A 72,089-nucleotide genomic window follows, 5' to 3' on the forward strand; every position below is an offset into this window, starting at 1 on the left:
CAATACTTCACCAAACTTAGTGGAAACAACATTGGACCGTCATTTAATTGAATATCAAGGCGATTTTAAGAAGGCCAGATCATGTTCTGAACAAATATTTAATCCGAAATTAGTCATTCGCCATAGATTACTGAATTCAAATGATGTAATAATGTTTGTTAAATTCAAATGAGTTCGCTGACAGATAATATAGATAATGTAAGCCGAAGACTTAGTTGTTGTTGTTGTTGTTGTCTTCAGTCCTGAGACTGGTTTGATGCAGCTCTCCATGCTACTCTATCCTGTGCAAGCTGCTTCATCTCCCAGTACCTACTGCAACCTACATCTTTCTGAATCTGCTTAGTGTATTCATCTCTCGGTCTCCCTCTACGATTTTTACCCTCCACGCTGCCCTCCAATGCTAAATTTGTGATCCCTTGATGCCTCAAAACATGTCCTACCAACCGATCCCTTCTTCTAGTCAAGTTGTGCCACAAACTTCTCTTCTCCCCAATCCTATTCAATACCTCCTCATTAGTTACGTGATCTATCCACCTTATCTTCAGTATTCTTCTGTAGCACCACATTTCGAAAGTTTCTATTCTCTTCTTGTCCAAACTAGTTATCGTCCATGTTTCACTTCCATACATGGCTACACTCCAAACAAATACTTTCAGAAACGACTTCCTGATACATAAATCTATATTCGATGTTAACAAATTTCTCTTCTTCTTCAGAAACGCTTTCCTTGCCATTGCCAGTCTACATTTTATATCCTCTCTACTTCGACCATCATCAGTTATTTTACTTCCTAAATAGCAAAACTCCTTTACTACTTTAAGTGTCTCATTTCCTAATCTAATTCCCTCAGCATCACCCGATTTAATTTGACTACATTCCATTATCCTCGTTTTGCTTTTGTTGATGTTCATCTTATATCCTCCTTTCAAGACACTGTCCATTCCGTTCAACTGCTCTTCCAAGTCCTTTGCTGTCTCTGACAGAATTACAATGTCATCGGCGAACCTCAAAGTTTTTACTTCGTCTCCATGAATTTTAATACCTACTCCAAATTTTTCTTTTGTTTCCTTTACTGCTTGCTCAATATACAGATTGAATAGCATCGGGGAGAGGCAACAACCCTGTCTCACTCCTTTCCCAACCACTGCTTCCCTTTCATGCCCCTCGACTCTTATGACTGCCATCTGGTTTCTGTACAAATTATAAATAGCCTTTCGCTCCCTGTATTTTACCCCTGCCATCTTTAGAATTTGAAAAAGGGTATTCCAGTCAACATTGTCAAAAGCTTTCTCTAAGTCTACAAATGCTAGAAACGTAGGTTTGCCTTTTCTTAATCTTTCTTCTAAGATAAGTCGTAAGGTCAGTATTGCCTCACGTGTTCCAACATTTCGACGGAATCCAAACTGATCCTCCCCGAGGTCTGCATCTACCAGTTTCTCCATTCGTCTGTAAAGAATTCGCGTTAGTATTTTGCAGCCGTGGCTTATTAAACTGATAGTTCGGTAATTTTCACATCTGTCAGCACCTGCTTTCTTTGGGATTGGAATTATTATATTCTTCTTGAAGTCTGAGGGTATTTCGCCTGTCTCATACATCTTGCTCACCAGCTGGTAGAGTTTTGTCAGGACTGGTTGTCCCAAGGCCGTCAGTAGTTCTAATGGAATGTTGTCTACTCCGGGGGCCTTGTTTCGACTCAGGTCTTTCAGTGCTCTGTCAAACTCTTCACGCAGTATCGTATCTCCCATTTCGTCTTCATCTACATCCTCTTCCATTTCCATAATATTGTCCTCAAGTTCATCGCCCTTGTATAAACCTTTTATATACTCCTTCCACCTTTCTGCCTTCCCTTCTTTGCTTAGAACTGGATTGCCATCTGAGCTCTTGATATTCATACACGTGGTTGTCTTCTCTCCAAAGGTCTCTTTAATTTTCCTGTAGGCAGTATCTATCTTACCCCTAGCGAGATAAGCTTCTACATCCTTACATTTGTCCTCTAGCCATCCCTGTTTAGCCATTTTGCACTTCCTGTCGATCTCATTTTTGAGACGTTTGTATTCCTTTTTGCCTGCTTCATTTACTGCATTTTTATATTTTCTCCTTTCATCAATTAAATTCAATATTTCTTCTGTTACCCAAGGATTTCTAGCAGCCCTCGTCTTTGTACCTACTTTATCCTCTGCTGCCTTCACTACTACATCCCTCAGAGCTACCCATTCTTCTTCTACTGTATTTCTTTCCCCTATTCCTGTCAATTGTTCCCTTACGCTCTCTCTGAACCTTTGTACAACCTCTGGTTCTTTCAGTTTATCCAGGTCCCATCTCCTTAATTTCCCACATTTTTGCAGTTTCTTCAGTTTTAATCTACAGATCATAACCAATAGATTGTGGTCAGAGTCCACATCTGCCTCTGGAAATGTCTTACAATTTAAAACCTGGTTCCTAAATCTCTGTCTTACCATTATATAATCTATCTGATACCTTTTAGTATCTCCAGGGTTCTTCCACGTATGCAACCTTCTTTCATGATTCTTAAACCAAGTGTTAGCTATGATTAAGTTGTGCTCTGTGCAAAATTCTACTAGGCGGCTTCCTCTTTCATTTCTTAGCCCCAATCCATATTCACCTACTATGTTTCCTTCTCTCCCTTTTCCTACACTCGAATTCCATTCACCCATTACTATTAAATTTTCGTCTCCCTTCACTATCTGAATAGTTTCTTTTATTTCATCGTACATTTCTTCAATTTCTTCATCATCTGCAGAGCTAGTTGGCATATAAACTTGTACTACTGTAGTAGGTGTGGGCTTCGTATCTATCTTGGCCACAATAATGCGTTCACTATGCTGTTTGCAGTAGCTTACCCGCATTCCTATTTTCCTATTCATTATTAAACCTACTCCTGCATTACCCCTATTTGATTTTGTGTTTATAACCCTGTAGTCACCTGACCAGAAGTCTTGTTCCTCCTGCCACCGAACTTCACTAATTCCCACTATATCTAACTTTAACCTATCCATTTCCCTTTTTAAATTTTCTAACCTACCTGCCCGATTAAGTGATCTGACATTCCACGCTCCGATCCGTAGAACGCCAGTTTTCTTTCTCCTGATAACGACATCCTCCTGAGTAGTCCCCGCCCGGAGATCCGAATGGGGGACTATTTTACCTCCGGAATATTTTACCCAAGAGGATGCCATCATCATTTAATCATACAGTAAAGCTGCATGTCCTCGGGAAAAATTACGGCTGTAGTTTCCCCTTGCTTTCAGCCGTTCGCAGTACCAGCACAGCAAGGCCGTTTTGGTTAATGTTGCAAGGAAAGATCAGTCAATCATCCAGACTGTTGCCCCTGCAACTACTGAAAAGGCTGCTGCCCCTCTTCAGGAACCACACGTTTGTCTGGCCTCTCAACAGATACCCCTCCGTTGTGGTTGCACCTACGGTACGGCCATCTGTATCGCTGAGGCACGCAAGCCTCCCCACCAACGGCAAGGTCCATGGTTCATGGGGGGAGGGAAGACTTAGTGTAAAGTTTAAATTGGCAAATCTAGTCCGTGAAACATTTACACAATATCTAAAGTGAAACTTGTGGGAGAAATTTTTGGCCTTTCTGGATAAACACAGATGTACGGCAAATAAATGGTCTATTTCCAATGCTTTTTAACTGTGTTCTAGGAAAAAAGAAAAAAAACAGTGAGAATTTAGAATGAAAATCTGAATTGACGTAAGACTTCACCAATAAGGTGCTGGTGGGAAACAAAAGTATTGGAATGAGCTGCATTGCATTTGCGGATGACTCTACTAAACTTTCCGAAAATGTTACGTGCGCCGTAACATAAATTAATATTGTAGAAGAAATAGCCAGAAAAACAAATTTTTACAAACATAATAATGAACCGAAATTTCTGAAAACAAATGTTGACCAAACTGAGAAGGTTAAAAAACAAAATATCTTGGGGAGATAAACCAAGAAAATGATTTGATGAAAGTAGCTATAAAGATAATGGTTCATAGAATGGGAAGGGCATATGGTACAAGTGAAGACTCTTACAACAAAAGTGCCTTTTAAAAAATGCAACAATAAGTTATTACAGTACAATGGTGAAGTCAGAATGTCTACATGCAATCGAATGTCTAGCACGAAACTATAATTTAGATAACCTAGAAATACTAGAAGAGTGAATCATTACGGAAATGTTTGGCCCATAAGAAGCTATGGAAGGTTGGAAATTACGTAGTAAGGATGAAACTTATCGAATCAAAGGAAACATGTCAGAAGCAATGAGAAAAAGAAGACTGGTATGTTTTGGACATTTATATCGACCGTAAGACAGTAGATTAAACAAAAAGATCTTCAGATATTTTTGGGATTAGAAGTCAGCAATGAATTGGACCCATGAAATAAAAAAGAATTTAGAAAAAATAAGCTGAAGAAACAATAGACAGAGAAGCGTTTAGGAAAAAGTAATGAAGGATTGCATGGTAGAAGGGCGAAAAGAACAGGTATGCAGTAAGAAAAAACGAAGTGAACATATGAAAGTGTACTGGAAGAAAAGAAGATAACAACAAATAAGGCATTGAAATAGGTATGCGGTCCTTAATTGGCCTGTCAAAAAGGAAACAAAAAAAATTTAAAAGAAAATAAAAGAAACGGAAAGTACACAGTGGTGTAAAAAAGGATGTTTCCGAACGTATAATTTGAAGACACCAAATTTTATCCGCCTTCAAACATGAGCTTTCCGAGATATTCATCATCATCATCGTCAGGAACTGACTGACTGCCTCCGGCCACTGAGACGGCATGAAGCACTTCTCAGTCGCCTTGGGATAGGGCACAGTCCGGTGAGGCGTGGCTTCCTGCTCTGGCAGAAAGATCCTCCAACTGGTACGGATTACAGTACACCACATTTTCAATGAATGTGTGTTATTTTCAGACAAGAAGGCAGAGAGTAATTTAGTAACTCATGTGTCCTCTATTTTGGCTGACAATGAGGCGAATGTGGTACGATTTTCAGATTTTGTGAGATATATGACTTCTTTCTTATCCTGTTAGGGAGAAAGTTTTGATGTGTCACTAGGATGGCTGACTGATCCTGGCTTCTTCAGCCAGTCACACTTTCTCCTGAGTTTCTTAAACTTCTATCCTGTAGTTCAGTTAGAATTTTAATAACACCTTTTAACGTTAACGAAGTTTTACGTTTTACATTCTTCATTATTCGGTATGAATGGGTAGGTGAGTATTAGTGTATATGAGAGAGAAAGTGGCTGTAATTTCAAGTGTCATTACATTTCAGCAATTTCAGTTTTAATTCTTTCAAACATGTTTGTTTCGGACTATTTTATATTTTAGCAACGACGCTAATAGCCTCGCCGTTGAGCGTCTTAAATCCACAGACGCATAACACACACACACACACACACACACACACACACACAGGTTCGGTTATGACCGAGACTAGTTAGAAGAAGCATTAAATAAAATATTCTTTTCTTCAAAGGACAGCCTACGTCCTTTCATAAGATTATGTTCCACCATAATTGACTAAATTTGATGTGATGTTTGTATAGCTCTCGGACGCGGTGCAGGTTGTTTGCTACACGTAATGTTATCAGCTTTGTTACAGGTACTCTCAAATGTAATGTTTGTCCTCGTTGTTAGCAACAGGCATTCTCAAACAAAGGCAGTCTTATACTAAGCTTCTTCTTCATCATCATCATCATCATCATCATCATCATCATCTTGAGCAGTTCTCACCCCAGACTGGGTCTGTCTGGAACACAAGCCTCATCATCTAGTCCTGTTCTCCAAGCAACTTCCTATGTTCACTCTGGTCCATCCCTCGCCTGTTTATTCAACACACACCTACACAACTTTCAGCCATCTATCCCTTGGTCTTATTGGTCGTTTCCTTCGCGTCTCCATTTCGAGTATCTTCTTGGGAATCCTCTTAATTTCCGTTCTCTATAAGTGACAATACGATCTTAGCCTTGATTTTCCTGTCCTGGTCTGCAAGGGTTCCTCTTTCACCGTTTCCGTTACCCTTTCATTCCTCATTCACTCTCTCCTTGTTACTCCTGTCCTACTTCTGAGGAACTTCATTTCACGTGCCTGTAATCAGGTCAATATTAGGATGTAATAACTTCTACACGTATCACTTCTTTGCTGTCTTGTGGGGCGTCTTTGTTCCAAACCAGACTCCTAACACTTCACAGGAATGCTTACGCCAGTCTGACACGTTCACAGATCTCTTTCTCATTTCTTTCTTTACTCTCTTTTACTGAACATGTCTTTCTTTAAGTTTGCTTAGCGGAACACAGTGTACCTCCAACTTTGCTTCACAGAATGGAAGGAATGGCATTTGGACTTTCTTTTTCCGTTGGTGTTTCCGTAGCTTTGAGGCTTCGTTTCCTGGCTGACGTAGACCTAATTTGGCGCTGTCCACTGAGAGGGCGCGGGACTGATAATACAGTATGTGTGTGTGTGTGTGTGTGTGTGTGTGTGTGTGTGTGTTTGTGTTTGTGGGTATGTATGAGACTGTGTCTTAGCTAGGCCCAAGAGTACATGTTTACCCTCTTGCCCAGAGGGGGCACCCGGCGTACGCCGACTTAAATGGAGCGGCTGGAGGAAGCACGCTAAGCGTCTCTGCTCGCGGGTTAGATGTGCTACTTCGTCATATCGCTACTCCTTGTGGACGATCGGGAGACTTCTATTTGGGACCTTTTCCTGCAGTCCAGGCACATGGTTACGCACTTCGAGAAGCACCTTAAGAAGGAAGTGGGCCCGAGAACACAGACACGCGACACTGACCGCTATGAAATCGTTATTTCAGGACAGTAAGAGGAAAATTATTTTGGTGAGAACCATACGTTAATCATTGACTTTACTGATCTCATCGGAGATTGGCATTGACCTTAAACTTATTAATCTTATGCGTGGTAGATATTTAGTGTTTGCGTTGAACAGGGTCATCCATGCTGAATGATAACAGGTACTCATATTCCTCTGGGTCGCATGGTAACGATCGAATATGGTTTCTTTTTTATTATTTGCTTAGCTGTGGAATTTTTGTAACATAACTACTGATTGTTGCTCTTGAACTACTTTGATTTCGGAACTGCTAAAGCACAGTATAGTTAACAGCACTTATCTGTAACTATCTTTGTTTATATTCTGTGGTAATTTAAAAAGTTTTAAGGTTTTAGCCAAGTATGTTTCTGCATCTCTCGCGTTTTTAGTGGCCAGATTTGATCTGTGTTTAAGTTGATGTTTTTAACGGTTTCAACGCTGTTTCTAGCTTTGCTTCTTCCTGCCTGTTAAGGCAATTCGTTACTTGTTATTTTGCCTATATGTTATTACCATTCGAAGGTGCCGCTCGGCTGGTTATGCCAACGCCAGTGAACTAGAAGTGTATTTTGTTTATTGTCTTGAAATAAGAGTGATTAATACAGGTAGCTTAAGTTTCTTTATTGATTTTATCATTTCATAATTTCACTAACATTTGAGGTAAAGTTTGTTAATCACTTCAGGCAACTGACATTGTAATTGTTATTAGTTTCTGATTATTTCTTTTACTTTTAAACTCAGTAACTGCTCTTAAATGAAACGGGAAAATATATTTGCAAATGTACACTCCTGGAAATTGAAATAAGAACACCGTGAATTCATTGTCCTAGGAAGGGGAAACTTTATTGACACATTCCTGGGGTCAGATACATCACATGATTACACTGACAGAACCACATGCACATAGACACAGGCAACAGAGCATGCACAATGTCGGCACTAGTACAGTGTATATCCACCTTTCGCAGCAATGCAGGCTGCTATTCTCCCATGGAGACGATCGTAGTGATGCTGGATGAAGTCCTGTGGAACGGCTTGCCATGCCATTTCCACCTGGCGCCTCAGTTGGACCAGCGTTCGTGCTGGACGTGCAGACCGCGTGAGACGACGCTTCATCCAGTCCCAAACATGCTCAATGGGGGACAGATCCGGAGATCTTGCTGTCCAGGGTAGTTGACTTACACCTTCTAGAGCACGTTGGGTGGCACGGGATACATGCGGAAATGCATTGTCCTGTTGGAACAGCAAGTTCCCTTGCCGGTCTAGGAATGGTAGAACGATGGGTTCGATGACGGTTTGGATGTACCGTGCACTATTCAGTGTCCCCTCGACGATCACCAGAGGTGTACGGCCAGTGTAGGAGATCGCTCCCCACACCATGATGCCAGGTGTTGGCCCTGTGTGCCTCGGTCGTATGTAGTCCTGATTGTGGCGCTCACCTGCACGGCGCCGAACACGCATACGACCATCATTGGCACCAAGGCAGAAGCGACTCTCATCGCTGAAGACGACACCTCTCCATTCGTCCCTCCATTCACGCCTGTCGCGACACCACTGGAGGCGGGCTGCACGATGTTGGGGCGTGAGCGGAAGACGGCCTAACGGTGTGCGGGACCGTAGCCCAGGTTCGTGGAGCCGGATGCGAATGGTCCTCGCCAATACCCCAGGAGCAACAGTGTCCCTAATTTGCTGGGAAGTGGCGGTGTGGTCCCCTACGGCACTGCGTAGGATCCTACGGTCTTGGCGTGCATCCGTGCGTCGCTGCGGTCCGGTCCCAGGTCGACGGGCACGTGCACCTTCCGCCGACCACTGGCGACAACATCGATGTACTGTGGAGACCTCACGCCCTACGTGTTGAGCAATTCGGTGGTACGTCCACCCGGCCTCCCGCATGCCCACTATACGCCCTCGCTCAAAGTCCGTCAACTGCACATACGGTTCACGTCCACGCTGTCGCGGCATGCTACCAGTGTTAAAGACTGCAATGGAGCTCCGTATGCCACGGCAAACTGGCTTACACTGACGGCGGCGGTGCACAAATGCTGCGCAGCTAGCACCATTCGACGGCCAACACCGCGGTTCCTGGTGTGTCCGCTGTGCCATGCGTGTGATCATTGCTTGTACAGCCCTCTCGCAGTGTCCGGAGCAAGTATGGTGGGTCTGACACACTGGTGTCAATGTGTTCTTTTTTCCATTTCCAGGAGTGTATTATATATTTGTCATTTAGTAGAAGAAAAAGCGAATATAAACATTGGGCGAATAGCCTGGTTAAAATCAACTCTAGCACCTTACCACCTCTCTCTCTCTCTCTCTCTCTCTCTCTCTCTCTCTCTCTCTCTCGCTCCCCCCCTGTACTTAGAAAGTGTACTTAGAACGGTAAGATACTTGACATGGTTCAAGCAAACGTCGAAAATCTCAGCAAAAACAATGAAAACTGGCAAATTTGTGATTGGAATGCACTGCGCTAGGCCGTGGAATTAACGTTACTAGTGTTAGTGGATATGAATTATATCTGCAGAAGTTCTAACATTGTATATAGAATGATGAATTAAAAATTCAGCAATATCATCGTGGATCCTTTAAATTTTACCTTCACACTCCCTGCTAACTGCACGTTTGCTCACTGAATTGATGAAACAATGACTCATACTGAGAGAACACCAATGCTATACACCGACCTCTCATACAGAATACCTCTAATGATATCAATACAAACGAGCTCGTATCGTGAGAACGTACTGCGACATGCAGTTCATTGCGTACAGCTACTCACAACGATAAACCGGTTATTTGCGTGATAGAACGCTTGAAATATTTTGGTACTGGTCGTTCATCATGCCAACAAAGCAATAGACTATCGGATGCACATAACATTAACATGATACCTGTGGCTGCGCAAATGAGAACCAGCTGTTTGCCGGAGGTGATTTGCATTTAGCTGTAGTTACTTACGACAGCCAAGCTACACCGTTAGATTCCGTGTGCATTAAAGAGTGCGATACTTGCCTTTGATGTCTCAGCGTTCTTTGCTTCTACTTTCGCATCTGTTTTCCAAAAGCTAATGTACAGTGTGCAGCCAAGGACACCTGACTACCACTACAATATTTATTCCTGACTTCGGTGTTGGGTAGCGCGCGGGAAAAAGATTTCTTGTATCTACATCTACAGCCATACTCCGCAAGCCACCTGACGGTGTGTGGCGGAGGGTACCTCGAGTACCTCTATCGATTCTCCCTTCTATTCCAGTCTCGTATTGTTCGTGGAAAGAAAGACTGTCGGCATGCCTCTGTGTGGGCTCTAATCTCTCTGATTTTACTATCATGGTCTCTTCGCGAGATATACGTAGGAGGGAGCAATACACTGCTTGACTCCTCGGTGAAGGTATGTTCTCGAATCTTTAACAAATGCCTGTACCGAGCTACTGGGCGTCTCTCTTGCAGAGTCTTCCACTGGAGTTTATCTGTCTTCTCCGTAACGCTTTCGCGATTACTACATGATCCTGTAACGAAGCGCGCTGCTCTCCGTTGGATCTATCTCTTCTATCAACCATATCTGGTACGGATCCCACATCGGTGAGCAGTATTCAATGAGTGGGCGAACAAGTGTACTGTAACCTACTTTCTTTGTTTTCGGACTGCATTTCCTTGGAATTCTTCCAATGAATCAGTCTGGAATCTGCTTTACCGACGATTAATTTTGTCTGGTCATTCCATTTTAAATCACTCCTCATGCCTACTCCCAGATAATTTATGGAATTAACTGTTTCTAGTTGCTGACCCGCTATATTGTAGCTAAATGATAAAGGATCTTTCTTTCTATGTATTCGCAGCACATTACACTTGTCTACATTGAGATTGAGTTGCCATTCCCTGCACCATGTGTGCGGCCTTTCCTCTTTTGAGCGATTTTAATTGTTTTTCTATCACTCTGTCATCTATTTCGATATCTACCTTTTTGTCATCTGTGCAACAATCTAGAGAACGAACTAGTGCAGTCTTCCTCTGTGAAACAGCTTTGGGAAAAGATATTTAGTATTTCGGTGTTTAGTCTGTCATCCTCTGTTTCAGTACCATTTTGGTCGCAGAGTGTCTGGACATTTTTATGTTGATCCACCAACCGCTTTGACATAAGACCAAATTTTCTTAGGATTTTCTACCAAGTCAGTACATAGAACTTTACTTTCGAATTCACTGAACGCCTCTTCTGTTTGTGGAAGAATGTTTGACTTGATACATCTTCAATGGTAACGCATTGTAATCGCGTTTAGAAGGGTCATCAGTCATCATTTTAGTGTGAGATGCTTTAAAGAAAGACCTTTCAGTGGAAGCTGCTGTACAGCAAATTGGAATACTGATTCAACGGTGCCACCAATTTGGATGGTATGCGTCAGTACGATGATGTTTATGGATTAAGATGGACAATGTTTCATGGTAAACGATTCACGAACTAGATCAGTTGACGATCGTGTGTGTATGTGTGTTGTAGCAATCTGTACAGGAGCTGGAAATACGGAAACGCCTCGATAAGTGCCCGGTTGAAACTCTATGCCGATGCTAGTCAAGTATGCATCTATTGGACCACAAAAGGAACATATCGTTGCGAGTGTCAGTCGGGGTCGGAACAGTTGTCTGTGTAACTGTGCGTGTACTATGTCGGAGTCAAGTGAATTCCTACGTGGGCACACTGTTGGTGCCGGCCGGTGTGGCCGAGCGGTTCCAGGCGCTTCGGTGTGGAAACGCGCGACCGCTACGGTCGCAGGTTCAAATCCTGCCTCGGGCAAGGATGTGTGTGATGTCCTTAGATTGGTTAGGTTTTAGTTCTAAGTTCTAGGGGACTGATGACCTCAGATGTTGAGTCCCATAGTGCTCAGAGCCATTTGAACCATTTGAAATTGTTGGTGCTCGTACGGTGGGTGCTTCTGTAACTAACGTAGTCGAAGTGATTGGAGTTTCAAGAAGCACCGTCTCGAAGATTTATGTTGCTTACAGGCAATGCGCAAAAATGTCACACGCTAAGTTGAGCGATAGTGACAGATGGCCATTGATGAGGATTGTGACCCAAAATGAGGAGACGACAGCTGCAAAAGTCACTGCAGAAATGAATGTCGCACTTGTGAACTCTGTCAGCGCCAAAACAACACCAAGGGAGCTTCATAAGTAGGGAACTGCAGTGAGACCCGGAATTCCAAAAACATACATCTGTGGCGCAAATGCCCGTAAAGGAAAATGTGGTGCCAAAAGCATAAGACCTGAACTATGTGGCAAGTCATTTGGACGGGTGACTCATGTTTCGCACTATTCCCGACTTCGGGCCGAGTTTAAGTCCAAAGAGTGAAACATGGCAGGGTTCGGTGATTATGTGGGCAGACATATCGTGGTATTCCAATGGACCGATGGTCATCCTGCAAGGTAGTATTACTATCAATGATTACGCGACCAGTTTCGCTGATTAGGTCCATCCTATGCTACAATGTTTGTTCCCCAATAGTGATGCTGTGTTCCAAGACGAGAGGTCCCCTATTCACACAGCTCGGATCGATTAGGACTGATTTTGTAAGCACGAGGATGAATTGCCGGAACTCACCTGGCCCTCACAGTCACCAATTCTCAATGGTGACTTTGTGGTCTGGTTTGGAGAGTGCCCGTTGTCCACCTCTATCATCATTACTTGCACTTCCACTTTTTAGCAGAAGACTGGTGTATGATTTCCCATGGAGACCTTTTTTGTCTTTTTTTTTTGAGTCTTCAATCTGCTGAATGGTTTACTGGATGTATTACAACTCTGTCTTCCGCTATAGTTTTTACCCTCTACAGTTGCCTCTACTAGCATGGAAGTCATTCCCTGTTGTCTTAACAGGTATCCTATCAACATGTCCCTTCCCCTTGTTAGTGTTTTACACATATTCCTTTCCTCTACGAATCTGCGCAGAACCTCCTCATTCCTTACTTATCAGTCAACCTAATTATCAATATTCTTCTGTAGCATCACATCTCAAATGCTCCGATTCTTTTCTGTTCCGGTTTTTCCATGTTTCGTTGCCATACAATGCTGTACTTCAGACGTACTTTCTCAGATATTTCGTCCTCAAATTAAGGTCTGTGTTTGAGGCTAGTAGATTTCTCTTGGTCAGGAGTTCCCTTTACGCCAGTGCTAATTTACTTTTTATGTCCTCCTTGTTCCGTCTGTCATAGATAGCAGAATTCCTTGATTTCATCTACTTCCGTGATCCCCAATTCAAATGTTAGGATTCTCGCTGTTCTCGTTTATGCTATTTGTAATTACATTCGTCTGTCTTCGGTTTACTCTCAATCCATACACAGTACCCATTAGACGGTTCATTCCATTCAACAGATCATATGATTCTTCATTTTCACTGAGGACAGCAATGCCATCAGCGAATCTTATCATTGATATCCTTTCACCCTGAATTTTAACCTTTTAATGATTCTTTCTTTTATTTCCGTCATTGCTTCTTCGATGTATGGATTGAACAGTAACGTCGAAAGATTACATTCATGTCTTACATCCTTTTTAATACGAGCACATTGTTCTTGGTCTCCCACTCTCATTGTACCGTCTTGGTTCTCGTACATATTATATGTTACACGTCTTTCCCCATGGTTTACCCCTACTTTTGTTAGAATCTCAAACTCCTTGCACCATTTTACATTGTCCAACATTTTTTCCAGAACTACAAATCCTATGAACGTGTTTTGATTTGCTCTGCCTCGAGACGACTGGGTGTTGTGTGTCGTTCATCCTAATTCACACGCAAGTCGCCATAGTGGCGTTAAAGAACTTGCGGAGCGGCGACCGAACCGCCCCGCGAGGAGTCTCCCGGCCACCAATGCCATACGCTCATTATTATTACTACGAACTGTGACCTTTCTGGAAGGAAATCACGAATCCAGTCACATAACTGTGACCACATTCCATAAGCATGCAATTTACTACAAGCCGCTTGTGTGGTAGTGTCAAAAGTCTTATGGAAATCTAGAAATACGGAATCAATTTGAAATCTCTTGTCAATAGCACTCAACCCTAGGTGTGTGTTAAGACCTGTATTTCACAAGAACTTCGTTTTCTAAGTCCGTGTTGACTGTGTGACTGTAGATAGTTCTTTCCGAGGTAATTCATAATGGTCGAACACAATATATGTTCCAAAATCCTGCTGCACATCGCCGTTAATGATATGAGCTGTAATTTAATAAGTTGGTAAGCGCGCCACAAACAGCGTGCAGAATGGTCTGTAGGTGGCAGCATAGTGCAGATGCACACATACCGTCGCAGTATCAGTATAAAGATGGCCATCCCCCTTGTGACTTTCACCAGGTAAGATCAGCGTTCTGTTGTTCAGTTTTTGTATAGTGAAGGTGTGGAACCTATTGAAATTTATCGTCGAATGAAGGTTCAGTACGGTGATGCATGTTTGTCACGGCAGCAAGCCTACGAATGGAGTAGGAAGTTCGCAAATGGTGTGACTTCAGTGGAAGATGCTCCTCGTCCAGGTCAGGCACTACGAGTTGTGACTACACAGAACATTGCAGCAGTTGAAGCCATAGTGAAGGAAAACTTCCAAGTGACACTGAATGACATTGCAGCATGTTTACAGATTAGTCATGGGTCAGCACACCACATTGTGCATGATGTGCTCCAGTTTTACAAAGTGTCTGCAAGATGGGTGCCACGGCAGCTGACTTCTGAAATGAGAGAACGACCTGTTTATGCTAGTGAAGAACTTCTTCGGTGCGTTGAACGAGAAGGTGATGGCTTCCTTGCAAGAATCATTACTGGGGACGAAACCTGGGTTCACTTCCACCAACTGGAAACCAAGAGAGCGAGCAAGGAATGACGCCATTCCTCATCACCAAACCCAAAGAAGTTTCGAACAGAACCATCAGGAGGGAAGGTTATGCTGACTCTCTTTTGGGACAAAAAAGACGTCATTTTGGAGCATTACATGCCTAGAGGGACCAGTGTCACCAATGCATCATACACAGATCTCCTAGAAAATCATCTGCAGCCTGCAATCAAATCAAAGAGATGTGGATTGCTGTCAGCAGGTGTTCTTTTGCAACATGACAATGCAAGGCCCCACACTGCCCGTACAACAGTTGCAACAATCACAGACCTGCATTTTGAGGTCTTCCTCATCCACCATACTCGCCAGACCTTGCTTCAAGTGATTTCCATATGTTTGGACCACTCAAAGACGCAATGGGAGGAAATAAGTTCCGGTTCTCATGAAGAGGTACGCCACGCGGTGTATGAGTGGTTGCGCGGACTACCAAAAGAATTTTTTTCTAAAGGAATTTATGCACTTTGAACGCGCTGGAGGACTTGCATTGAGCGTGGGGGAGATTATGTTGAAAAGTTATACAGCTTCGTACCACTTCAGCACAACAAATAATATTTAAAAATATATTTAAGGCTTTTATTTGACTCGCCCTCGTATAACACGATATACTTGGGTTGCATGCAGAGAATTTATTGAGAGCACTCTTTCAAACTTTCTGCAGGATGTGACTATGGAAAAACGAGGAAGCATGTGGTTTAGGCATCATGAGAATACAACTCATTTTAGTCACAAAATCGCATAAATATCGCATAGTATCTAGTATTACTGCTGGATACATAGAGGAGGAATAGTTCCATGATCTACACGTTTCCTTAACATTCTTTATCTGGATCATTATGTTCGAAGACTACCAAACTAATTATTTTATTATTCATTATGGAGAGCAACTTGAAAAACGTGGCAAGGAAGCCCGCGAAACGATTCGGCACCGTTCAGCCGGAATATCAGTAAAAGAAGTTAACAACAGTCGGCTACGCATGCATTGCTCAAAGGTCCGGGGAAACCTAAAAGATCAGAAGGGCTATTTTTTAATAACATCTCTCTCGCTCGTTTGTGCGGATGAGATATGTACTGCTTTTCAATACCTAGCGCTTTACATGGCAAACGGCAATCAATACTATGAATTAAGTGGCTAGAAGATTTAATGTAATTGCAAACTTCTCTTTAATGGGAATAGGTTTCCGATTGCTTGATTTTTCTCGAACTCTATTAAAAACACGATTCCACCTAAGAGCGCCATATATTTTTGATGTTTTAATAAACTGCTTACAAACGAAATTATTTAAGAATATGGCGAAGAAATCAAGATCACTTCGTTATTGCTTGAAATACGTGTCAAGCTCTCCGAGTGCAACCGATTTGTGTAAAATTTATGAAGCTGTGCTAACATTGCCGTCGTCATAAATTTATTTTGCCAGCAGCTGTGCGGAGAAACCCTGAATTGAATGCAGATGGTGCGAATGCCGCATGCGAAGGAGCCTTGCTGTCAATAATGTATGAAAGTAAATACCCATATAACTTAATAACCTGCAAGTAACGTTTTAGGAACATTAATTGTTGATCTTGAAGATCTTTTCATACGAAGTCACAATAGCAGTCATTGACACAGAATCAATGAGGCTTTTGAACCACGCAATTCTGGAATGAGTCAAGTAATAGAAAAGAAATAGCTGTGGTGGATGGTGGGATTGAAAATGATGGACTCATTGGCTGTGTAAAACGGAAATATGTTTACAAACAACTCAAAAAAGCATTTACACTTCAAGCAAATATAAAAATATATCTCCAGAATGAGATTTTCACTCTGCAGCGGAGTGTTGATGTGAAACTTCGGGACCTTTGCCTTTCGCGTACAAGTGTAACACTTGCCTGCGAAAGGCAAAGGTCCCGAGTTCGAGCCTCGGTCGGGCACACAGTTTTAATCTGCCAGTAAGTTTCATAAAAATACGAGGGTCGGTCAAAAAGTAATGCCTCCCATTTTTTTTCTACTTAAAAAAATTAAGTTAAGTGAAAAATTTGAATTTGGCGCCATTCCTCAAACCTTCTTCTGCAATCCACTGCAGTAGTAACTTTCTGTGTCAACAGGTGGCAGCACAGCAGAAGTTTGTAAGATGGCCGACATCGATGTTCGTTTGAGACAGCGTTGTGTGATTGAATTCTTGAATGCAGAAGGTGAAACGCCCATACGCATTCATGAAAGACTGAAGAAGGTGTATGGTGTTGTGACAGTGGATGTCAGCACTGTTAGACGATGGGTTCGTCGTTGTAAGGAAGCTGAAGGGCAAACACCGTTGACTGACGAAAAGCGGAGCGGCAGGCCGGTGAGTGCAGTGACTCCACACAACATTCAGCAAGTTGATGACATCATTCGTGGTGACCGTCGGGTGACTGCAGATGAAGTGTGTCGCATTATTTCTCTTAGTAAAGGCAGTGTGATCACGATTATTAAACAATTGGGGTACTCAAAAGTTTGTGCACGGTGGGTTCCAAGAATGTTAACCGATCAGAATAAAGAGGCAAGGAAAACAATAGCCTCCCAACACTTGCAGCGCTTCCGTTTGGAGGGAGATGAGTTTCTGAAAAAAATTGTGACCGGGGACGAAACATGGGTGCATTTTTTCGAACCCGAATCAAAGAGGCAGTCAATGGAGTGGCGTCACACAAGCTCGCCGAGGAAGAAAAAAATTCAAAACTGTGCGATCGGAAGGGAAAGTTATGGCAACAGTTTTCTGTGATACAGAGGGTCTGGTTGATTTTTTGGAACAGGGATGCACAATACGTCACAATACGTCACAACCCTCAAAAAACTTAAAGCACGTCTTCAGCGAGTTCGCCCAACAAAATCAATGGCAGATGTTCTTCTTTTGCATGACAATGCAAGACCACACACCAGTCGTCACACCTCTGACGAGATTGTCAAAATTGGATGGGAAGTTTTGCCTCATCCCCCATACAGCCCTGACCTGGCACCATCAGACTTCCATCTGTTCGGGCCACTAAAAGAAGCTCATCGTGGGATTCATTTTGAAGATGAGGAGGCCGTCAAAACATCCGTGCGTCAATGGCTTAGGAAGCAGAGCTGTGATTTTTACCGTGCTGGGATACATGCCCTTGTTCAAAGATGGACCAAAACTTAGAGATGGGCGGAGATTACATTGAAAAATGACAAAATGATCCTCAATGTTGTGGTTTTCAACCTATGTAATTGCATTTAAATTTCCTGACAATTAAACGTAGAAAAAAAAATAGGAGGCATTACTTTTTGACTGACCCTCGTATATGTCTGTTCGAGAGTGCACATATTTTTACAATAATAAAATTAAAATATGCTGCTGGTAACATTCAGTAACGTGTTGCTCGATCCCATGCATTGTACCATGCTTCCAACGTCTTCAGTATCTCCATAAAAAATACTGTTGAGTGGAACTGATGAAGTTACATTACGTTTAACTGATCTGGTTAGATGAAATAGCATAAAGAAAATGCTATGGGAGATAGCCATTAAAGTAATTCTCTTTGTAATACTCAATGCCTTTGATCTAAAGACAGGTTGTAGTTTACTCTTGTTACCAAAAATCTCGAGAAGTTCTTGAACGAAATTTTTACACGATACTCTAATAGGCGTTCGGACGGTCGCAAGCTGCACATTTGAAAATATGCAGTGGATCCTGTCTATAACAACATTCATAGGTCCTTGAACATTATGTTGTTATAAAAGAGTGTCGTTGTAACCGATATCCCTGTTTTCAGTCTATTTATTTAGCCTCATTTTGTGTTACATGAAGTATTCAATCATAAGGTTACATGAATAGAGTATAACAGCAGTATGCCGAGTACTCACCAGACTTTTTACTTATTAGTGAAGTAATCAGTCATTTTACTCTGCTGTCTATTTGCTATTACACACTTTCTGAATTACGCTTGATGGTCACTATTTAAATTGTAATTTCGCTGCTCCCTACCCCAGCTTCGTATCACATGCACACAACTCTTGTGGCTTCCAAAGCTTCGCTCGCAGTAGGGATACGCACTTTGGTTTCTTTCTTCTTCCTCTTCTCCTTCCTCTCCCTTGCACACTTCATGGTCACTGTGGCTCTGATTTATCACTTCATTCGTAATTTCGCCTGCATTTTGCGCTTTGGCTGTAACAAGGTCATCGCCTCTTGTTGCATGCATTTCGTAGTCGCACTGATTGAGAATATCGCAGTTGAATGCTAGCATCAATGTAGACAGCAGCAGATCATCAGTGTCATCGAACATGTCTTCAGTTTCGGCGGCATTTATTTCTTCAGTTGTGATTTGCACATGACGGGAACATTTCTTAATGGTTTGTGCTGTAACCCGACTCCAAGCTTTAGTAATGCATCTGATCGTATCCACCAGTGTAATAAAATAATCCTGCTTTTCCTCAATGCAAAGTATCATTTGCAGTAATATGAACTTACGATAGTGGCATTTCAGAGTCCTAATTACTCTTTGGTCCATGCACTGCAATAAGCTTGTCGTGTTTGCAGGAAGAAAAAGAAGCTTAATGTTCTCCAGACCAGAGAGCGCAGGACGTGCTGGGCAGTTGTCAACAAGAACCAGTATCTACCTTTACTGACTTCTACGTTTCCGATCCGAACGCCCTATTTCAGCTTCAAAGAGCTCGGAGGTCATCCGGGATTTTTTATTGCACTATAATTGGCTCTGAGCACAGTACATAAAGGGGAAACATTGTTAGTAAAAATCTCAAAAAGTTCTTCATTGATTTATTTCCTATTTTTGCACGATACTATAATAAACTTTCAGATGGATATAGGCAATATATTCTTTAATTATATATACGAAATAAATATAATGTAATATCTAAAGGAGCAACGCTGTTACTAAAAATGTCGAAAAGTTCCTGATTTATTTTAGATTTTTGTATGATGGTCTAATAAGCATTCAGACGCACGCTGGATGTATTTTTTTTAAATATATGTAATGTGTTACATATTGAATATCTAATGGCAAAACGTTTTTAGCTAAAATTTCTAATAGTTCTTGATCGTTTTACTTCAAATTATTCCAAGATATTCTCAAATTGATCCAAGATACTCTACTAACGTTCAGTTGACAAGGGCTATAGGTTTCTTTAAATAACAGAGTAAAGGTTTGCTGTTAAAATAGACTGCGAGGAAGTAAGTCCTGTGCTGTGAAAATGTTTGGTTTCGTTTACTTCTCGCAGTCAGTTGTAACTTAGACATCAGGACGTGCAACCCATTAAAGAAATTGTTTCCTACTCGTGTTTATACTTTCTCCTTACATATATAATTTTGGGTAAAACTGTATACAGAGCGGTGTGCTGTTTTGTTTTCTTCATAGCAGTTAGTTTTAAGAGGGAAGAGGAACGTTATACATATGGCTTATAGACTTGTGATTAGAATACTACGGTAATGTGGAATCTTAATCATTCGAAACAGTGCAGTCCTACCTCTTCATGGGTTAAATACTGTCATTGAAGTTACTATCATCGCAGATCCAGTAGCTGGCGAGTTCTCTCCTGTAAAGTAATGTAGAATAAGCTGTAGCCAATCAGATGGACGGCTCTAGGAAAGGGAAGTGCGCTAGTCAGCTGAGCGAAGATGTTCGGTGAGCGGGAAACGCGGTGGGAGACGGGCAGAGGGACAGTTGTGGTGAGGACACCAAAAAGGACAGCTCGGCTGGAGACACCAAAGGGTAGAGTTGGGACTGAGACGCGAAAGCGAAGGCAGCCAGGAAGTGAAACGAGTTAGAAAATTTCGCGTTATGTGGTATCGCGTGAATTAGTCTCTGAGCGGTGAGCAGCTGTGCGCCTGGCGTGAACTCAAACTTTTCGCGTAGTTAACGAGATGGAGTTTCGAACTTGTATATCGCGATGAGACTGTGAATGATCGAACTGTGTCAAACGGATATCCGCTCGAGTGTAACAGTTACTCTAAATACGACCACTTTCGCAGTTAGTTTGCTTGTGAATAGATGTCATTCTAACCAAATCGCAATTGTATGGCCTACATTATTTTTCGGTCGTTAACTTAGTTCCAGATATTACTATTACAGTTATTATACACTATTGGCCATTAAAACTGCTACACCACGAAGATGACGTGCTACATACGCGAAATTTAACCGACAGGAAGAAGATGCTCTGATATGCAAATGATTAGCTTTTCAGAGCATTCACACAAGGTTGGCACCGGTGGCGACACCTACAACGTGCTGACATGAGGAAAGTTTCCAACCGATTTCTCATGCACAAACAGCAGTTGACGGGCGTTGCCTGGTGAAACGTTATTGTGATACCTCGTGTAAGGACGGGAAATGCGTACCATCACGTTTCCGACTTTTATAAAGGTCGGATTGTAATCTATCACGATTGCGGTTTATCGTATCGCTACATTGCTGCTCGGGTTGGTCGAGATCCAATAACTATTAGCAAAATATGGAATCGGTGGGTTCAGGAGGGTAATAGGAACGCCGTGCTGGATCCCAACAGCCTCGTATAACTAGCAGTCGAGATGACAGGCATCTTATCCGCATGGCTGTAACGGATCGTGCAGCCACGTCTCGATCCCTGAGTCAACAGGTGGGGACGTTTGCAAGAGAACAACCATCTGCACGAACAGTTCGACGACGATTGCAGCAGCATGGACTATCAGCTTGGAGACCATGGCTGCGGATACCCTTGACGCTGCATCACAGACAGGAGCGCCTGCGTTGGTGTACTCAACGACGAACCTGGGTACACGAATGGCAAAACGTCATTTTTTCGGATGAATCCAGATTCTGTTTACAGCATCATGATGGTTGCATCCGTGTTTGGCGACATCGCGGTGAACGCACATTGGGAGCGTGTATTCGTCATCGCCATACTGGCGTATCACTCGGTGCGATGGTGTGTGGTGCCATTGGTTACACGTCTCGGTCACCTCTTGTTCGCATTGACGGCACTTTGAACAGTGGACGGTACATTTCAGATGTGTTACGACCCGTGGCTCTACCCTTCCTTCAATCCCAGATAACCCCTACATTTCAGGGGGATAATGCACGACCGCACGTTGCAGGTCCTTTACGGGCCTTTCTGGATACAGAAAATGTTCGACTGCTGTCTTGGCCGGCACATGCTCCAGATCTATCGCCAATTGAAAACGGTGGCCGACCAACTGGCTCTTCACAATACGCCAGTCACTACTCTTGATGAACTGTGGTATCGTGTTGAAGCTGCATGGGCAGCTGTACATGTACACGCCATCCAAGCTCTGTTTGACCCAATGCCCAGGCGTATCAAGGCCTTTATTACCGCCAGAGGTGGTTGTTCTGGGTACTGATTTCTCATAATCTATGAACCCAAATTGCGTGAAAATGTAATCACATGTCAGTTGTATTGTAATATATTTGTCCAATGAATACCCGGCTATCATCTGCATTTCTTCTTGGTATAGCAATTTTAATGGCCAGTAGTGTATGTCGTATTAACTCCATATAATTTTGCAAACTTACCATCAGCCAGACAGTTTAACCAAAGGGTCACAAGTGTCTCATGTAGGGCGTGTAATGCCACACGTGGGGTTCAACCCCTAGACGAGTTTGAGCCAAGACATTCGGCGAAGAGGAACCGAATGTAAACCCGAACATCTACGGGATGTTAGCTCGCAACGTCCAGACATTGTGGGGTTGGGCGGCCACCCCTCAGTACAGATGTCGGACGTTGTAGGCTGGGCAGATTGATAAATAGGACAGGCGGCTAACTGTGGCGGAATTAACACCAGACTTTAATACTAGGCTGAGAACAAGTGTGTCTGAACACACAGTGCACCGAACACTCCTAACGATGGCCATCCGCGGCCGACGCCCCACGCATGTGCCAACCTTAACACCATAACCTCGGCAACTACGACTGAAAAGGGCACGTAACCACCGACACAGGACGTTGGCGCAGTGGCAGAGCGTTGCATGTTCTCATGAATCCCGATACCTTCTTCATCATGCCGATGGGATGGCGCGCATCGGTCGTTTTCCACTGGAATAGCTGCTTGACATCTATACTGCGGAACGGAGACAAGCTGGCAGCGGCTTCATTATGCTGTGGGCATTGACCGGCCCAGTGGAGCTCGTGCAAGGCATCATGACAGCCAAGGAGCGTCATACACTGGTTGCACACCAAATACACCCTTTCGCGACGATCTTGTTTCCCGACGGCAGTGGCATTTTCAACAAAATAGTACACCGTGCCACAAGACCTGGAGCGTCATAGAGTGGTTTGGGAAACACATTGGTGAGTTCGAATGGATGTGCTGGTCGTCCCCAACTCGCCAGACCTGAACCCGATCGAATAGCTGTGGAATGTAATTAAATGTGGCGTCTGACGTCATCGACACCCTCCCTGGAAGTTACAGGAAGTGGGTGACTAGTGTGACTAGTGGTGCAGATTTGGTGCCAGTTACCCCCCCCCCCCCCCCCCCCCCCCCAGCGTCCTATCAAAGTCTCATTGCTTCCGTACCACAGTGGGTCAAAGCTTTTATGCTTGCCAAAGGTGACATATCGGTTGTTATATAGTTGGTCATAATGTTCTGGTGATCAGTGTGTGAGATATGGCATAGAAGACATAGATTTTTAGGATGATTGGTCAATGTTCAGGTATATGACGGGAACGATCATCTGAAGCAAACAACTTATTTGTACATGTGCCCTATTGCGAATGGTTTTCGAAATAGAACGCACATTTAACATACATTGTTATTTTTTTCTGTAGAATCCAGTACAGGGTCAGGTTTATACATGTATAATAGTAAACATAACAACAAGTGTGTTAGAAACTAGCAGTTGAAAAAAAAAAGAATTATTGTCATATTCACCTCTAACCATTATTTTACACGTCACGTTACAACTGTTGTATAGTTCACAATAAAAATGTTTAAATATTCCACCATCAACTTCAATGCATTTGTGCACTCTTGGGTGAACACGTTGTGTTGTTTTCTGAGAGACTTCGCATGTACCCTAGTGAGGGCAGCAGCGTAAACGATGTGACCAAGCAGTTCATCTCGCATATACACCTTTCTTTTGTAGACTTCAGATGTCCCAGGCTCACAATGGTCTAACGGCAGTGTGATCTGAAGATCTTAGTGACCAGTTCTGTACTACTACGACCAATCCAGCGATTAGGGTAGGTGCAGCTGAGATGTTGCCCCACACATCTAGTAAAGCGCGGAGGGCCTCCGTCATGCTATAAGTGCGTTACAGTCCGTGTGGTCAAAGGAACGTCCTCGAGGTGTTCAACAAACAAATTTTTCTAAAAATACGCTACTGGCCATTAAAATTACTACAACAAGATGAAATGCAGATGATAAACGGGTATTCATTGGACAAATATATTATAATACAACTGACATGTATTACATTTTCACGGAATTTGGGTGCATAGATCATGAAAAATCAGCACCCACAACAACCACCTCTGGGCGTAACAACGGCCTAGATACGCCTGGGCATTGAGTCAAACAGAGCTTGGATGGCGTGTACAGGTACAGCTGCCCATGCAGCTTCAACACGATACTACAGTTCATCAAGTGGGGTATTGTGTCGGGCCAGTTGCTCGGCCACCATTGACCAGACGTTTTCAGTTGGTGAGAGTTCTGGACAAAGTGCTAGCCAGGGCAGCAGTCGAACATTTTCTGTATCCAGAAAGGCCCGTAAAGGACCTGCAACGTGCGGTCGTGCATTATCCTGCTGAAATGTAGGGGTTCGCAGGGATCGAATTAAGGGTAGAGCCACGGGTCGTAACACATCTGAAATGTGACGACCACTGTTCAAAGTGCCATCAATGCGAACAAGAGGTGACCGAGACGTGTAACCAGTGGCACCCCATACCACCACGCCGGGTGATACGTCAGTGCGTTCACCGCGATGTCACCAAACACGGTTGCGACCATCATGGTGCTGAAACAGAATCTGGATTCATCTGAAAAAATGACGATTTGCCATTCGTGTACCCAGGTTCGTCGTTGAGTACACCAACGCAGGCGCTCCTGTCTGTGATGCAGCGTCAAGGGTAACCGCAGCCATGATCTCCGAGCTGGTAGTCCATGTTGCTGCAAACGTCGTCGCACTGTTCGTGCAGATGGTTGTTGTCTTGCAAACGTCCCCATCTGTTGATTCAGGGATCGAGACGTGGCTGCACGATCCGTTACAGCCATGCGGATAAGATGCCTGTCATCTCGACTGCTAGTTATACGACGCCGTTGGGATCCAGCACGGCGTTCCCTATTACCCTCCTGAACCCACCGATTCCATATTCTGTTAACAGTCATTGGATCCCGGCCAACGCAAGCAGCAATGTCGCGATACGATAAACCGCAATCGTGATAGGGTACAATCCGACCTTTATCAAAGTCGGAAACGTGATGGTACGCATTTCTCCTCCTTACACCATGCATCACAATAACGTTTCCCCAGGCATCGGCGGTCAACTGCTGTTTGTGTATGAGAAATCGGTTGGAAACTTTACTCATGTCAGCACATTGTAGGTGTCGCCACCGGCGCCAACCTAGTGTGAATGCTCTGAAAAGCTAATCATTTGCACAGCAACATCTTCCTGTCGGTTAAATCTTGCACCTGTAGCACGTCATCATCGTGGTGTAGCAATTTTAATAGCCAGTAATGTAAAGTACGTATGAAGTGACTGGACTTTTCAACATGTTGCCAACCACTTGGACAATTACAGCAGGACTATGCAACACCCCGCACGTCGAGAACTGATACAGAGTGGCTCCAGGAACACTCTTCTGAGTTTAAACAAATCCGCTGGCCACCAAACTCCCCAGACATGAACATTATTGAGCATATCTGGGAAGCCTTGCAACCTGCTGTTCAGAGGAGAGCTCCATCCCCTCGTACTCTTGCGATTTATGGACAGCCCCGCAGGTTTCATGGAGCGATTTGTACAAAGCCAAAGGACAAGTATCCGGCTTTCAAACGAGCATGAGCATATAAACTATGTGATCAAAAGTATCCGGACACCTGGCTGAAAATTACTTACAAGTTTGTGGCACCCTCCTACGGTAATGCAGGAATTCAACATGGTGTTGGCCCACCCTTAGCCTTGATGACAACTTCCACTCTCGCAGGCATACGTTCGGTCAGGTGCTGGAAGATTTCTTGGGGAATGACAGCCCATTCTTCACGGAGTGCTGCACTGAGGAGAGGTATCAATGTCGGTCGGTGAGGCCTGGCACGAAGTTGGCGTTCCAAAACATCCCAAAGGTGTGCTATAGGATTCATGTCAGGCCTCTGTGCAGGCCAGTCTACTACAGGGATGTCACTGTCTCGTAACTACTTCACCACAGGCGGTACGTTATGAACAGGTGCTCGATCGCCATCCCCGAATTGCTCTTCAACAGTGGGAAGTAAGAAGGTACTTAAAACATCAGTGTAGGCCTGTGCTACGATAGTGCCACGCAAAACAACGATGGATGCAAGCCCCCACCATGAAAATCACGACCACACCATAACACCACCGCCTCCGAATTTTACTGTTTGCACTACATACTCTGGCAGTTGACGTTCATCGGGCATTCGCCAAACCCACACTCTACCATCGGATCGACACATTGTGTACCGTGATTCGTCAATCACCGTTCAATCCAATGTTTATACTACTTACACCAAAGGAGGCGTCGTTTGGAGTTTACAGGCGTGATGTGTGGCTTACGAGCAGCCCCTCGACCATGAAATCCGTTTTCTCACCTCCCACCTAACTGTCATAGTACTTGCAATGGATCTTGACGTACTTTGGAATTCCTGTGTGATGGTCTCTGTCAGTCAACAGACGAGGTCGGCCTGTGCAATTTTGTGCTGTACGTGTCCGTTCACGTTTCCACTTCACTATCACATCGAAAACAATGGATCTAGGGAAGTTTAGGCGTGTGGAAATCTCACGTGCAGACGTATAACACGAGTGACACACAATCACCTGACCACGTTCGAAGTCCGTGAGTTCCACGGAGCGCCCCCATTCTGCTCTCTCACGATGTATAATGACTAATGAGGTCGCTGATATGGAGTACCTGGCAGCACAATGCACCTAATATGAAAAAACGTATGTTTTTGGGGTGTTCGGATACTTTTGATCACATAGTGTATATTCGGTTCACAGTTTATGATATTTTATATGATGATCGTTTTAGCTTCGACATGCCCGTATACTATGCCATATATGTTCTTGGAGTGTCTTTTTATTATGCGTGACAAATTATTGTACACATAGACGAGATTCGTTGAACTGTAGTGCATAGGGTACGTTATGGATCCATATTGTGTTGGAAATTTTATGAAGGTATCTGAAACCCTGTTTTGTGCGTTACAGATCCGAAGACATTCGAGTAGTTTGCTGAAACCGGTAATCTGAATAAATGCTTTAAGAAAGCGATCATGACATTTTGATGTTTATAACTTCTATTTTCGTATAAATCTAAAGCGCCCCCGGAGTGGAATAGTGTCAAGAATATATATTAAATATCCAGAATGAGATTTTCACTCTGCAGCGGAGTGTGCGCTGATATGAAACTTCCTGGCAGATTAAAACTGTGTACTCGACCGAGACTCGAACTCGGGACCTTTGCCTTTCGCGGGCAAGTGCTCTACCAACTGAGCTACCGAAGCACGACTCACGCCCGGTACTCACAGCTGTACTTCTGGTAGAGTACTTGCCCGCGAAAGGCAAAGGTCCCGAGTTCGAGTCTCGGTCGGGCACACAGTTTTAATCTGCCAGGAAGTTTTATATTAAATATGTTTCATCCCAGAAAGCTTTCTTTTGCTTCAGATAAGCGTTCGTGTCATATCCCAGAATATTTAGCTTTTCTCTCGGATCACACTGCATATTCCTTCTGTAATTACACTGTACGTGTATAAGCTTCACTTTCCACCTTTTTTCCTATAAAATATTTCTATATGCACCATATTATGCATTAACAATAGCATATAGGCTTGAAAATGACCAGGATCTGAAGGAGATAAAACCTGTCGTGGACTCAATAAACAACATACCAACGAATATTCAGCTGCGAGGTAACAGCACTCCCCGAATGTGAGAAACTAACAAATGTTCAGGTAGTCAACAGCTGTAATGCTGCCTGAAATTGTTACCACAGGTCCCATGGAAGCCCAGGAGAATGTCCCCCATCGCACATTCCACCGGTAAGCGACTGTGACGCCATGCAAGTTTCAAGTAGCCGGTCGCTTGGATGACGGCAAATCCGGACCAAACATCGACCTGGTTGAAATGTTTGTGCTAGTAGGACAGAGCGGATTAGGTTGTGGAAAGGGGCCAAAATGAGTTTCTGTCAGTTGCACTCAACATACAAACTTTATTTATCAACACACAATATTACAACAAAGATGCAAAACACTTAAATCTTTAATCGACCTCCTTTGATTAACTTTAGATCGGTTGAAGGCCACGTTCAAAATCCAAGACACAAGGCTTAAGCAAAATTGAAATACAAGGTTCTTCTGGAGGTTTCACCCAAGAATATTTTCTAAATCTTCAATCCAATTGGCTGAAGACCTTGATTTTAATGGAACTAGGCTGGAGGTCGCATATTAAGCAATACGAAGAGTTTCAATCAAAAGGCAGAAGGCCTTATTTTAAAACATTAAAACATTTCATGCAAATTTGGCTTAAGGCCCCATTCAAAAACATAAAAATCTTACGCCTTAAGGGCAAGAGAAGATGATTAATTTAGGAGTGTTTTAATGTTATACAGTACCTAAGATGGCATACTATCGTATTTAAAATACACTGTTAGACACATTGTCTAAGGGTCAATATTTCTGGTAAAAGCCTACTGCTCTGTTTTATCACTGAGTATACCATCTTTTAATAAGACAATATGGCATCTTAGGGACTGTATAACGTTAAAACACTTGATAATGGCACTTTGAAGCCGAAGTCGTGATCGCGTAAATGTAACACTGCAAATATAAAACAGTCTAATGGCGGTACTGACTTTAAAGAGATTAATTTAAGAGGTATTAATACACGGCTTAAGGCCACATATCAACAAAATATGTTTAACGGCTTAAGGCCTAGAAAGAGTTTGAATCTAAAAGGCAGAAGGCCTTATCTTAAAACCTCTCCAGTAAAACTCGGCTGAAGGCCCCATATAAAAATAAAACAATCTCATATCTTAAGGACAAGACAAGAACATTAATTTAAGAATATTGATACTCGGCTGAAAGCCACACATCAACCAAATAATTAAAATCCGAACAGGGAAATTTCTACATAACACACAAGGAACGGCCCTCAGAAGTTTCCAAGGGTCGGCCTGGGATTGTAACACGAACGCCCATTTAGGTGAGACAGGCAGTCTGTCCAACGACTTCTTAATCTGGAGGCAACCCAATCCACAGACAGCCGACCGGCCAATCAACCAAATCAGTTCCGCTCCACGCAACCAGCAAAACAACCACAAGATTTCAATACACAACACACAGAATATTGGCGCCCACAACGACCAACAACATCTCAGCTATCGAACTACACGCCGCGGTGGACAGCAACAACATGACGAGGAAACTACACTGCTTAACATTACGTCAACGGCCACAAGGCAGAAGATACCACTGGTGAACTTCCATAACAGGGAATAATTAAGTTAAATTTCGCAGGAAAACGGCTGGAATCTTAGCCGATTTAAATACACACACGTTGTTGCTCGCGGGAATGTTCCAAAAGCGACAACCTGGATCAACTGAAGAAATGTAAACAGTTGAGGCTCGATAGTAAGTTAAGTGAGGACTCAACTTTCATGTCCAAGATCGGTGGGCGACGTACTTCGTAGCACTCGCAAGCAGCACCTCACACTCCAACGACGCGTGCACGCCGCCAGCGGCTCCAGCCCGATGCGCGCGACGGGGGCTTGCTTGCTGCTCCACGCCAGCCGAGGACTGGTCCGTCTGCGACTACTGCTCCGGCCCAACTGCACTGCTGATGCGCTCCCACTCACTGACTACCCGACACACGACCACCCAGAAATACTACCCGTTGCTCCAGAGTTGATACGGCACTGCGCTTATCGATACGCGCTGTTGCTGCCACTCACGGGCAAACAAGGCAGTGAGGTAGTGACGGCAGTAAATGGAATAAGAAAACTAGGCGGCACTACCGTAATAGAAGATAACAACAATTAATGCGATGAACACGAGCCGTGCACGTCTCACTGGTGTAATACGAAACGTGAATCGTCCGACCAGACGACACTTTGGCACTGATACACGGTCGAGTGTTGATTATACCGTACCCCGTGCTGTAGTAACTGATGATGTCGTCGGTTCAACAAGGGGACATGTAGAGGTCGTCTGCAGTGAACTCTCTTGTAACACCATAGTTCTCTATCGTCGGACCTACCGAAGGTTGCCGGCTATTCTGTTTTACAGAGCGGATAAGCCTCCAATCTCCGAGTTCTGTGATGAGGGGTGGACATCTAAGACCTTGTCTTCTGTCGTGGTTTCATCGTCCTGCAACAACTCTGCGGAGATGCACACGACGATACACGCTTCACTGAGACGTTCCTAGGCTCCAAGCAGTAACGATCTGCAGGTTTTCAGAATCGCTTATGTCCGCGAATATCTTCATTTTTGGCTCGAATCGTGTCTAGAATAATTCTCTGCCGTCGCTGTTCCATTTGTGTACATCGAATTCATTTTCATGAAACACGTGTGTAACATAAAAAAACATATATCTATATAACAAGGGCAGATATGAGTCATTAGGCATCCACTATAAGACAACAAAAAAAGGAACGCAGCACGAAGGAACTATCCGAATAGGACGGAAATCGGTAAATGGACATCTACAGACAGTACATGATTACAAAAATAGAAGAATTGGATGATGTATTCAAGAGATATAGCTTCACAAATTGACCAAGTAAATGACGCGTTGGTCCACCTGTGGCCCTTACGCAAGCATTTACTCGCCTTGGCACTGACGAATGAAGTTATTAGATATCCTCCTGAGGGATATCGTGCCAAATTCTGTCCAGCTGGCTCGTTAGATCATCAAAAATCCCGAGCTTGTTGCAGAGTCCTGTCCATAATGTTCCAAACGTTCTCAACTGGGGAGAGATCGAGAGATCTTGGTGGCCAAGGCATGGTTTGGAAAGAAGGAAGACAAGCAGTAGAAACTCATGCTGTTTGCGGGCGGGCGTTATCTTGCTGAAATGTAAGTCAAGGATGCCTTGCCATGAAGGGCAAAGAAAATGGGGCGTAGAATATCGTCGACGCACCACTGTGCTCTAAAGTGCTGAATATGGCAACTAAAGGTGTTCTGGAAATGATATAGTACCCTGGACCATTACTCCTGGTTGTCAAACCGTATGACGTCTCCAGACAAGTCATCAGGGCTCTGTTCGAACAAGGACTCATCACTGAAGACTATACTACTCCCGTCAATGAGATTCCAGGCCGACACTTCTGCAAACAGGCTTGTTGGCGTACAGAGATCAATACAAGTCGGTGCAACGAGCGCTGTGAGCTCTGAACCTTTTTTGTAAGCCGACTATTAATGGTCATTGTGGTGACTATTACAGCAAATGCTCGTCGGATCGATGATTGAACCGGACAATCGGGAGATAAGGAAAACGGGAAGGACCGATCCCACAAATCAACTGGTTATTATTTCATGCAAATAACGATTTACTGACAAGTTAAAATTTGATTTAAAATCAAAGAAATAAGTACTGCAATTTAAACCTGAAGGTCACGTGTTTTTTAATAATAATAATGAAAGGGTCAGCTACGCTAAAGTTCAGGTGAAAACTGCAATTTAAATCTTAAGCCCACAATTTGGGGAAATGTAACATGCTTTTAATAATACGAGGGTAAGTCAATTATTATCCGCAAAGTAGTTATAAAATTTTATTGTAATCAAATAGGAAACTTACGAGAACATCATTTTTCGACATAATCTCCTTGCGCTTTAACGCACTTGGTCCATCGTTGTACAACCTTCCTGATGCCCTCATAAAAGAAGGTTCTCGATTGAGCTGCAAGCCAGGAATGCACCGCTTCTTTTAGTGCTTCGTCCGAGGCAAATCGACGGCCCCTTAATGCCTGTTTGAGTGGACCAAACAAGTGATAGTCAGATGGGGCAAGGTCGGGATAATATGGAGGATGATCCAGTACTTCAGATTTGAGATTCTGGAGCGTTGCAGCAATGTGGGCAGCAGTATGAGGACGGGCATTGTCGTGCAACAGCACGACACCTTTTGACAGCAATCCTCGGCGTTTGCTTCTAATTGCAGGCTTTAGCCTAACACTAAGCCTCTCACTGTAACGTACACTCGCTATTGTTGTGCTCCTTTCCTCATAATGTTCCAGTATTGGACCTTTGCGTCCCAAAAAAACCGTAAGCATCAGTTTTCCTGCGGACCGTTTGGTCTTGAACTTTTTCTTGCACGGCGAATTTGGATGTTTCCATTCCATACTTCGCCGTTTACTCTAAGGCTGCATGTTTCGTCACCAGTAATGATCCCGTCTAAGAAGTTGTCCACTTCGTTACCAGAGCGATCCAAATGTTTTTTACAGACGTCCAAACGCGTTTGCTTATGCGATTGTGTGAGTTGTTTTGGGACCCATCTTGCATAAACTCTATGAAACGCAAGTCTGTCGTGGATGACTTCGAAGGTAGACCCGTGACTAATTTGCAGACGATGTGCCACTTCGTCAATAGTTAATCGTCTGTCTAAGAGAATCATTTCACCTGAACGCTCAATGGTTTCTACATTTTTGGTGGTAAACGGTCGTCCAGTTCCTTCATCGTGTGTAACACTTGTACGACCATTTCGGAATTTTTCAGTCCATTCGTAGACACTCCGTTGTGGCAAAACACTGTTCCCGTAGTGTACCGAAAGTCTTGCTGATACGCCTTTCGACCACAAAAAACGGATCACTGAACAATGCTCTTCATTGTTGGAAACATACATCGGAGCAGCTATGATTAAGAGCACGGCAGCGATATCGAAACTAACCTAGCAGCTTGAAAATTGCAAATATATAACAACAAATAAACAAAGCATGCGTCATCAACGTAAAACGACAGTACCACGAAAATAAACAAAAATATAACTAAATTGCGGATAACAATTGACTTACCCTCGTGGAAATAAGAAAAGGGCGAGCTACGTAAAAGTTTACAATTTAAATCTTAAGGCCACAGTTTAAGGTTACTCTTTTCAGATTACTGAAGCCAAACGAAGCCACACTTAATACCCATCTTGTGTAAGGTGACGGCGCTGCATGGATGTAAGAAATGCCTTGATATGGTAATTTGTAAACAGTCGGATGGCGTATCCGGCAGATCGGTTCAGGGTAGAGCAAACGAACCAGGCTGCGAGAAGCGTGAAGCGGCAGTCCATACAACCCGATTAATTGCGGTGCCACTAACCAAGGATCTGACGCCACAAAATTGCGCCTTTCCACAGGCGGAGGCCCGCACTATCTGGCGGACGAGTCATTGTTCATCCATTCCCGCCAGCACTGTCGAATAGTGGCATCGCTCTATTGAAGTGACGCGCGGTTCGCCGATTACTCCAACCGGCTTCATTGAGCCCAAATACACGTCCTCTCGCAAGTGGTGAGTCGAACTGAGTGGACGGAATAAAATTTGCAAAGACTTTATGTCCTGGTATCGACATATCCGATGTTTATTATCCTTGCCAGCAGCCCGTTAAAATTGCGCTGCAGCGTCACAACATCCATCAGTCGCCGAAGTATACCTGTGTGAAATTCAACAGTACTGAGATTTCACGACAAACGGCTCCAGAAAGGCGCTACGCATTCCACTAGTCACTGTCCGCTACTCTTTTTGGGCTTCTTCGAACGGATGCTGAACAGGTACGTCTGTCTGTCTGGTGGGGCATGAGGCGAGTTAGATTTACGAAGCCTCCTTTTTATCCCGTCCTCTACCCTTCACTGGGTGCGCCATACCTTTTATCAAAACTGGTTCAAATGGCTCTGAGCACAATGGGACTTAACATCTGAGGTCATCAGTCCCGTAAAACTTAGAACTACTTAAACCTACCTAACGAGACAGGATTCGAACCTGCGACCGTAGCGGTCGCGCAGTTCCAGACTGATGCGCCTTGAACCGCTCGGCCACTCTGGCCGGCTACCTTTTATCTATCGGCAATACAGACGAATAACAAATAGGCACTCAATTCTTTGAACAGATACACTTAAGCTACAGCGTACATAGTGAAGGGAAGGGGTCAATCAATGAGAAGGAAACGTTTCGTATTAGGTGGCTAAACAAGCCTTCATGGTCTACCACTCAGCAACGCAATAGCATAGTAGTCTTTGTATACAGTTGTGTACCTAAGGGTCATAAGCACTTATGTGGTTTTCAGAAGTGTTGTGTTTGCGGTATGGTACCGCTCTAGCACCTGACGGAATTGCGTACAACACCGTTTGGGAGTCAGCCGCAAGCCGGCTTCGTGGTTTATTTGCGCTCTCGATTCCCAAGCACGCAGTTAAACACGGGTAACTGTGCAAAACAACTTGCATCCTGTATTTAGGGATTCCAGACTTTATTGTCGAGGTCAGTGCCCTCTGTCTGTAACCCAAAGCGATGACCCGGTGCTAATTTGAGCCCTGCTTGACGCTCACGCTCGTTACCATAATTATGCAGCCTTTCGTCCGTAAGCCTTGTCTATATAGAAATTGAGAGTGGAGAGGGGAGAAAGGAAAGGGAAGGGAATGAACTAATGATATCGGCTGCATATCAGGATGGAGATCAAGCAAGACGAAGAAAGACAAGTATCCAAAACAACAGAATATCCACTGGACATAGACACTATAGTGGATGCATACAGTAAATTTTACGTCGAATTAGCGGATTTCATGCGAAAATGGTCTCTTGTAATAAGTTCTAAGAGAGAAGTGTTACAGACAGTTGATGTTTCCATATGGTTTCTAAATTCTTTCAGACGAATTCTGATGTGCTTCATATAACAAGGATGTTTGTTCAGTAAGACTTTTGCTGGCCAAGGTTGTGAATGCCCATGGTAGTGATAGTCTGCTGCTATAGATTACCACACTACATTCCACATGCAGGCTTACGATTGTGCTGCATGAAGACAAATCATTTATACAGCGGTTTCTTGCGGAAATATCAGACACAACTCCTGTAAACTGCAGGTGTGGAACTAATCATTTGGTCACTGTTTTCAATTTATAGGAAATTCAACTGTTATGCATTGAAAACTGACCAAAAAAATAAGTGCAAACTTCCTACCAATTTGCCGGCTGATAGAAAGCTGTGTGGCTTAAAATTAATGAATTAGACGCTGATCTGACACCCACTGAAGATGCCTTGTAACTAAGGCAAAACGCATTGGGTGCAGAAGATAAAATAAACTTAATGTGGAGCACTCAGAAGGCGTTTTCTTTTGAACTACTTTAATTTACGTACATCTGCTGCGAAGATGGCCAGCACAAGAAAACTTGTCAGATGATAATCTTGATGGTAATGAGACAGTATGCGTGGTTCTGAGTTTAGAATTCAAAATGGCGATATCAGAATCCAAGACCACAATACAAGGTGACGGACCTTACGATATGGGGACAGCCTGCACTGTTGTTAGTCGAAAATAGCTGTTTTAATTTCCTCAGCATCCAAGCTTACTAGCCATCAAGTGGACCTGCCACCTGCCACCTGCAGTCTTCATGAAGTGTCATCAGAGCTCTACCACCTTCAGACAGAAAAAAATGCTTTGCACACTTGGACATAAGTACTAACCAATTCCTCTGTCTTAATGTTATTATTTTTATTCATCATATGTGTGTTTCTCATGGTTTTCTTTTATTTCTCCCTCAGGACAACATCTCCGTCATGTATATAATAGCGTGCTGATACATTTGAGCAGCACCAGAAATCAACTCAGTATGCTGCTCCCACCATGCTGGAGTAGAAATCAGCATGCAGAACTATTTCCAAACTTTTAGTTTCCACCACATCCATCACTTGCTCCACTAACTAAGTCCATAGACATGCTTTCTGATGCAAAATCTGACATATCAGAACAGAACACAGAATGTCAGTTTAACATCTGTCATAGACAATGAAGTTAAAATAGAAATAGAGAATGTCTGGCGAGGAACAATGGTGCAGTTCAGTGATATGAAGTGGGATCAACTGAGCAGGAACCTGAAATACATCGAGGATTGCGTGACAACTGACTACAAACCATTCCCTCAAAACTTTACTATCTTCAGCTGCAAAAGTGAATCCAATGTCGATATTTTTGTGGGTAATAAGATGAAGTTAACATCTCAGTGCATACTCTCAGTATGTCGCACACATGTTAAACTGCTCTTCGATGATGTTGTCAAGTATGTACTGGAACATAAAATTCACAATGAGGAGCAGAAGCCAGCTAAGCATATAAGGGTTTGTACGCGTGCTATAGATGTGTCAGAATTACTCCTATAGACAGAAATTATGTTGAATCTGAGTTTGCAGATGGCATACCTAAGTCTATTAGTGGTTCAAATGGTTCAAATAGCTCTGAGCACTATGGGACATGGCCGGCCGCGGTGGTCTCGCGGTTCTAGGCGCGCAGTCCGGAACCGTGCGACTGCTACGGTCGCAGGTTCGAATCCTGCCTCGGGCATGGATGTGTATGATGTCCTTAGGTTAGTTAGGTTTAAGTAGTTCTAAGTTCTAGGGGACTAATGACCACAGCAGTTGAGTCCCATAGTGCTCAGAACCATGTGTGAACTATGGGACATAACTTCTGAGGTCATCAGTCCCCTAGAACTTAGAACTACTTAAACCTGACTAACCTAAGGACATCACACACATCCACGCCCGAGGCAAGATTCGAACCTGCGACCGTAGCGGTAGCGCGGTTCCAGACTGTAGCGCCTAGAACCGCTAGGCCACTCCGGCCGGCTGTCTGTTAGTGTTCTAATTTTTTTGGGTGCAATACAAGCCGAATTGAAAGGACATGAAACATCGGTTTGGAAAATATTGCAGGCTGTTGCATAGAGTTAGTGTAGGAAACAGAGAACTACAATCTTTTGACGATAGTGGTTTATTTTCCACAGTATATAAAGTACAGAAATGTGTATAAAATATATCAAACAGTATAATACAAAATAATACTTTTTGAAATTTATAATATGGTTTTATTCCATTGAACAGATATCCTATGAGACTTAGCAGTTCAGCTATTGGAGAGGGAGTCTTAGTAGCTCATAAATTTGCGCTGTCAGAGCGATTTTACAGTCCAGTTGTTGCTATGTCGAAGAGACCTGGCACATTTCTATATAAGTTGACACTTACTGTGTTAGCTGTTGGAATGTGACAGTCAGATAGAGCAGTTCACACATTATTCAGCTGTTGCTGGCCTTAGTAGTTCGTTGTTGCAAGAGATAAAATTATGAATGAAAAAAAAAGATCAAACATTGCATATGTGAAAACTGTTCATTTTTAGTAAATTTATTGTGACAAAAAAGAAACGCCCTTACTCTAGCTAAAAATGGGATTCAGACACACAGCACATGACGAAATATATACATTTAATCTAAAGAGCAATTTGTCTGTATGAATGGAATAGCACCCCATCTCTTCAAGGAAACCAAATTTTATACAGGAGAGTGTTGTTGATGATCACTTAGTGTTTATAGGAAGGATATTTAGAATTTAATGTTTCATCCAAATCAATAGCAAGTTTCCAACACACCGAAGTACACCTGCTGCTTAAAGAATAGTACAGATATCACCATTTACCACAAACTCATGTTGCAGCAATTCTGCAACAATTGTAATATTAGTCCTCCTATTTAAAATGTAGTAACTGACAACCTAGTACCTAACATCCCCAGTAACTAATAGCTCTCCTAGTGGTTGACATACTCAGGAGCTGACACAGTGCAGAGAAACACTGTTTTCAATAAGCTGTATAATACTCTCTCTGTCTTCGATGTTACTTTATAAGGCAACAGAATCATAATAAACATTCCACAGAGAACACACTTTTTCACTGTGTAACAGCAGAATATGAAAACGTGTTTCATTGTGTCAGTGGAAGGTATTCATATTTCTATGCTAAACGCATTTCAAGGTGTATATTTCACTGCTTCCTTCTAATATTATCATCGTTTGCTTTGTTAATTCTTGGTGTACTTTTGGCTGTAAATTAAATCTGCGTTAGTGCTCTAGATGAATTTAATGTTGTCAGTGAGTAGGCTATATGTACTTTAATGTGCTATACACACGATTTAGAAGTCGAAATATTTAATCTGAAGGTCCAATGCGCTTGCAGAGTGTGGGTAGGAATATCGAACTTTCATCTTAGAGACGAATTTTAGACGTGAGAGTAACATCGTTAATTCTTGGTGCATCTTAAGCTATAAGTTAGATCTGCAGAAGTTCTCATGTGCATATGTTTGCAACCAATCGTTATGTATTTAGATTAATTTAATACATTGTGCAAAATAAGTAATACACACAATTTAGATGCAGAAATATTAATTTTGGAGGACTCTACGATAAACAACCTGTGTGTGTGTGTGTGTGTGTGTGTGTGTGTGTGTGTGTGTGTGTGTGTGTGTGTGTGTGTGTTTGTACTCGATAAACAGTTTTATAGAAGAGTATACTTTAGAGATGTCGACCTTGCCTTGTTGCACCATTCTCTATGGAGATGTTTCAGCTCTGTCATCTTCTTTAGTTGTGATATGTCTAAAATTAGGAAAAATTCCCGGTGTGCATTAAGAAAGAATATGAGATTTAAGAGCTACATTGCAATAAAATCATCAAAAAACCTTCTTTCTTCCTTCCTAAACTGGGATTCGCTCGGTTTGTCTTTCGGTTATGTCGCATGTGTGATGTGTGTTATCATATCGTGAATTTTATTAGAAGTCGATGTTATATATTATAAGTAGTTGATTATAGGAGGTACAGTCTATAAACGTTTAGAGACCCTTGGTATCATAGTTCCGATTGGTAAATATTGCAGCTTTTATCGAAGGTTGATATTGTACATAGCCTCTGAGTCATTTGCTAGTCAATATAATCGATTATATTTTTCTAGTGCATAACATGATGCATTATCTTTTTCCCTCCCAAAATGGTGTTTCAGAACAATTGGGATGTGGAAATATTAAATTTGAGGGAGTATTGTGACTTACTTAGAGGTTGACCCAATAAATTACGTTCTTCCAGTAAGTCAGATTGCTTATTTGTTTGTGTGCTTCCTTGCTTAGCATAGTATTTTAGCAAACGTATTTTCTGCAGCAATAAACCGAATCACATTAGTTTTTTTTGCTACTGATCTTTCATGCCTAATTTCTAATCTCAACTGTTGCTATATCGTGTTATTTGTAACTATTTGGACATGGAAATACCATTGGTGAACTTACTTTAGAGTAGAAAATCATGTTTCAGGCCTTAATTTGACGGACTGATGATGTCACACGTTAAGTGCCATAGTGCTCAGAGCCTTAATTTGACGAATATCTGCGTATGAGAAAAATATGCAGCATTGAAATACTTTATGTGAACACTGCACTGTTTTGTGTCGCTGACGTATTTTTTCAGATATTTTAGATTTGGGAAAAGCCTTATGACACTTGACAAGCATCATAGACGTGGAAAACAGTTTGTGGCTCTGTTGTGCCTCGAACCTAGCATGACACCCAGACTGAACAATGGATGTTTTACCAGAACTGCCATCTATCGGCTAAGACACGAAGAATGTGCTTAAATCAGTAGTTGAGTTTATTTTCCTTTTCTAGAACTTTGTGGAATGGTATTTAAAGTGAAAATCATTTTTGAAAACACCATATTACTGATTTGCTGATTACTTTTGATAAGCAGACACTGGTTTTTAGCTATTTATGGGGAGTATATTTTATACACTTTCCAGTTCTCCATAGCGAATGATATAGAGCTTTTCACAAAATTTACTGATGCAACTAGTGAGAGAGTCCATAAACGATTTTTTTAAATCAGTTATGAAAACGTTTTCGACTCCCTTTCGTCATTTTACGCACTTCAAACACATTTTAAGTACGTGACCTATTTTTAATAAATAATCCCGGTCACTCATATACTTTCGAGCACAGCCTACATGGTGCTACATGGTAACTGGCTTTTTCATTTTAACAATGGCTAAAACACTAGGCTCTGATTGGATGAGAGATAAGTGATGGATTATGGATTATGTAGTGTGCGTGTGTCAAATGTCTTTGACCTTGTCATTTTTACTTTTCACTGTGATTAGATGGAGAAGGAGGGCCGGAGGGGTAAGAGGGTGTGATATGCTGTTGTTTTTGAATTCTCACACCAGAACAATTCGACTAGTTCCACCATCTAGACTACTGTTGTTTGTTTCATTTTATTGCACTTTGTGATTGGCTGGAAGGGGAAGCGGCAGGGATGGATGGCAGGAGCGTGGGGGGAGGGCTTGGTGACAGGGGGCCACGTCTTTTGATGCCATCATGGAGAGGGCAATGACCTGTGTCATGTGATTTGAATGAAGTGCGCCAGAATCCAGGTTTAAGCCATTGCCCTAGATCACAAATGTAAACAATGTGGGACAGGATCGCCGTACCCATACTACACACATTTATGACAGTATCAAAATCTGGCAACAGTACACTTTGCTCCAGAACATACTCAGCTACACTGCTGTTAGCAATTCTTGAAAGAAATTGCAGAAAAAACGGTCTTCAGATACCTTTTGAAAAGATACCCTATATTATCTGCTGCAAACAAGCGCCAAACTTCATGGAGAAGAAATATGACAAAGTAACATAGTTTCGCAGCTGAAATATCTCAGTAAAACCATTCAGGAAAATGGGTTCGAAATAAAAGAAACGAAAGTAGAAACCAAAAGACGGAAATACCAACTTGCCCAATTATGTATAACGAGAAATATATGTCCAAGCTCACAGAAGTAAGATTTTACAGTGCCATAATTAAACTAGAATGTCTTTATGGATCAGAAACACAAATACTGAACACGAAGAAAGACTTCGAAAACATTCTAGGCTCAAAACTGATAAACGAGCAATTCCAATTTAAGGGCAAACAGTAAATCAGTCAGTGCTCAAATAGCCATAGTGAGATTAGAAAACGCATGTTAATATTCTATGAGTGCATTAAAAGTTTGAACACTAACTTACAGAACAAATAGTCGAATTCTTCGACAGCAGGAATAAAACCAAAACGAAGACGACGAAATGGACTGGCAACATCAAAACTGATTTGAAATTGGTAGTAATTACTGCACATGACGGTACAAAACCGAAGATTTTCATTTCTGAAATTCACAAATGCAAGTTGACCAAGAGGCAGCATAAGACTGGAACAACGTGTCTGAAGAGAGAAAGGATGCTCGCAGGAAGAGAATGATATACTCGTAAATATGGAGGCAAATGCCCACCTTGGAGTACTTTGGTAGTCCTAATGCTCTTATTCTCAAGTAATAATAATAATAATAATAATAGTAATAATAATAATAATGTTCACAGATAAAAAACATATTTGGAACAACTAGAATGAATGATTGATGATTCACCACTTATTTTGTATTATTCGCTGATGGTTACTGTTTATGCAAGCAACTCAGAAGTCTTTAGTAGTACAAAACCAGCTCTCCATGATATTCTTACAGTTGGTTATGGTAATTTCTGTTTCCTTATTTCATATAGCAAGTCCTACAGAAATTTTCATATTATTGAACTCGATTAATCCGCGCTCTTCTTAAGAGCTCTCAACGAAACAGTAAATGACAGAGAGACACCGAAACAGAGACAAAAAATTACACAATTTCTTGATATCATGAAAATGCGTTTTAATGCTTAGTTTACAGAATCCTTTAAGAGAACGCCCAATATGGTCTTGCTTCCGTATTCACATCTTACTTGGTTGTAGAATATTCAAGACCGATTTTACTATCAACATCTGTTTCAAGCAGGCCGGAATTTGTATATCGTCAGTACAACTGAAATAATAATCGGTACAACGAGTACAGGATGGATAAACACTGGTGACTGGGAGCGGGATATCTGCATTCTTTCGCTGAAATATCTTACGTCGAAGCCAGTAATGTAATTTTTCATCCAAGGCTGCAATTCTGCAGTTTTACATGAGTCCATAAATTAAGTCTATTAAGTCGTAAAGGAAATCTGCTGGTCGAAGCGTTTCATGAAGCGGCTCTGTTGTTTCGCACAGAAATGATAAAATCTTTCTTTTTCAGTTGGAAACCCAGTTCTGGATTTCAGAGGGCTTTTAGCTGCCAATTTACGCTCATTAATTGAAAGTCACCTGTTTTCTTCCTTTTGACAGTTTAGTTGCGTATGACGACTTCTGTGCTGGAAATTTCATACTTGCTTTGCGCCACCTACTTTATGTTTCTTTACTCGTCAATGATTTGTGATGCCTAATATGGCCGTAGTCTTAGCTGGTGACAATGGAAATGTATTGTCTACACTTTTTGTTTAAACCGCAAAAAAAATTTCAAACCTTTTGTGAAATGTTATTCTTAGTGTAAACAGATTAAAACTCCATCCATTTTATACAGTATGCCAAACCACGAGAGCTAATTAACTATATCCCTTTCTTGGATGTTTCCTGCGATTACTCTGCTTTTCTGAATCCGCATTTATATTGTGTGTTAGCGTATCTTTATTATGTGTTATCATTTTAGAGAAAGAGAACCAGTGAACCATTCGCTTAAACAGACATGTGGAACAGACTAAACAGCACACCCAGGCTGGCTAAGGCACACGACCTAACGTGAACCACTCTCACCTCCCTGTCTTGGACGCTTTTCGCTATATTAGGAGACCTAAGATCAATAAAAACAGTGGTTACCAATCTGCTCCAGAAAACTACAGGTTGACGCAAGCAGGTGCCCCAGTGCCTTTTTTGCTTAGCACTTGTGCTACTATTTAATCTCATAGCAACTTTTTTTATATAAACAATTTTCTGGGGAGGACAACCACAGCTAAGAGACGTTGTGAACAATAGTAACAAAAACAACAATACAATGTGTACATTACATAAGAAATTTAATACCTGTCATATGGTTCCTCTCAGAGTGCGCTGACATAATAACTCCATACTTAGTGATCGTATACAACCGATCGCTCGTTGAAAGATCCGTACCTAAAGGCTGGAAAGTTTCTCAAGTCATGCCAGTTCCCAAGAATGGAAATAGGTGTAATCCGCTGAATCTCAGATTCATATTGCTAACGTTGATTTGCAGTAGGATTTTGGAACATATGGTAAGTTCGAACGTTATGAGTTATTTCGAGGAAAACCATTTATTGACGAACAGTCAACACGGATTGAGAAAATATCGTTCTTGTTAAATAATGAATGCTGTTGGCAGTGGACGTCATTCATACCATATTTTTAGATTTCCACAAGGCTTTTGACACCGTACCTTATAAGCAACTTCTAATCAAATTTTGTGCCTATGGACTATCGTCACAGGTCATATTAACTGACGGAAAGTCAGCATCTAAAACAGATTTAATATCTGGCTTTTCCCAAGGAAGTATTACAGCCCCTCTGCTGTTCCTGAGCTACATAAACTTTTTAGGAGAAAATCTGAGATGCACTCTTAGATTGTTTGCAGATGATGCTGTCATTTTCCGTCCTATAAGGTCATCAGACGATAAAAAAATACAAACCTACACTCCTGGAAATGGAAAAAAGAACACATTGACACCGGTGTGTCAGACCCACCATACTTGCTCCGGACACTGCGAGAGGGCTGTACAAGCAATGATCACACGCACGGCACAGCGGACATACCAGGAACCGCGGTGTTGGCCGTCGAATGGCGCTAGCTGCGCAGCATTTGTGCACCGCCGCCGTCAGTGTCAGCCAGTTTGCCGTGGCATACGGAGCTCCATCGCAGTCTTTAACAGTGGTAGCATGCCGCGACAGCGTGGACGTGAACCGTATGTGCAGTTGACGGACTTTGAGCGAGGGCGTATCGTGGGCATGCGGGAGGCCGGGTGGACGTACCGCCGAATTGCTCAACACGTAGGGCGTGAGGTCTCCACAGTACATCGATGTTGTCGCCAGTGGTCGGCGGAAGGTGCACGTGCCCGTCGACCTGGGACCGGACCGCAGCGACGCACGGATGCACGCCAAGACCGTAGGATCCTACGCAGTGCCGTAGGGGACCGCACCGCCACTTCCTAGCAAATTAGGGACACTGTTGCTCCTGGGGTATCGGCGAGGACCATTCGCAACCGTCTCCATGATTCTGGGCTACGGTCCCGCACACCGTTAGGCCGTCTTCCGCTCACGCCCCAACATCGTGCAGCCCGCCTCCAGTGGTGTCGCGACAGACGTGAATGGAGGGACGAATGGAGACGTGTCGTCTTCAGCGATGAGAGTCGCTTCTGCCTTGGTGCCAATGATGGTCGTATGCGTGTTTGGCGCCGTGCAGGTGAGCGCCACAATCAGGACTGCATACGACCAAGGCACACAGGGCCAACACCCGGCATCATGGTGTGGGGAGCGATCTCCTACACTGGCCGTACACCTCAGGTGATCGTCGAGGGGACACTGAAAAGTGCACGGTACATCGAAACCGTCATCGAACCCATCGTTCTACCATTCCTAGACCGGCAAGGGAACTTGCTGTTCCAACAGGACAATGCACGTCCGCATGTATCCCATGCCACCCAACGTGCTCTAGAAAGTGTAAGTCAACTACCCTGGCCAGCAAGATCTCCGGATCTGTCCCCCGTTGAGCATGTTTGGGACTGGATGAAGCGTCGTCTCACGCGGTCTGCACGTCCAGCACGAACGCTGGTCCAACTTAGGCGCCATGTGGAAATGGCATGGCAAGCCGTTCCACAGGACTACATCCAGCACTCTACGATCGTCTCCATGGGAGAATAGCAGCCTGCATTGCTGCGAAAGGTGGATATAAACTGTACTAGTGCCGACATTGTGCATGCTCTGTTGCCTGTGTCTATGTGCCTGTGGTTCTGTCAGTGTGATCATGTGATGTATCTGACCCCAGGAATGTGTCAATAAAGTTTCCCCTTCCTGGGACAATGAATTCACGGTGTTCTTATTTCAATTTCCAGGAGTGTATTTAGACAAGATATCTGTATGGTTCGAAAAGTGGCAATTGGCTCTAAATAATGAAAAGTGTGAAGCCATCCACATGGGTATCAAAAGAAATCGGTTGCATTTCGGTTCAGGCATACAATTATGAATTTAAATTGGACTATCACACAGGTAATTTTGTGAGTAAAGCAAACCAAAGACTACAATTTATTGACAGAACACAGAGAAAATGCAACAGGTCTACTAAAGGCAATGCCTACATTACCCTTGTAGGTCCTCTTCTGAAGTATTGCTGTGTGTTGTGGGACCCGCATCAGATATGATCGATGGAGGTCATCGGAAAAGTTCAAAGAAGGGCAGCTAGTTTTGCACTATCGCGAAATACGGGAGGGCGCCACTGAAATGACACGTGAATTGGAGTGACAATCCCAAGGTGTTTTTCGTTGCGGCGGGATGAAATAACAATCACAAACATTCTCCTCAGAGCGTGAAAATATTTTGTTAGTACCCTCTTACATAGGGATGAACGATCATCATAATAAAATAAGAGAAATCACAGCTCGCACAGAAAGATTGAGTGTCCGTTTTAACTACGAGCTGTTAGGGAGTGGAACGAAAGAGAGATAGTTGAACGTGGCTCGATGAACTCTCTGCCAGGCGCTTAATTGTGAATTTCAGAGTACTCATGTAGATGTAGATCTTTATGTTCCCTGACGGAAAAAAGATTTTCCATTCTCTACTTCACTCTCCTAGGGGTCGGTTTCTCTCTCTCCTTTTTCACCCAAGAAAAGCCTATGCTCTTCCTCATTGTTCAAGCTACCTCCATACAAAATTTCATCGCAATCGGTTCAGCGGTTCCGTCATGAGAAGCTAATAGACAGAGTTATTGTTACATTCAATAACATTGGCATGGAAGAATGGATTAAACACGTTAAGGAATGTTTAAGCATTGTATTCATTACGTTGAATCGTATTATGTAGAACATATGAACCAATGAAATCATTCTCACGAATATGATGAAGCGCAAAAGTCAAAGATTAAATACATTTTTCAAAGTAATTTTTTCCCTAATTCACTTTGTATTCTTCAAATCAGTAAGTATCTTATATTGCAGTGTTCCTAAAGTACCTAAGTTCCTCCTTAGCGTTCCATACCATATTTAATCGAAATCGGTTCAGCGGATTAGTCATGGAAACGTAAAAGAGTTTCTTTCGCATTCATAAGTAAGGAAGTATCGACTGCGTCTTCTCTTGTTATTTATTACAGCAGCACAGTGACTCCAACTGTAACGTACTTCTTTCCGACCGTATTAAAGAGTGCATTTGTGTCTAAACCACGCCTTCCGCCCGTTCACGTTCTACACACGCTCATTTCCGCAACAATTCAACAATACTTTATTTGTCAATATAATATTTTGGGTTGGAATGGCGGTAAATGGTTTAAGACCTTGCCTATTGCTACAGCTGTTCAAGTACATCTGCCCTGGATACAACACTTGTTTCATGTAAACCCTCTTATGTCTCACATTGGTATTCTTTGATACTTGACTATATGGCGACTGTCCATAGTTTGCCCATTCTTAGTTCGGCAAGTACCGTAACACGCTAGTCGCAGTACAGAACCTTATTTCTGCCTGCCTGAGTGAATTATACTACACTGACGCACATACTATACAGACTATCAGTAGAAAGTCAGGCTCTAACACTACGCCGTTATTACAAAACTTCGACAATTTGAATATAACGATTCCATGTATTCAAAGACAGTTTGGTAGTGTATTTAATTCATCCACAACATAGCCAGTATAAGAAATTTAGTGTTATATCTTTTCTGAAATTTGCTTCAAAAATATATGCGCTTGAATAAAGCGAAACTCATTAACTTGTTTTTGTGAGAATCATTTTATCTGATATAACAAAACTATTTTATTAGAATATGATCCAAAACAGAAGTTACATGGCAAACTATTGGTGATATCAAACATCACACACATAATGGCAAATGTGAGAATTACTTTTCTTTACAATGGAATAGTGACAGAATATATTTCTGAGTTCATACCGTATTTATATGTTTTTATACTATAAAAACTCTTCATAATTTACGTTAAGGTTTACTACAAGCCTCCGCTAAGCTTTTGTATCATTGATGACAGTTCGGTTTTGCGTTTCTACTCTTCTGTTCATTGTTTTCAGCTACTGTTGGTGTTGCTGTTTATGTTAGGCGACACAACATCGACAGTTGAACACGTTTCTCGTTGAGCTATAATCCGCTTATAATAATCGATGACCGTTGAGGTGCGTGTCAACAGGCGGAAAATTCTAGTTGTTGTTTCAGCTAATTTTTCAGTGGGAAGAACTTCTCCAGGCATTCTGAAGTTATGAAAACTGAAAAATAATTTGACAAAATCACACTTCGGGATGTGGACGGGAAGTCTTTTTAATAGAATCGGAAGACTCTCGTACTGAAGTTTCAGGTACATGCACGGACAAAGAAATCATGTACACGCATCAAAAAAGTTTCGCATTACCTCGGCTCCGAGAGTTCCGCAATCTGTACAAAATATTGGAATAGAGATCAACATAAACATCATTTCCGCCCTTTATATTGCTCATGGAACCACACATAGCATGTTATCCCACCAAACAGCGAGACCTTCACAGGTGGTGGTCCAGATTGCTCAACACACCGGTACCTCTACTTCCCAGTAGCACGTCCTCTTGCACTAATGCATGCCTGTATTCGTCGTGGCATACTTTCCACAAGTTCATCAAGGCAATGTTGGTGCAGATTGTCTCACTCCTCAATGGCGATTCGGCGTAGGTCCTTCAAAGTGGTTGGTGGGTCACATCGTCCATAAACAGCCCTTTTCAATCCATCCGAGGCATTTTCAATAGGCTTCATGCCTGGAGATCATGATGGCTACTCTGAAGGAAGTCACTCATCCGATATGCACGATGGGAGCGCGAGTTGTCTGTGACGACGAATGCCTCGCCAATATGCTGCCGATATGGTAGCACCATCAGTCGGAGGATGACATTCATGTATCGTAGAGGCGTTACTGCGCCTTCCATGACCACCAGCGGCGTACGTCGGCCCCACATAAGGCCACCCCAGAACAGCAGGGAACCTCCACCTTGCTGCACTCGCTGGACAGTGTGTATAAGGCGTTCAGCCTGATCGGAGTGCCTCCAAACACGTCTTCGACGATTGTTGGTCGAGGGCATATGCGACACTCATCAGTGAAGAGAACGTGATGCCAATCCTGAGCGGTCCATTCGGCATGTTGTTGGGCCCATCTGTACCGCGCTGCATGGTGTCGGAGTTGCAAGGATGGACCTCGCCATGGACGTCGGGGGTGAAGTTGCGCATCATGCATCCTATTGCGCACAGTTTGAGTCGTAACAAGACGTCCTGTGGTTGCACGAAAAGCATTATTCAATATTTTGGCGGTGCTGTCAGGGTTCCTTCGAGCCATAATCCGTAGGCAGCGGTCATCCACTGCATTAGTAGCCCTTGGGCGGCCTAAGCTAGGCACTAAGTAACTATGTGGACGCGATCGAACTGCGTTATTGACAGTCTAGGCATGGCTGAACTACAGACAGCACGATCCGTGTAATTCCTTCCTGGTGGAATGACTGGAACTGATCCGCTGTCTGAACCCCTCTGTCTAAAAGGCGCTGCTCATGCATGGTTGTTTACATCTCTGGGCGGGTTTAGTGACATCTCTGAACAGTCAAAGGGACTGTGTCCGTGATACAATACCCACAGTCAACGTCTTAAGGAGTTCTGGGGACGGGGGTGATGCAAAACTTTTTTTGATGTGTTTAATTTCACAAAACCATTCTTAAATACAAAACCACTCATACACATTAGTTTTATACTGAGGTGACAGAAGACATGGGATACCTCCTAATATCGTATTGGAACGCAACGGAACTCCTTTTCCCGGCGTAGTGCAGCAACTCGACGGGGCATAGACTCAACAAGTCGTTGAAAGTCCTCTGCATAAGTATTGACCCGTGATGCCTCTATGGCCGTCCATAATTGCGAAAGTGTTTTCAGGTAGGATTTTTGACCTCTCCATTATGTACCATGAGTGTTCGATGGGATTCATATCGGGTGATCTGGGTGGCCAAACCGTTCACTCGAGCTGTCCAGAATGTTCTTCAAAGCAGTTACGGAAAACTGTGACCCAGTAACATGGCACGTTGTCATCCATAAAAACTCCATCGTCGTCTGGGAACATGACGTTGATGAATGGCTGCAAACGGTCTCCAGGAGCCGAGCTTCCATTCCATGTAAACACAGCCCACACCATTGTGGAGGCACCACTGGATCCCTTGTTGACAACTTGGTCCCATGGTTTCGTGGGGTCTGTGCCACACTAGAATCCTAACATCAGCTCTTACCAACTGACATCGGGACTCAGCTGTCCACGTCACGGTTTCCCAGTCGTCTACGGTCCAACCGATATGGTGAGGAACCCAAGAAAGGCGTTGCGGGCGATGTCGTGCTGTTGGCAAAGGCACTCGCGTCGGTCGTCTGTTGCCATAGCCAATTGACACAAAATGTTGCTGCACTGTCCTAACGGATACGCTCGTCGTTCGTCCCACATTGGTTCCTGCGGGTATTTCACTCAGTGTTACTTGTCTGTTAGCACTGACAATTCTACACAAATGCCTCTGCTCTAGGTCGTTAAGCGAAGGCCCTCGGCCTCTGCGTTGTCCATGGTGAGAGGTAATAGCTGAAATTTAGTACTCCCAGCACACTCTTGAAACTATGGCTCTCGGAATATTGAATTGTTTAACGATTTTAGAAATAGAGCCCCATGCGTCTAGCTCCAACTACCATTCCCCCTCAAAAGTCTTAATTTTCACCATGTGGCCATAATCACGTCGGAAACCTTTTCACACCTGAGTAGAGACCTTCCGAGACATGATCGGACAAAGTTTTACATTTCATACAATATAAAAACAATTCACAGAAACAAAAATTGCATGAATTCTCCCTCAATGTGCTACACAGAAAATTTTCATGAAAATTTCTGCCTTTTTTGGCGAGCCTGGTCCTTATGCTACCTCCTGGGGACGAATTAATGATAATAATAACAATAATAAAACCTTGGGATGGGCGAGCAGAGAAGAGAAGTCGTCAAATCAAACTATTTGAGAATTTTGTCAATGCAAATGTTGGTTCTGGCCGGCAGCAGTTGAATGAGCGTGAAAGGCTGGATGCGAAGGAGATCCCGAGCAACGAAACAACTCGGTACGTCAGTGTCACAGCAGCTAAAAAAAGCAGGTTCGGACCACGTACTTGCGACTTCTAAAACAGACTGCACATTGTGGTGACATTGTCTGCAAACAGTTACAGTTCTCAAGGATATGCAATTGATCAATGCCTGGAGCAAAGAATGGTAGCTGAATCTTAACACAAAGACAATATCTGATCAAAGGTATCTAGACACCTGTTAGGGGATATTAGTATAGGAATGTGTCCGCCCTTCGCCTTTATGACGGCTTGAACTCTGCTGTGGACACTTTCAGTGAGATGTCAGGACTGGCAACCCATTATTCCGCAAGAGTCGAAGCAGAGGAGGTAGTGATGTTGGACGCTGCAGGTCTGGAGCGAAGTCAATGTTCTAACTCATCCCAAAAGTGTACCTCTGGGTTCAAGTAGGGACTCTGGGCACGCTTGTCCATTACAGGAATGTTATGAACCTCAAACCACTGCTTCGTAGATGCTGCTTTATGACAGGTTGCATTCTTATGCTGATACAGTCATCGTCTCGAAACTGTCATACTACTGTACAGAGTACACTATGTTGTAATCGTGTTCATGTCCTACTGCATTTCGCCTTTTCACTGTCGGTAGTTCACGGGATAGGAGATAATGTTCTCCAGGCAATCGCCAAACCCAAACCGTACCACGGACTGCTATGGGGTGCAGAGTGAATCATCACTCCAGATCACTCGTCTCCAGTCATCCAATGTCCAGTGGTGTAGCTCTTTACGCCAACTCAAACATCTATTGGCTGTGAATAGAGGAATGTGTGGCTTATGAGGAGCTGCTCGATTATTGTATCCTGTTGTTTTTAACTCCCTACGCACAGTCATTACGTTAGCTGGACTGCTGGTATAACTGTGGTATTCACAGGGATTCCTCCTGATGACTGCATGCGATATTTTACGAACACCACAATACTCGACGGTCCCTGACCGTCAGTAAATAGCTCTGTCTGGGCTCGGTTTAGCTCTGGCTGTTCCTTCGCATTTCCACTTCACAATCACATCACCAGCAATTCGTAGGGGCAACTTTAGAAGGGTTCATAGTACATATACATTTGTTATTCAGGTGACACCAATGGTTAGACCCCGTTCATAGTCACTGAAGTCCCCTGCTGTTACTGCTTCTCTACTGACAACACAATACTGCCAGCCTCCCCATACACTGGCGGGTCTGCCCCTCCTGACATCTAATGATCAAATACGCACCACATAGGAGTGTCCGGATATTTTTCATCAGATAGTATAGATAAAAAAAAGGTCGTATGACTAGGGCCTTCCGTCGGTTTGACCGTTCGCCTGGTGAAAGTCTTTCGATCTGACGCCACTTCGGCGACTTGCGCCTCGATGGGGATGAAATCATGATGATTAGGATAACAACACCCAGTCCCTAAGTGGAGAAAATGTCCGACCCAGACGGCAATCGAACCCGGGCCCTTAGGATTGACATTCTGTTGCGCTGACCACTTTCTTTTTGTTGTTCGTTATTAATCGTTGTGTTTGGTCGTTGAGGACGTCGCAAAACATCCTGTTCACGTTCGATGGTTGATCCTTCCACTCAGTTTTTTATTACAGAGGCCAACCGGCTTTCTGACCGAACACGCTGAGCTATCGTGCCGGCACCACTCAGCTACCTTGGTATAGATGTAGAACGTGCAGTGTCCAAGATGATACAAGAAGCACCTATAAACTGGAGAGCGGCGGAGTGCCTTAGCAAAGTGCAGCACGTGGAAAGCTAGCTACACTTAATTTTAAATACCAGTATTCAGTTATACAGTAATAGCAATGGTAATTATAATTAGCTACAGTAAATAAAATTAGCTACAGTCTGGATGATTGACTGACCTGGCCTTGTAACAATAACAAAAACGGCCTTGCTGTGCTGGTACTGCGAATGGCTGAAAGCAAGGGGAAACTACGGCCGTAATTTTTCCAGAGGGCATGCAGCATTACTGTATGATTAAATGATGATGGCGTCCTCTTGGGTAAAATATTCCGGAGGTAAAATAGTCCCCCATTCGGATCTCCGGGCGGGGACTATTCAAGAGGATGTCGTTATCAGGAGAAAGAAAACTGGAGTTCTATGGATCGGAGCGTGGAATGTCAAACCCCTTAATCGGGCAGGTAGATTAGAAAATTTAAAAAGGGAAATGGATAGGTTAAAGTTAGATATAGTGGGAATTAGTGAAGTTCGGTGGCAGGAGGAACAAGACTTCTGGTCAGATGACTAAAGGGTTATACAGGGTGATTCAAAAAGAATACCACAACTTTAAAAATGTGTATTTAATGAAAGAAACATAATATAACCTTCTGTTATACATCATTACAAAGAGTATTTAAAAAGTTTTTTTTTCACTCAAAAACAAGTTCAGAGATGTTCAATATGGCCCCCTCCAGACACTCGAGCAATATCAACCTGATATTCCAACTCGTTCTACACTCTTTGTAGCATATCAGGCGTAACAGTTTGGATAGCTGCTGTTATTTCTCGTTTCAAATCATCAATGGTGGCTGGGAGAGATGGCTGAAACACCATATCCTTAACATACCCCCATAAGAAAAAATATCAGGGGGTAAGATCAGGGCTTCTTGGAGGCCAGTGATCAAGGGCTCTGTGACGGACTGCCTGGCGGCCGATCCATCGCCTCGGGTAGTTGACGTTCAGGTAGTTACGGACAGATAAGTGCCAATGTGGTGGCGCTCCATCCTGCTGAAATATGAATTGTTGTGCTTCTTGTTCGAGCTGAGGGAACAGCTAATTCTCTAACGTCTCCAGATACTGTAGTCCAGTTACAGTAGCACCTTCGAAGAAAAAGGGACCAAAAATTTTATTGGCTGAAATGGCACAGAAAACGTTCACCTTAGGCGAGTCACGTTCATACTGATTTGTTTCCCGCAGATTCTCAGTGCCCCATATACAGACATTGTGACGGTTGACTTTCCCGTTAGTGTGTAAAGTTGCTTCATCACTAAACACAATCTTTGAAACGAAAGATTCATATGTTTCCATTTGAGCAAGGATAAAATCACAGAAATCGATTCTTTTAGTCTTATCAGCTGCAGACAGTGCTTGAACCAATTTCAGACGATAAGGTTTCATAACTAACCTTTTTCGTAGGACTCTCCATACAGTTGATTGTGGAATTTGCAGCTCTCTGCTAGCTCTGCGAGTCGATTTTCCTGGGCTGCGAACAAATGCTTGCTGGATGCGTGCTACATTTTCATCACTCGTTCTCGGCCGTCCAGAACTTTTCCCTTTGCACAAACACCCATTCTCTGTAAACTGTTTATACCAACGTTTAATACACCACGTATCAGGAGGTTTAACACCATACTTCGTTCGAAATGCACGCTGAACAACTGTCGTCGATTCACTTCTGCCGTACTCAATAACACAAAAAAGTTTTCTGCTGAGCGGTCGTCATCTTAGCATCAACTGACGCTGACGCCTAGTCAACAGCGCCTCAAGCGAACAAATGTACAACTAAATGAAACTTTATAGCTCCCTTAATTCGCCGACAGATAGTGCTTAGCTCTGCCTTTTGTCGTTGCAGAGTTTTAAATTCCTAAAGTTGTGGTATTCTTTTTGAATCACCCTGTAAACACAAAATCAAATAGGGGTAAGGCAGGAGTAGGAAAATAGGAATGCCCGTAAGCTACTACAAACAGCATAGTGAACGCATTATTGTGCCCAAGATAGATACAAAGCCCACACATACTACAGCAATACAAGTTTATATGCCAACTAGCTCTGCAGATGACGAAGAAATTGAAGAAATGCATGAAGAAATAAAAGAAATTTTCCAGATAGTGAAGGGTGACGAAAATTTAATAGTCATGGGTGACTGGAATTCGGTAGTAGGAAAAGGGAGAGAAGGAAATGTAGTAGGTGAATATGGATTGGGGCTAAGAAACGAAAGAGGAAGCCGCCTGGTAGAATTTTGCACAGAGCACAACTTAATCATAGCTAACAATTGCTTTAAGAATCATGAAAGGAGGTTATATACATGGAAGAACCCTGGAGATATTAAAAGGTATCAGATAGATTATATAATGGTAAGACATAGATTTAGGAGCCAGGTTTTAAATTGTAAGACATTTCCAGGGGCAGATGTGGACACTGACCACAATCTATTGGTTATGACCTGTGGATTAAAACTGAAGAAACTGCAAAAAAGTGGGAATTTAAGGAGATGGGACCTGGGTAAACTGACAGAACCAGAGGTTGTACAGAGTTTCAGGGAGAGCATAAGCGAACAATTGACAGGAATGGGGGAAAGAAAGAAATAAAGTAGAAGAGGAATGGGTAGCTTTGACAGATGAAGTAGTGAAGGCAGCAGAGGATCAAGTAAGTAAAAAGACGAGGACTAGTAGAAATCGTTGGGCAACAGAAGAAATATTGAATTTAATTGATGAAAGGAGAAAATATAAAAATGCAGTAAATGAAGCAGGCAAAAAGGAATACAAACGTCTCAAAAATGAGATCGACATGAAGTGCCATATGGCTAAGCAGGGATGGCTAGAGGACAAATGTAAGGATGTAGAGGCTTATCTCACTAGGGGTAAGATAGATAATGCCTACAGGAAAATTAAAGAGACCTTTGGAGAAAAGAGAAGCACTTGTATGAACATCAAGAGCTCAGATGGAAACCCAGTTCTAAGCAAAGAAGGGGAAGCAGAAAGGTGGAAGGAGAATATAGAGGGTCTATACAAGGGCGATGTACTTGTGGACAATATTATGGAAATGGAAGAGGATGTGGATGAAGATGAAATGGGAGATACGATACTGCGTGAAGAGTTTGACAGAGCACGGAAAGACCTGAGTCGAAACAAGGCCCCCGGAGTAGACAACATTCCATTGGAACTACTGACGGCCTTGGGAGACCCAGTCCTGACAAAACTGTACCATCTGGTGAGCAAGATACATGAAACAGGCCAAATACCCTCAGACGTCAAGAAGAATATAATAATTCTAATCCCAAAGAAAGCAGGTGTTGACAGATGTGAAAATTACCGAACAATCAGTTTAATAAGCCACAGCTGCAAAATGCTAACACGAATTCTTTACAGACGAATGGAAAAACTTGTAGAAGCCAACCTCGGGGAAGATCAGTTTGGATTCCGTAGAAATACTGGAACACGTGAGGCAATACTGACCTTACGACTTATCTTAGAAAATAGATTAAGGAAAGGCAAACCTACGCTTCTAGCATTTGTAGACTTAGAGAAAGCTTTTGACAATGTTGACTGGAATACTCTCTTTCAAATTCTGAAGGTGGCAGGGGTAAAATACAGGGAGCGAAAGGCTATTTACAATTTGTACAGAAACCAGATGGCAGTTATAAGAGTCGAGGGAAATGAAAGGGAAGCAGCCGTTGGGAAGGGAGTGAGACAGGGTTGTAGCCTCTCCCCGATGTTATTCAATCTGTATATTGAGCAAGCAGTAAAGGAAACAAATGAAAAGTTCGGAGTAGGTATTAAAATCCATGGAGAAGAAATAAAAACTTTGAGGTTCGCCGATGACATTGTATTTCAGTCAGAGACAGCAAAGGACTTGGAAGAGCAGTTGAATGGAATGGACAGCGTCTTGAAAGGAGGATATAAGATAAACATCAACAAAAGCAAAAGGAGGATAATGGAATGTAGTTGAATTGAGTCGGGTGGTGCTGAGGGAATTAGATTAGGAAATGAGACACTTAAAGTAGTAAAAGAGTTTTGCTATTTGGGGAGCAAAATAACTGATGATAGTCGAAGTAGAGAGGATATGAAATGTAGACTGGCAATGGCAAGGAAAGCGTTTCTGAAGAAGAGAAATTTGTTAACATCGAATATAGATTTAAGTGTCAGGAAGTCATTTCTGAAAGTATCTGTATGGAGTGTAGCCATGTAGGGAAGTGAAACATGGACGATAAATAGTTTGAACGAGAAGAGAATAGAAGCTTTTGAAATGTGGTTCAAAAATGGTTCAAATGGCTCTGAGGACTATGGGACTTAACATCTGTGGTCATCAGTCCCCTGGAACTTAGAACTACTTAAACCTAACTAACACACATCCATGCTCGAAGCAGGATTCGAACCTGCGACCGTAGCGGTCACGCGGTTCCAGACTGAAGCGCCTAGAACCCCACGGCCACAAAGGCCGAAATTTGGTGCTACAGAAGAATGCTGAAGATTAGATGGGTAGATCACATAACTAATGAGGAGGTATTGAATAGGATTGAGGAGAAGAGAAGTTTGTGGCACAACTTGAGGAGAAGAAGGGATCGGTTGGTAGGACATGTTCTAAGGCATCAAGGGATCACCTATTTAGTATTGGAGGGCAGCGTGGAGGGCAAAAATCGTAGAGGGTGACCAAGAGATGAATACACTAAGCAGATTCAGAAGGATGTAGGTTGCAGTAGGTACTGGGAGATGAAGAAGCTTGCACAGGATACAGTAGCATGGAGAGCTGCATCAAACCAGTCTCAGGACTGAAGGCCACAACAACGATAGTGGAGCTAAGGCTACCTCTTCTTCTCACGGCAATACACGCCTCTGTAGGTCATAACCATTGCAACTAGTTTTTTACGTTCTACCCTCTACAGTGCATTTTTATGCCAACCTCAATCTTTATGTACTCTCTACCACAGCGTACGTCCACTACTTTCCAAAACTTCATCTCTGTCTTCTTGTATTTGTTCCCCATTTGTAAGTCCATTTTGTTGTTCATACAGAGACAATTTCAAGAAAATGTATCTGCTAGGCTATTCTCCTACTTTTTGCTGATCTCAAAATATATTTTTGTATAAAACGGTCCAACTCAGTGTTTCCTCTACATCTTAATGTACGTGTGTTATCCTCCTCTGTCCTACAGATCTTGCGCAACACAATACACTCAAAGAGATACTACTGGAAATAACTAAGATGGTGGTTAATAGTAACTGAAGTAATAGCAAAGAGTGTTTCACTGTAAGAAATACGCACCTAGTATCATTAAGTAATGATACTGAATATTTGCTTTTAAGTATTCAGATTGATCAGTTAGTCATCGTATATTCGTTGAAAGTCTGCAACCTTTGTGTGCATTGGCTACAAAGAAAAACGATTTATCAACCATCTCGTTCGGATAACGAAAACAACACGAAAAAGGAAGTCACAAAATTCAATAAAAGATGGAGTATTTTACTGCTTTCTTGTTTGCTTGGCAGGCCAGTTCTCAGAAACAACGAAATAACAGCGGAGTATATAAATACCAGCTTAGAAATACTACACGCATTCTTATTCTCTGTGTTTGTCCGAAATAACGAACCGCCACCGTTTCCTTGCTGGCGGCGGAATTCGAGTTGCTGTGGCTTTTGTTTGAAGAGTTGGATTACAAGTTACGTGACGACATAGCCTCAGGTACTGGCATGTCGTACATGGTCTCTTTGTTGCTGGAAGGTATGTCAGTTACACGTCTTCGGCTTGGAAGCTCATTCAATGGAGCAGAATTGCCTACAGTTATGAGTCCTGCTTCTAAGTGAGCCCAGATAACCAGCGAAGACGTGTCTCGAGACGTACCGACAGCGTCAGGATGCGTCTTGGCTGTCACTCGCCATACAGCCCGACAGCCAGGAGTCACGGTCTGGTTCTAATGGCTCTGAGCACTATGAGACTTAATATCTGAGGTCATCGTCCCATAGATTTGGAACTACTTAAACCTAACTAACCTAAGGACATCACACACAGCCATGCCCGAGGCAGGATTCGAACCTGCGACCTTAGCAGCAGCGCAGTTCCGGACTGAAGCGCCTAGAACCGCTCGGCAGTCGTGGTCTGAGATGCCATTTTTTTTTCATAGCAGGACCCCTTCGGTTGTAATCCGTGACATCCTTACAGCACAACGGTACGTCGGCAATATTATATGCCCCGTTTTGTTGCCCTTCATGGCAAAACATCCTAAGCTTACCGCCCGCTTGCATTTGGTCGTGAGTTTCTACTACTTGTCTTCGTTCTTGCCAAACTCTACCTTGGCCAGCTAGGTCGCCGGATCTTTCCCCAATTGAGAACATTTAGGGCATTATGGGCAGGTTCCTCAAACTTTCTTGAGATTTTGACGATCTGACTTGGCAGTTCGACACAATTTGAAACCATAGCGTTCAGAGGGCATCTAACAACTATGTTAATGAATTCCAAGCTGAATAACTGCTTGGATAAGGGCCACATATAGACCATCGCGTTGTTGATTTCCTCAATATGTGAATCTCTTTCCCTTGAATAAATCATCGAATTTTTCTGAAACTCTAATCATTTGTTTCTACATGTATATCACATCTACCAATGTAGCTGCACTTTTCATACTACTTTATTAGTCAAATACTCAATAACATGATTAGGAAACGATCTTCAACCACTACATAATTTCTTCTCGTCACTTTTAATGACCACTGTTGTGAAGTATTTCTTTCAGTACAGCTTCTACTTTCACAAAGTGTTTGGAAAGCGTCTTCTTGAGGTAAGTGAGAAAAAGGTGTTAATACTGTACATAGGGCTCCGCAAACTAGTCGATATGAATGAGAGTAAAAAAGGAGCCACTCCCACTTCGTAATACACGACAGAACGTAGAACTACAAAAATTTGTTAGGAGGATGATGCTGATATATCTTTAAGTACCTGATATGTGGATGGACGCTTCTTACGTAGTTTCTGAGCTCTCTGGCAGTTATGATTTTCCGGACTTTCAGTTTGTTAAAATAAAGCAGGGCGATTTCGAGGTTGAAATTACAGACCCTTGCGCTTTATATTAGCTGGCACGAAATACAGTACAAAAATTGCAGCTTTATAGCACAAAAGTATCACATATATATATGATGTTACAATGTATACGATAACTGTCTGTAAAATGTATAGGACAAACTGTTGTGCGTTAACGAGGGGGGTACTGCTTACAGTGAGAAGTTCAAATGCAGAGCTCTGTAGGAACCTAAAAAACAAAGACAGAGAGGACTGCAGGTATTAGGACATCGTGCAGCTGACCTAAACTAAGGAACAGTCAGCTGATGATAAAGCAAAATATCCGTAACGGGACATAAGTACAAAAAGAAACTTTAAATTTAGTGACTGATCACTTTGTTTCTATTTATATTTTAAACAACAGAATGAAAGAAGGGAATGAGAAAGCACTAAGGATCTTAGGGGAAGGAAAGCTCCGGCATCTGATCGAATACAGGGAGAACTATTTAGAAAGTTAGGTAATAAAGCGAAGATGACACTTTATGACTTGCTATGTGATATTACAAGTCTGGGGAGTTACCAGGAGACTTTGTTAGATACATAATAGTGCCATTAGCAAAAAGACCAGATGAAAGGGCATGTGAACAACATCGAACATTGAGTCTGGTGTGCACACATAGAAAATAGTTACCAAACTTATTCTCAAAAGAATGGAAAAACAAATAGAGGGACCATTATCAGAGGGCCGGTACGGTTTTAGAAAAGGCGTGGGAACAAGGAAATCAATCTTGGCACTGAAGCAAGTGACAGAGAAACAGCGAAAGAATGGAAAGAGTACATTCATAACATTTTTAAATATGGAGAGAGCATTCGACAATGTCCACTGGGATGTGTATTGAGCATCCTTCATCAATGAGGAATCAGCTTTAGAGAGAGACGACGTATATAACCCCTACACGCGTGAAATCGGAGTAGTTCGGTATGATAATAAAGAAGAATCAAAAAGAAGAATTCAAAAAGGGATACAGCAAGGTTGATCCCTATCCCCATACTTATTTAATCATTTCATACAGAGGGCAATCGACCAGATGAGAGAAGAGGTAAAAGCAGGTGTAATAATTCATGGAGATAGGGTAGCCATACTGGGATTTGGCAGTGATATACCACTAACTGCAGGAAGTGATGGAGGTGTGCAAAAAATCCTGAATACGATGGATTCCATATGACAATAAAAACACGTAAAACAAAAATTCTAGTCTGAAGTAGAGACGAAGAAAGCAAGAATGTGGTTAAATTGAAAAATAAAACAACTGAGGAAGTAAAGGATTTTAATCACCTGAGATGTAAAATCACGAGTGATGGAAGAAGGCCGGCCGCGTGGCCGAGCGGTTCTAGGCGCTCCAGTCTGGAACCGCGCGACCGCTACGGTCGCAGGTTCGAATCCTGCCTTTGGCATGGATGTGTGTGATGTCCTTAGGTTAGTTGGGTTTAAGTAGTTCTAAGGTCTAGGGGACTGACGACCTCGGAAGTTAAGTCACATAGTGCTCAGAGCCATTTGAACCATTTTTAATGGAAGAAGTTGTAAGAAGTTAGTATAGAGAACTGCCCAGGCCAAGAATGCTTTTAATAACAGGAAAAACATGTTCACCACAAGGAAACAAATGTTGAAAACATATGTGTAGAGCATTGCAACATACGGCAGCGAAGCTGTCGGAGTGAGAGAGAAAAGGAAACTCGCTGCATTCGAAACATGGTGCTACAGAAGAATGATGAAAATCAGCTGGAGAGAAATGATCACGAACGAAGAATTTTTCATAAGATCAAGAGAAAAAAGGTGCTTCCTGGAATAACTAAGAAGAAGAAAAAGGTCTCAGTTGATAGGTCGTATACTCCGACATGGGAAGAAAGCAGGCAGAGATTACACGGGAAGACCCAGGCTGGAGTACATTAAATATAATGGAAGACATGAACTGTTCTTCATACTAAGAGCTGAAACGCAAGGTGGCTGCTCAGTAGAGGCAGAGAGAGAGAGAGAGAGTCACGGAAACAGTTAAGCGTAGAACATATTGTGATCACTCGTAGGTCTTAGGCTCTGTGTGGTTATAATACTCGTATAATTTATCTGCAGAGTTGGAGGTACTGACGAGATGGTTGACCACAACGCAGCACCCTCACGACGAAGGGAGGCCTCTGGTCACGTGACTAGGCAGCAAGGCTACGCGTCCTTCAGGCGAGGTCGCCGACCGAATTTATCGCCGCCCCCACGCACCCGCGAGTAGAAAACACACGCGCGCGCTTTTATTCCCCTTTTATTACGCCAAAGTCGTTTCCGATGTGAGCCAAGAGGGGAAACGATGCTAGCTGGAAAGGAAGGAAGAAAGAAGGGCGCGTAGCTGGCTACAGAGATGGCAGCCTACTAGAGGGAGGACAAACTCTGCGTCCACCGCGCCGCGAGGGCGCTTTGTGTACATTACACGGGGCCCGCTAACGGTGGTGAGCTACGGCGCTATTGTCGCGGCTGGGATTCGCCTCGCCCGCTTGCGGCAGGTCGCGCCCGCCTGCAGCATCCATTCTCGCCGGCGCACACAAAGGCACGCCTGCGTGGGTTCAACGCGGGCGGACTCGCCCGAGGCTCCCACTGAGACTGCGCCTTCGCGCGCATGTATTCTCCGGGCTTTACCTCAGTACTCGGTAAATCGCCGGACTGTTCTACTGCGGTCTGTGGACGGCCGTTGTTGAATGTCTATCGTTACTTCTACACTGCTTGCCATTAAAATTCCAGCACCTGGGAGGATAGCAAATAATGTAATTCTACTTAGTATGCTGACACAGTATAGTGGAAGAATACGAGGTGAAATATGTAGGCGATGTGGTGGTATCCAGGTTGCGGAATAATGTACACAGAATAGTCACCCCCTTTGCAGCAGTGTCTCTTACTCGACTGGCGACTGGACTCTGAGTAGAACTGATGTTGGGCGACGGATACAGGTGTGTATAAGATGCGTCTTCGACTCAATACCAGGGATCAGTATCGCGTGGCTGACGAGCGGCAGGGTACTAGTGTCGCAGCAAACCATGTCCACATTGTTTCCTTGACAACGTGCTTGCCAGGGCAACAGTTGAACCACTTCTGCATCGAAATTAGGACAGCAAGGGAAAAATATTGTCTCCACTTATCTTGTTGATAGATGACGCTTAGGAGATACCGATAGTGGGACATATGTCTTGTAGTGGCAACTTCTGACACCGAATGTAACAGCAACACCAAATGTAGCGGGAAGAGGTAGGAGACACCGTATTAAGACTCGTGGGCTGCTATCCAAATTGCCAACTACATTATGCGACCAAAAGTATCCGGACACCATCAAAAACATACCTTTCTCATATTAGGTGCATTGTGCTGCCACCTAATCCCAGGTACTCAAAATCAGCAACCTCAGTAGTCATTAGATAGCGTGAGAGAGCAGAATGGGGCGCTCCGCTGAACTCACGGACTTCCAACGTGGTCAGGTGATTGTGTGTCACTTGTGTCATATGTCTGTATGCGAGATTTCCACACTCCTAAACATTCCTAGTTCCACTGTTTCCGATGTGATAGTGAAGTGGAAACGTGAAGGGTCAGGTACAGCACAAAACTGTACAGGCCGACCTCGTCTGTTGACTGACAGAGACCGCCGACAGAGAGTTGAAGAGGGTCGTAATGTTTAATAGGCAGACATCTATCCAGACCATCACACAGGAATTCCAAACTGCATCAGGATCCACTGCAAGTACTACGACAGTTCGGCGGGACGTGAGACAACTTGGATTTCATGGTCGAGCGTCTGCTCATAAGCTACAAATCTCAGCGGTAAATGCCAAACGACGCCTTGCTTGGTGTAAGGAGCGTAAAGATTAGACGATTGAACAGTGGAAAAACGTTTTATGGAGTGGCGAATCACGGTACACAAAGTGGTGATCCGACGCCACGGAGTGGGTATGGCGAATGCCCGGTGAATGTCATACGCCAGTGTATAGTGCCAACAGTAAAATTCGTAAGCGGTGCTGTTATGGTGTGGTCGTGTTTTTCCTGGAGGGGGCTTGCACCTCTTGTTGTCTTGCGTGGCACTATCATAGCACAAGCCTACAGTGATGTTTTAAGCACCTTCTTACTTCCAACTGCTGAAGAGCAATTCGGGGATGGCGATTACATGTTTCAACACGATCGAGCAGCTGTTCATAATGCACGGTCTGTGGCGGAGTGGTTACTTACAGTAACATCCCTGTAATGGACAGGCCTGCACAGAGTCCTTACCTGAAACCGATAGAACACCTTTGGTATGTGTTGGAACGCCGACTTCGTGCCAGGGCTTACCGATCGACATTGATACCTCTCCTCAGTGCAGCAGTCGGTGAAGAATGGGCTGCCATTCCCCAAGAAACCTTCCAGCACCTCACTGAATGTATGCCTCTGAGGGTGGAAGCTGTCACCTAGGCTAAGGGTGGGCCAATACCATATAGAATTCCAGTATTTCGATGGACGGCACCACAATCTTGTAAGTCATTTTCAGCCAGGATACTTTTGATCATGTAGTGTATCTTGTGCCAGGTGCTAATGGTAATGGTGAATACAGTCTGGCAGTGTTCTTTCTCCAGAGACCTTCCCACGTGCGGATGCGATCGTAGTTATGTGGCACAAAGAACTAGGAATCATGTAAAAAAAAAAAAAAAAAAAAAAAAAACAACACGTGCTGCCAGGTACCGATCCAACGGGCTTTCAGCTCCCTCCCAAGAGAATTTTATTAAAAGCTTTTATATTTGTAACCACGACGCAAACAGAGGGGTGTTATACGTTTAAGGTGTGCATATGTGTATCTGTCTGTGGCATAATAACTCCCAAATTATATGTCCGATTTTAAGGCAGTTTTTTTAAATTTATTTGTTTAATTTCAAAGCTGATTTAATCGGGACGATTTTTAGCTAGGTTCCATGAAAGTCTGTTTAGCCGTTTAAATTTCATCAACTAAGTAAAAATGTTTTCCACCAACGTGCTCTCTCTACGTAATACATACGAACTACATCAAGTTACGTAGTGCCAGAGTGCAGCGCTCAAAAGATCTAAATAAAAGTCTGAGATAACGTATGTTTATCTTTTACGTTTGGTCAATAATGATGAGTTTTGTCTTTTGAAGTTGTATGTTTTAGTACATGCAAAGCAGAAAAATAGTGATAGCGACTCAAGTGTAAAAGATAAAGTCTTATTTGTAGTTGTTTTTCAGTTCTACAATTGAGTCCTAAATGAAATGGCCGCGCGGAGTAGCCGTGCGGTCTGAGGCGCCATGTCACGGACTGCGCGGCCACTTCCGCCGGAGGTTCCTGTCCACCCTCTGGCATGTGTGTGTGTGTCGTTCTTAGCATGAGTTAGTTTAAGTAGTGTGAAGTCTAGGAACCGATGACCTAATTAGTTAGTTCCCTTAGGAATTCACACACATTTGAACATTTAAACCAAATGTTTTTGCCCTAATAGTTTAAGTAGCCTATGGAAAAGTGCGCAATGGCAGCCAATTTATCTTCCAGCTTGATTTAGAATTATCGCCACTGCTTATTGCTTATGTTACCTAACTTGGGTAAATACATATCAAAACGTAGTCAATGAACATCTGTGTGAATTAAAAAAAAAGAAACCAGGAAATGAAAAAATTCGGACTAATAATTTCAAGTTAAAACTGAAAACCGCATGCGTGATATTGAATTGCCACATTCTTGTAGCTGTGATAAATATTTAAGAAAATACATCCGTTGTCGAAATACGCACATTTCGACGAGGCAAGATCTCGCGTCCCAATTTCGTGTTTCGTCCCGGAGAGTATTTGTGTGAATATGGGATAGAGTGTCGATCGTACAGCGTCTACTACTGAAATATAAAGTTTGGAAAACATTAAATAAAACTTAAAAATAAAAAAGACATAAAAAACATCTAAAAGGTACAAATAGTGTTCCCCCTTTATGTTTGACATAAGTAGTAATATTCTGACCCAAGCATCGCTGAGTCTATCAATATCTAATCATTGAGTCTCGATTAATTTACTCCAAAAAATTTGCTGTACAGATACTACCGTTAACGACGCCTGCCCTCAGGCGAGCGTAGGTTCGGGTTGCCATACTTGAGATGCCCCGCGCGCCGCAGAGCGAGCCGTGTCTCACGTTCGCGGTTTAACAAAGCTTGAGTTTGTACGCTACCATGAAACCACTGCATGATATAGGCCGCGTAAAATAGATTAATCCAGGAAACTAAGTCCGTACGTAATTATGTAAAGATATGACGTAAAATAAATAGCTAACTCTATTCCTTAACATTGTTAGACTAATGAAAGACAGACTGGTTTTTATATAATATGTAATTATAACTTCATTAGCTATTTTGAGGTGCGGATGCGGGACGTGCAGGACTGGAAGAGATGACGCTAAAACCCAGCCACAGTGAAAGTATGATGTTCTAGATCTTTTTTAACTTAGTGGTGCCCCGAGGCGACGACGCTTGGATCAAAATATCACTACTTATATTAAACTTAAAGTGACAATAAATATTATTTTTTTACTTTTTAGAGGTCTTCGTGTTGCGATTTTTTTCTTAAATTTTTCAATTAAGTTTTATTATGTACATCAATTTTCAGATTATCAGTGAACTTTCCTAGAATATAGTTGCATGTGTAAATCTCGGAATGTCAACGCTCCTGGAAAATCACTAGCTATGTTTAACACTGGATGCTTCACAGTTGCATGATTGAGTGGTTGCTCACGTTGATCGGCTTGCTGTCTCAGTGGCTGCTGAGAAGACTCCAGAATTTTTGTCAGTAATTTGGATGCTTGAAGTGTAAAGCTAATACACCTATATTTGCCAGCTCATCAGCCCTTGCTATCTTCAGGTTTGTCTGGATGATATCTTTCTGAAGGTCTTATGGTCCGACAGGGTCTATGTACCAACTTGAATAGTCCTTTGACTGTCACTTCCCGAAGTGATTTCACAAATTCCGAATGAATGTTGTCTATCTCTTCTGCCTCATTTGATCCCGAATCGCCGAAAGCTCTCTTAAACTCTGACACTAATAATGGATCCTCTATGTCTACCATGTCAACTACCATTTCTTGGTCCATCACGTCATCAGACAAGTTCTCCCTCTCGTAGAGGCCTTCAAAGTACTCCTTCCACCTACCCATTATCTCCTCTGCCCTCGACAGTGAAATTGCCATTGCCCTTGTAATGCCAGTCCTCTTAAATTTAAGTACACTGATGGTTGTTTTGACTATTATTACTAAACTAGCCTTTTCCTCATGGCTTCACTAGCATATGCGTTCAACTCATACTGAACACACCTTTCCACCTCTCTGTCCATTTCATCCTTCCACCTCTGTCTGTCCTCCTCCCCACTATCTCTGTCTCTTCACCTCTTCCTCCCTCTCATAGTCCATTTCCTCCTACCTTATCTCTGACCGTCTCTTCCTTCCTCCTATCCTTCTGATCATATCCTCGTTCCCCTCTCTCTTCCTATATCCACCTCCCTCTTCCTTTCCCACCTGCCCACTATCCCTCTACACATTTCACCTGCCTCATGCATCTCCTCCTCCTCCCCTGTATCTGTCCATTTCTTCCTCCACCTCACTCTGTCCATCCCCTCCTCTATCCATGTCAACCAGTCTCCAAACATCCTAATCGGCATGTTAGCTACTGCAAGGCAGGCTACACATCAGGGGCTTGAAAATAATGTATTTTCCCCTGACGTAAAGACTTCTTTGCAAAACTGTTTCTTGCCACGTGGCATTTAGATTGCCCAGCAAAGTAGTTTGATTTGGGAGACGGGATTCATTGTCCTGTACTCAGGAAGCACTTTGCAGGCATGTAGCGCGTGGAGTACTTCATGGTATGAATGGTAAAATTTCTGAAGGTGCACACATTATTTTGCTGACAGTTGCAACATTTTTCGATGGAACTGAATGATGGTTATGGAAACTTTATATATTACCGCAAAATACGTTTGTTAAATCAGGGACCATGCCTGGAAAGATTTCTCAATTTAAAACCCACTATTGTTAATTAATGAAGGAAAAAGTAGAACAAGAACGAAAATTAGAACATCTCAAACGGATTGCCCACCTCACATTTGAGGATCAATTTTAAAATAAAATGGCATTGTGGAAAGGACAAACTAAAAGACACTTTCCATTTCCATAAGATGAACGGTGTTAAAGAAAAAAAATTACAAAACTTCATTGTTGCCTGGAAAGAATAAAAGGACAGTTTTCAAAACGTTTTGAGGATCTACGGAAATCTTACGTCTGTTTTCGAGACCGTTTGCTGTTTCAGCTGAAAGCGTCCCAGTGCACATAGAAATAATTGATATGCAGTGCAATTCCCACTTAAAAGACAAATTCTTTTACGTTAATGCTGTCCAGGAGGTCCACGTTGTTTTCCTTGAGAAGAGTTCCTATGTCTCTATAATGAGGCTGGAAACGTGATAAAGTATTTCGATCAGAAAGCCTTTTTTTTTTGTTATGAAACCAAAGAAGTCACGATTATTTGGAAACCTGAGTGCGAAAATCTTGAAATTGTTTGCGTCTGTGAGTATGCCGACAGTGTGTCCCAGATAAAAATTATATTAGTCTTCAGTACATGAATAAACCACTTGTATGAATATCAAGAGCTCAGATGGAAACCCAGTTCTAAGCAAAGAATGGAAAGCAGAAAGGTGGAAGGAGTGTATAGAGGGTCTATACAAGGGCGATGTACTTCAGGACAATACTATGGAAATGGAAGAGGATGTAGATGAAGATGAAATGGGAGATACGATACTGCGTGTAGAGTTTGACAGAGCACTGAAAAACCTGAGTCGAAACAAGGCCCCCGGAGTAGACAACATTCCATTGGAACTACTGACGGCCTTGGGAGAGCCAGTCCTGACAAAACTGTACCATCTGGTGAGCAAGATGTATGAAACAGGCGAAATACCCTCAGACTTCAAAAAGAATATAATAATTCTAATCCCAAAGAAAGCAGGTGTTGACAGATGTGAAAATTACCGAACTATCAGTTCAATAAGCCACAGCTGCAAATACTAACTCGAATTCTTTACAGACGAATGGAAAAACTAGTAAAAGCCGACCTCGGGGAAGATCAGTTTGGATCCCGTAGAAATACTGGAACACGTGAGGCAATACTGACCTTACGACTTATCTTAGAAGAAAGATTAAGGAAAGGCAAATTTACGTTTCTAGCATTTGTAGACTTAGAGAAAGCTTTTGACAATGGAATACTCTCTTTCAAATTCTAAAGGTGGCAGGGGTAAAATACAGGGAGCGAAAGGCTATTTACAATTTGTACAGTAACCAGATGGCAGTTATAAGAGTCGAGGGACATGAAAGAGAAGCAGTGGTTGGGAAGGGAGTGAGACAGGGAAGTAGCCTCTCCACGATGTTATTCAATCTGTATATTGAGCAAGCAGTAAAGGAAACAAAAGAAAATTCGGAGTAGGTATTAAAATCCATGGAGAAGAAATAAAAACTTTAAGGTTCGCCGATGACATTGTATTTCTGTCAGAGACAGCAAAGGACTTGGAAGAGCAGTTGAATGGAATGGACAGTGTCTTGAAAGGAGGATATAAGATGAACATCAACAAAAGCAAAAGGAGGATAGTGGAATGTAGTCGAATTGAGTCGGGTGGTGCTGAGGGAATTAGATTAGGAAATGAGACACTTAAAGTAGTAAAAGAGTTTTGCTATTTGGGGAGCAAAATAACTGATGATGGTCGAAGTAGAGAGGATATAAAATGTAGACTGGCAATGGCAAGGAAAGCGTTTCTGAAAAAGAGAAATTTGTTAACATCGAGTATAGATTTAAGTGTCAGGAAGTCATTTCTGAAAGTATTTGTATGGAGTGTAGCCATGTAGGGAAGTGAAACATGGACGATAAATAGTTTGGACAAGAAGAGAATAGAAGCTTTTGAAATGTGGTACTACAGAAGAATGCTGAAGATTAGATGGGTAGATCACATAACTAATGAGGAAGTATTGAATAGGATTGGGGAGAAGAGAAGTTTGTGGTACAACTTGACTACAAGAAGGGATCGGTTGGTAGGACATGTTCTGAGGCATCAAGGGATCACCAATTTAGTATTGGAGGGCAGTGTGGAGGGTAAAAATCGAAGAGGGAGACCAAGAGATGAATACACTAAGCAGATTCAGAAGGATGTAGGTTGCAGTAGGTACTGGGAGATGAAGAAGCTTGCACAGGATAGAGTAGGATGGAAAGCTGTATCAAACCAGTCTCAGGACTGAAAACAACAACAACATACATGAATAATTTTAAAAGAAATTGAAAATTTGTTTTGTTTATGTTCTATGTTGTTGTCATTTACATATCAAATCAAATCGTATGAAGTGCAGCTGCATTGCCATTTAAATGCAGCACTTTCGCAGTTTCCCATCTGTTTCCCTGATCTCACTCAGGCAGCGTGGTGCAGTGGTGGATACAGTGTGTAGCCAGGCGAGAGGGCTATGGCACTGGAGCAAGAGCAATACTCACATTCCAAATTCTTGGCTGTTCCTGCACTAGATTATATCTTCTACACGAATGAAGATAGAAATTTGGGTGCATTTTGACTTACACGTAGAACTATAGTGTTTTCTATTTTACACAGAACCATACGATTTTAAACGACTAACATACAGCGATAGTAAAATCCGTCTCGTACTTTTGCAAGCAGATGTGGAATTACTGTATTCACAGATATTGCTGTTCACTCATTGTTGTTGCGAAGGTTGGCACTTGGAATCTTTCACACTGCTGTACAAGAAAATAAAAGCACGCACCCTGAGAGCAGGCGACATCGCAGGGAGATACTGCAATTCGAGATGCACACGTCTCTGATCTATCTTTGCAGTTAAGTTACTCTCAACGAAAGCCACGCTGCACAGCTGTAACGTTGCGCCAGTGAAATGGTGAGCATAACCGCCTTTTGTTGCTGTACCGTCGCTATCTAAACTCGTCAGACATTGGTTATTGGACGAGCGAGCTACCAACACCAGTGGGGGCACCTATCGGCATCCACATTAACAAGCAACTGGCGTCAGCTGCTTAAACTAAAATTCATCACGAATTTATATATCCATTCGTGCCAAAGATATAATCTTGTGAGATTGGCTGAATTTTTTTGGAACATATATTATGACCAGTTTTTTTTCTTGTGGAGGTGTTGTGTGTGTGTGTATTGTTTATTGAATTGGGGACCTAGAAACGACGGACAGGCTTCGTCCTGCCTTAGCCCTCAGTGGTTCACAGCCTCACAACAGAACACAGCAGTCCACCCACCCTACCGCCGCCCCACACCGAACGCAGGGTTACTGTGCGGTTCGGCCACCAGTGGACACACCGCCTCTCCCCCTTGGGGAACGTCTCATACCAGACGAGTGTAACCCCAAGTGTTTGCGTGGTGGAATAATTATGGTGTACGAGTACGTGGAGACAGTGTTTGCGTAGCAATCGCCGACATAGTGTAACTGAGGCGGAATAAGGGGAACCAGCACGCATTCGCCGCGGCAGATGGAAAACCACCTTAAAATCAATCCTTAGGCTGGCCGTCACACCGGACCTCGACACTATTCCGCCGGGCTGATTAGTGCCGGGAGTCCGGCACGCCCTCCCGCTCGGAAAACAGCGCGTCAGACCGCGCGGCTAGACGGGCGGACCTGTAAAGGTCATTCATGCTGTTGTGCACATAAAGGTGTTAGTTTTCAGGTGATTCATGCTGTATGTGCACATATCATTTTTCACGTCATTCACTGTTGGCGTTCTCTAGTGCACATAGGAATCGATTTATTAAATCCATTTGTTGTTCAGAGAATAGTAATGCGACTGTGACTGAGTGCATTAAATTCCGAACAGCCTTCACAGGGCTAGCGAACTGTACTGAATCGAGCCGCAAAATGCTACCCTCATATAACATGTAGATGGTTTCTGGTTGTGGCCTGATGGGCGAGGTAGTGAAATGCGATACTCGGAGCTGCTATAGCGGTCAGCATCGGTTTTGAGAGTGACACTGAGCAGCAGCTGGAGTCCTCTCTTTCGCTGCCAGAATATTGGGCTGCGGCGTTGGCAGGGCTGGAGCGTAGCTCCAGGATGGCTGCAGTATCGTAACTCCGTGGTGTGGCCCTCCAGCGGGGTCGTGAGCACGCATAAAGAAGCGACGAGGGCACGCTGGCAGCCTGCCGGGGCTTCGAGAGCGCTCCACGGCGATTTGCGATACCCCCACTCCCCTTCCCCGAGAGTCGATGTCCAACTGGCAGCCGCTCCCAGTCACCAAATTCCTCAAACTGGCGTTCATTTCCAGAGACGACTCTGCAAGCTAGCCCGAGACGTCAACACCTCAACAGAAGGCAGTGGCCAGCTTGATTCCGTATTCCTTGACTTGCGAGAGGCGTTCGGTACAGTTCCAGTCTGTCCCCTAGTGATCAAAATATGAGCATACGAAATACCAGACTCAAAAATGCCTCAAATGGCTCTGAGCACTATGGGACTTAACAAAATGGTTCAAATGGCTCTGAGCACTATGGGACTCAACTGCTGTGGTCATTAGTCCCCTAGAACTTAGAACTACTTAAACCTAACTAACCTAAGGACATCACACACATCCATGCCCGAGGCAGGATTCGAACCTGCGACCGTAGCAGTCTCACGGTTCCGGACTGCGCGCCTAGAACCGCGAGACTACCGCGGCCGGCACTTAACATCTATGGTCATCAGTCCCCTAGAACTTAGAACTACTTAAACCTAACTAACATAAGGACATCACACAACACCCAGCCATCACGAGGCAGAGAAAATCCCTGAGCCCGCCGGGAATCGAACCCGGGAACACGGGCGTGGGTAGCAGGAACGCTACCGCACGACCACGAGATGCGGGCGAAATACCAGACTAGTTAAGTCGTTAGAGAGTAGAGTTGCACCTTCCAATGATGGAAACAATTTATAAAAATGTTTTAATGCAATGGTAATAATTTATTGTTTACTAATTTTAAAATCTTAGGCAGCTGTGGCTTGTTATTAGTGGCGGTGACAGCGAGGTATATTTGGCGTCCTGGGGGGGGGGAGGGTGGGAGGGAGGGAGGGACGGAGGGAGGGAGGGACGGACGGAGGGACGGAGGGACGGAGGGACGGAGGGACGGAGGGACGGAGGGAGGGACGGAGGGAGGGAGGGACGGAGGGAGGGAGGGACGGAGGGAGGGAGGGAGGGAGGGAGGGAGGGAGGGAGGGAGAGAGAGAGAAA

This window comes from Schistocerca gregaria, chromosome 2 (assembly GCF_023897955.1).
Source record: "Schistocerca gregaria isolate iqSchGreg1 chromosome 2, iqSchGreg1.2, whole genome shotgun sequence".
In the NCBI taxonomy this organism is placed as follows: domain Eukaryota; kingdom Metazoa; phylum Arthropoda; class Insecta; order Orthoptera; family Acrididae; genus Schistocerca; species Schistocerca gregaria.